Source organism: Seriola dumerili, unplaced genomic scaffold, assembly GCF_002260705.1.
Source record: "Seriola dumerili isolate Sdu_G_001 unplaced genomic scaffold, Sdu_1.0 BDQW01000134.1, whole genome shotgun sequence".
Lineage (NCBI taxonomy): Eukaryota > Metazoa > Chordata > Actinopteri > Carangiformes > Carangidae > Seriola > Seriola dumerili.
The window spans coordinates 347,255-418,187 of NW_019174389.1; the positions used below are offsets into that span (position 1 = coordinate 347,255).

The following is a 70,933-nucleotide window of genomic DNA, read 5'->3' on the forward strand; positions in this document are numbered from 1 at the left end:
GAAGACCTAACCAGGTTCCATTCCTGTTAGCCAAGAATATAAATCTGAGGGTGCAATGGACACAGGCTCAACAAAACAGAACAGCTTTAGACTAGAAAAACGTAGCCTGGTCTGATGAATCTCGCAGATGGTAGGGGTCCGAATTTGGCATCTATGGCATGAATCCATTGACCCATCCTGCCCTGTGTCAACAGTCCAGGCTGGAGGTGGTGGTCTAATGGTGTTGGAAATGTTTTCTTTTCGGGCCCCTTAATACCAGTCAATTATCATTTAAATGCCACGGTCTGAGTATTGTTGCTGACCATGCGCATTCCTTTATGGCCACAATGTACCATCTTCTAATGGCTACCTGGAGGATGATAATGCACCATGTCATTGACAATGAGCTCAGTGAACTTCAGTGGCCTCCTCAGTCACCAGATCTGAATCCAATGGAACACATTTGGAATGTGGTAGATCGGGATATTGGCAGCATGAATGTAAAGCTGATAAATCAGCGGAAATGATGTGATGCAGTTATGTCAATACAGACCTTACGAAATGTTTTCAACATCTTATGGAATCCATGCCACAAAGGCTGTTTCGACAACAAAGAAAGGTATTAGTATGGTGTTCCTAATAAAGTGCTTGATGAGTGTATAGTCTATGCAAATGAATAACACTACAGTTTATTACATGTACACAGTTTGTGCTTATCGTTACAGCGATTCATCCCAGAGTGTCTGAGAGTTGGAAATGGTCAACCTGCCAGCCATAGCCATTTCAATAAATAATATAAAAATGGACTTTTCTTGCTGGATCCAGGCTTCCCAAAGTGATTCCACTTCTTCACTCCACTGCACGTCAATTTCCATGTTACTGCCAAATAAGTTTTAAGATTTAGCCATAGCTACTTGCAACATTAGTCATGTCATTTGTAGTTTGCTGCATGTTTGCAGCATGAGACAATTAAGCGGAACAATCAGGTTTCAGGCTTGAATATCAAGATTTTTGAAACCTTCTTTCTTTATCTGTTAAATGAGAGTAACTAACTTACAACATAAGTGGGAGTAGTTCTCAATACTCACAGAGAAAAAAGCAGCTGACAGAATATTTTTATTTATAAATAGAAAATGGTAACTGTAAACTAATTCTAAATGTCAGCTAAATGTCTGATATTTGGATATAGGGATGGCTCTAATCTTCTCCTGGCCTTGCACTATCCCGTCCTCCCACACGATTCACCCTGGCATATGCCAATGCTGAGGCCCATTAATCAGAGCTCATTTCATACGGGCTGAATACACTACTCCCTATTCTCGAGCATTAACCTTGTTGCTGCCCCTTACCACCCCTGAAAGCTGGCACTATTGTGCTGCACGTGTGCGTGTGTGTGTGTGCATATTTTGAGCCCTTGTCACTTGTTAGTGTAGCAATTCCTGCCATGCTATAAATAAAACCAGTCACAGGGAGGGACGGAAGCCAGTGGAGTGCTTTGACAGCAGAGGGCATAGTGGCCTTGTCTCCCTAGGATATGAGGATTAAATATGGTCTACAAACTGATAGCTTACTACATACCTTATATACTGTACCTTTGCACATTATACACCTGAATATAATTACTATATTTATTAAATATTCATTTTACTTAGTAGTGACTTAAGTATCATCTGTATCACACTGTAGTTCGCTTCACTGTATGTTCCTTTTTCATCAAATCTGGCACAGACTGTAACTTACTTTTTGTTCTATTTAAATATTGTTTTCATGATGTTTATAGAGTGGGAGCAATAAAGAACATTATGGTCCTATAGTATTTATCTAGTGGTCTGCACCTCTATTATCTATCTGTCAACAAATCAGTCTGTTTTTATCTGCCAAACTAGCAACCATATATGACTATATATATAACTGAACAGAAAAAAACAAAAAATTTCAATGAATGAAGAATGGATAAAATGGTAGGACTGTGACCCTTATATCAGTCCCAAGACAGCTGCGAAAAATCATCAATTTCAATATACTTAATCTGTTGGTTATTTTTCAGTTAACTGCTCTTGCTTCTTAACTATTGCAATTTTGTTGGACCACTTGTCCAAAACGCAAACATATTCAATTTACAATACTGAAAAAAAATGGAGAAAATCCTCACACTTGAGAGGCTAGAACCAGAGAATAACTGGCATTTATACCTAATAATATAACGAATGTGATGCATTTTGTGTCACTGAATTAATAATTTCAGCCTTATCCAAGATCAACACTTTATAAAACACTATCAATGAGAGCATTACTCTAGCATCACAGTAAGAAAAGGAAAAGAAAAGTATAATTAAATAGGAAATATGTGTCACTCTGATCACAGATTGTGAGACTTGGCCATACACATGCTCTTAGTCTTGCGGCGGGGCCAAAAAGAAATAGAGTAGAAAACATCTAAGTCTTACCTTGACCCTGGGCATCCAATAAGAGACCACAGAGAATCAGAAGGTGCTGGAAGGTGGAAGAAGACACACCCAGTGAGAGCACTTTATATCCCACACAACTCTGGACACTTGCAGCCATGGCACCATTGGATACTGTGGGAAAAGAAATATACAGTGACAAACAGAGTATTAAGACATTGGCAAGCATTTCCATTTTACTTGCACATTTCTAAATATAGTTAAGGCAAAGGCCCATTAAGCACATGATATGAAAAACATGCGAGACTCCAGAGTTCATGAGGCCAGACAGAAAAGATAAATCATCTGGTGGATATTTAATTCACCAAATGTTCAGCACTAAATATTAGTCTCTGGCTAAAGTACCACAGCTATTAATACAAACAGCATTCAATGACCAACAATTTATCAGATTCTGATGATAAAACTGTAAACATTCATTCAAGAATAAAATGTATTTTGCTGATATTATTTATTAGAACATTGAAGCAAATAAACAGTAAAGCATCTAGCAACAATGTTGAATAAGTTAATATCAAAATAGTTTAGATTAATCCCAGTAATATATAATAAAGGTAACCTTCAGAATATGTCAGACTTGGCCCATGAGTGAGGGGTCTTCAGAACTTCACGACTATTATTTTAATTTACCATTTATTTCTGAATGTGTATTTTGCCAAATAATTGGATTGATGGTATAGATGTGCTGGGACAATTTAGTTATTTTTTTAGGCTTTTAGGTATCAGGATGTAGGTATTTTGATATAATTGTATTTGTACATGCAGTGACTGGGACCCTATTCACAAGCTTCTGGAGTTTATTGGGGTATCTCATTTGCATGTCTGTTTACAAGACATCAGAAACACTGGTCCTTCTATTCTGCCCTCACCATGCATGTAGGTGAAAAAAACAGTGAAAAAAAGCCCTTCATAATTTCTCAGAACCCACTGTGTCATCTTCAAAATGCCCATTTTGACCAATCAACACACCATAACCTAAAGACATTAAGTTTATTATCATATCACACAAATAAAATGACCAAATACTTGCTACAGGTGTACGAATAAACAAGAACATATAAGAAACTAGAAATATTTTTCTTTTCTTTTTTAACTGGCTATATAATTCTGATTCGGTGGTGGGAATTATAATTTAGGAAATTGCTTGGGTTTCAAAAGTAAGACCAAGTCAAGGGTCTACAACCAATACACAAGCCTCTACTGATTACAAGGCTACACCTTGTAATTTTTTTATTGCCAGGGACAAAGGAGTCTGTCGCAGTGCTCTCAAATGAAACATAAGTAATCTATGCTCACAGACTGTTCGTACATATTGGCAGTGGGCCATCTTCATGGGAGCTATGTACCCATTTGACTCTAATGCCTTTATCTTCCATTTTTTGGTTGCTCAAAACAGGTTGGCACGATAGATGCTAAACCTTTAAGAGCTTTCAGTTTGTCACTATTGCTGACTTCAATATGAAAACAACCAACGTTAAATGTGGGCAAAGCTCAATCTTGTCACTCTAGTAACTGATGCACACTGTGTGGCAAAGTTTACTAAGTGCTATCATTCAGCCTGACATTTCACAACAGGCTTCCAAAGGAAGAATGAAATCAATAGGCCTATACTTTTTACCCACTAATTTATATTCACATCTTTACTTGACTTGAAGAGTGATTAGTTATTTGGCATCATTGGACACATAATAAAACCAATTTGATGTGCTTTCAAATATAGAACAACACTATGCAAACAACAGGCATTTGATCACCAGCCATTACATCTCATGCACAGTCTAGCAGCATATTGCTTTTGCCACCATCCAATAATGGTAAATAAATGAGTACTGAATATTGAATGGTATTTAAACCTCAAATTTATATATTACAATTATCAGACACTGAATTCTAAACATCAAAACCTGTGAGAATTTGTGAATATATGTGGGTATTAAAGTAATTTTTTTTTACATTGTGCTCAAGTTTGAAAGTAACTTGTGGGGTAAATAAACAAAGAAGCAGCCTGGTTCCAGTCCTGTGAATGGTGGCCTCAGATTTTATTCAGCATTTCAGATAGGATTCAAATTCTGCTGTTGTGTTCATTGACAATCATTTCCCTGGTTAGATAATTAACAAGCCAAACCTTTGTTGACAGGAAGAAGCGAGGCGACTGCACCATGCAGCAAATTTTCAGATACCTTTGTTCAGATAGATAGTATTGTTTTGATACACCTATAGCACACTTATCTCATTTATCACAGTACCTTTTGTATCATCTACCTCATCGCTGCATGTAATTTTCAATAGAAACTTTTTACAATAAAATACAGGGATCCCAGTCCCAGTAACAGGATTGGGCCATATCTGTTATAAAAAAAATGCAGACAACTGCAACCATTTTGAGAAGGTCAGATGTTGGTGCTTCAGATTGTGTAAACAAAATGTATAAAGTAAAGCCTGAGTAGCAACAGTTTGAATTTTAGCTTCCTAAAATATCAACATCTTAAATATAATGATCAGTCACATTTGAAATGTAGAATGTAGAATTTTTTCCTCAACAACAGCATGTTTGGTATCATATGAAATTAGTCTAGCCTTTCTAGCCTTGCCAAGCAAATCACAATATGACCAACACAATTACTTAAGAACAAAACTTCACGGTTATGATTTTTCATCAAAGATGCTCGACACCAGTCTGTTACCTTCTTCCAATAGATACACTTAACTATTCATCCCATACTGGGAAGAGACTGATTTGTGAATTGAGGGTGACAACCACATTTAAGAAGGGAGTTTTGTGCCCTCTACTGTTTGTATAGAAATAGATGCCCAAATTAACTTCAAACTTTGAGATAACTCACAGTAAGATGTTTGTAACAACTGGTCAATTTACCAGTATACGTCATGTGGAAGTCTGTGCTGCTTGTCTACCTCAAGCCCCCAGTAATGGAGGTGTACAATAAAAAAACACTGCATGTGGAGATAACAGTTAAATGTCTGACTGGTGTATTGTGTGCAGAGAGCGATTATTAATGGAAACCAAATTATTCACAGTTAGATTACCTGGAAGAAAAGCTATTTAGCACATTTGGCACTCCAAATGGTTAAAATGGAGAGGCCACCTCGTACTAGCATTGTTGTTATTTCTTTCACATAATATTTGAAAGAGTGGCAGCTTAGAATTGTTAGAACAGGTTCAGTAGCATCAATGTATACCAACTCATTCTATAAGGTTGTCATTCACTCTCTAATTTAGAAGTTTTACGCAAAATAAAAAATTCAGTTTTTGCTTGAGTTTTCCTAATCTCATTCTCTCACTTGCCTGGTGATAAGGACAGGGAGACTTAGTGTATTTCAAAATTCTCCCAAGTGCCCCTTATCCATAGAGTCCAAGCTTATTCATTTTGCCTTGCACTTGTAGAGCTACAGAATTGGTTTTTTCAGTCAGAAATTGGAAGAAAAAAATTGCCTATGACTTGGGGTCAAGGGGTTAAGCAAAAATGATATATGATTCATGTAACATATAATGATTAAACTCAATGTAGGTACGTAAAAGATTAGATTTTATAATATCAAGCCAGCTGATAAACACTTTGTTTACATAGATTTCTTTGGAGTCTGTAACTAACTTTTGAAATATGTTGTAAAAAATATTAAGGGGGTCTCAATATACTGCAAGTCTTCCATGCTGCAGTTAAAAACTCTAATAACAAAAAAAAAACAATCATGAAGAACTCATAATTTAGTGATACAGATGACTATGTTACACCCCCATCACCCCAAACACACACACATAAACTACCTGTACTGTATCTGCACCTCCGTGTTATTCCTGCTGTATATTCCACAAATGAGTCCAGTTCCCACTCGTGCCTGAGTGACTTTCTTCTCTTTGCCACTGCTGTACGCTCACAACTGGCACAGCTCTCCTCCCGTTCACCGGCCAAATAACCCATCTGCGAAGACAGAGGGAGGGAAAAGAGCGGAAAAGGAAAAAAGAGAAATGAGAGGGAAACCAATGGATGAAAATGGGAAGAAAAGGAAAAAGGAGACAGATTGCTTTGATAATGTAAAGTGTCAGGAGCTGCATTCTTGGTAAGCCAACATGCACAAAGTAAAAATTTGATGAGTTAAACTAATTTGATTTCACATTCCCTCACTGCTGCAGTATCCTTTTCTATTCATTTGTGTGCATTTCAGCTTTTGAGCTCCAAGTCACAAGCCTGGCTGCAGTGCACTTAAATCACAATCTGTGCAGGATCTTACTGAAGCACTAGAAAGCATACCCCTTAACGGGACATTTGAAATTCACAATACATGAAAAGTATTGTGGAAAAAAAGATTCTGGTATCATTGGATGAAAGCTGCATGGATGTAATATGATGCTGCCTTAAATCAATGAAAAAAACATAACAACAAAAGACAAACAAAGTAAAATAGTGGTAATAATATGGGGTAGATATATTGATATATGCTAAATAAAATGCTAAATATGTGCTTAAGATAATTTAGAAACAGTGTCTCAATTAGGTTGTCTACGAGAAATTAATATCAGACACTGTATTGTTCCCTTAATTTTTAAACTGTCAAATATCAATGTCTGCCTCACAAGTCCAGCACTGGTTGGGCTATACTAAAAAAAATAAACTGTTGTGCAAAATACTTTACAAGATGACAATAACTATGTTGAAAGTTGATGGGCAAACCTCTCCTTACCCTGAACAACTTCTGTCAAAGTGCTCTTGTGCAAAGCATTAACTTTGAACTACTCAATCAGGGCTAATCAATAGAAAAACACTGTAAGGCTCATGGACTGTGGGCAGCTCTCAAGTGTGTAATGACTTTTAGGACGAGACTCAAGTCATAAGACATAAAGCAGTCCAGTCACATCTCTAAAGACAGCTCTCATGATAAATTGCTTTTGTATGTTGTTCAAAGTCACCTATCGCTCAATTATTGTTGATATGTAAAATAACAATGCACAATGTGATAAATAAATCAGAAATAACTGAGTCCTGCCTCTTACTTCAAAGTTATTGCACCTGGCTAAGTTTTCAGGCTTTGTAGATTGTCTTCAGTCTAGGTGGCTGGGCAACTACAGCATAAATATCATTTTTAGAGGACACACACAAAATCTCTTTACAATGGTACCTGACCTCTCAATTGCAGTTTGCACAAAGCCAAGTGAATTGTGGCAAACACACAATGTAGATGAAATAAAATTTGAGTTTTGACTCAAAATTGACATAAAAACTTGAATTTCAACTAAGCCTACATTATCGCACGTTTCCAGCCTTTTTATCCACCAGCAGAATTGTAATTCCAGCTTGATTCCCTTTGTTTTATTTGTTTAATTAATGGCCACAGCTACAGGTGTTCACAAACACAAAAGCTGTGACCACCTGTATCTCGTGCTCTGTTAATTGGCTATGTCACAGGCAAGGACAGTAAACTGTGGACTGACGTCTGCGGTCAACCTATCTCCAGCCCCTCCTCATAAATTTTTACCTGACACCCAGATAAAGTCTAAAAAAAACTTTATTAGCAGTTATTGATGTACAGACGTGGCACCTTTATAATATATAAATGTATATTACATGATTTTCTCTTAAAGGAGTAACTAATAAAACTAACTGGCATCTACATTTTTTTACTCCATATCTAATAGATCAGACACATTGCTTTTAATTTTTGATGTAACACATTATTTCAAATAATACAACAAATTAAAATGGCATGGACAAAAATATTGGGAACTCTTTTCAGCAGGTAGAATCGTCCACTCTTCTTGAGCAAACTGTTCCACTTCCCAGGTGCAATGGCTGCTTTCACCTAACTGCGAGTTTCAGGTCTTTACATGGTCAGTTGGATTAAGATCCAGGACCAATGTTTTCTTCTCATCCATTCTTCTTTTGGGTCATTATCCTGTTTGGAGGAGCTATGACCTGCAACACAGAGATTTCTGACACTGGGCAGTATCTTTCCCTCATGAATGCATTGATAATCTTCTGATTTCATTGTGCCCGGCACAGATTCAATGCACCAGACTCTACACTGCAACCCTGCAACATAACTGAGCCTCCTCCATGTTTCACAGTGGAGATGGTGTTCTTGTCTTTGAACGCTACATTTTTTTTTTATATCAGAGGCAGCTCAATTGCAGAAAGACCACATCTTTTTTTTTCTTAAAGCTGATTAAAATGACAAATTTCAAAGCTTTTCCATCCTATCTACTCACCCCTATCTCACCCCTAACTAACACTGAATCATTTCTACAAACAGAGGCAAAGCAATTAAACTTTTCTGTCAGTGTTAATGAGCTGTTGAATGTTGAAGGGATTTGGTCTCAGGGAAGGTGTCTGTGATTGTTTGAATTGAGTATGAGTTTCGACAAATCCTCTGGCATTGGTGTTTTTTGTATGAATGCAAAATATAAGACTGAATTTTGACCTTTTAGACAGTGGGAGATCAGTCCACACAAAAGCAGGAAAACAATACTGTGGGTTTAAGTTAGTTAATGTAATTTTCAAATTTAAGATATGTGTGAGGCCCAGGTGACCTGTTAGATACTTGTTTAGTAAGCACTTTGATAAATGATAAAAGTGGTAATGGTTGACCTGATATTCTGTAAGTCATCCACCCACAAACCGCCATGAGAGTCATTACAATGAGAGACAAGAGGACATCTAAGAACAACATCTGAAACATCTGATATCAACCAACAATATCTTGAAGCTCACTACAGGTTTCATGGCACTTATTCAGGTTCTTTATTGTACATTCAAGTTAATTCTAAAGTCAATACATTCTTTTAACAATATGAAAAATACAAACCAGAAACATTTCAGGCAGGTACAAAACATTCATTCAAAGTAAACATACAGTATGTAAACTGAGAGAGACTTGCTGTGCTGTTGGTGTGGAGCTCAACTTTTCAGTTTAGTCCTTCAGTTTGTTGGGCTGATGATCCTGATAAGAATTTTGGCTCTAGCTGAGAGACAGGACACGTCCCCTGAGTACACCAAGGATGATTAGGAATATTGTTGGAGCTGCAACCGCAGCAACAGCAGCGGAGAACTGTGGGAAATAACATGACCCAAATGTCAACATCACAATTAAGTCTTTATTGATGTGCCTGTTGACCTGCTGCTGTATTTCTAGGGGTGGAAACCACGTACATTTATTCAAACACTCTAATGAAGTTTTTGTTTTCCTGCTAATACTTCTGTACTTTTACTCGGGTAAAATTTCAAATGCAAAAATATTTGAGTATTTTTATATTATAGCATGACTACTTAGATATATACATTAATTAGATATGTACCTTCAACACATTACACTGACCTTAATAACAGCACTATAGTCTTTTTGGAATGACTGAAGATACACACTGAAGAGGGCAAGGCTGCAAGGCAAGTAGGAATCTGTGTCTTCTGAGTCTCTGCATCTTTTGGAAGAAAATACAGAATCATTTTTTTTACAGATTTACATTGAAGACAGTATGCAGCACTTTCACAGCTGATACATACACATACGAATTGAACACACCTTCTATACAAAGCACTTAGAAGCAAACTGTTGTCTCCTAAGTACAGCTCTGAGAGGCCCAGGTCAGTCAGTATTGACAGCGGCAGCCTGAAACCCTCTTCAGCAAGGAGGCCAAGGTTGTACCATCCCTATAGAAGAACAGTATAACTTACATGCACAAGATATACACACAAAAACATTGATTCAAATGAAACAGACCTGTGGCTTGTTCCGTAGTGCTGCCAGTTTGTACATCTCTGCTGCAGAAAACAAGTTCTTCTGCCCGTCAACCTGCCCCTCATACAAGAGGTCACCCATCCTAATCAAGGCTGGAGAGATGATAGAATTAGAGGTCAAGTAAAGTACAGTAAGTTTGTGCACAAGTGTGCAAATATTTCAGTTCCAAAGATAACGATTTACCATAAGTGTCAGGATTTTGGCTCTGGATTGTCAGGTTGTAATATCTCAACATACAGTGTGATGCAAAAGCCGGATCCAGAAAACTTCCCTATTGACACACAGAGTGAAAACAAATTCCAAGAGTGACTGTAGAGCGAGAGAAACAGTCACATGACCATGACACTACAGCTAATAGAGAGAAGTTTCAAATGTATATTTTCTAAAACTCACTGTATTTTGTTCACAGAGATATGCCACATTGAACTGTGCGGCGGCATACCCCAACTCAGCAGCCATTATGAAATATAAAAGTGAGCTGAACCTGTTGAGGAGCGAGAACGTCAGTTTGTTGCAACTGCAACCAAGAAGCCTGATCATAATAAGGATCATGGCAAGTGTGAATAAAGAGAAAAGTTTACATGTCACTCTTGAGATATGAATCCAAGGCTTTCCGTAAGACACTGCCCAGGTATCCGTTGTGCTCAGCTGCCCACTTTACCCACCTGCAGGCAGTTGAACAGATATTTCAGTCATGACATAAGGAAATATCATATATGTGAAATAAATAAAAGGGTAAGCAACTAACAAAACAGCATCTGATGGACGTCTATTGACATGGCCAGGTATCCCAGTGGTCCAGCTGTCTGCGAGGTGAAGTGCCCCCCTGATGTTCCCTCTTTCTGCTGACCTCAGATAGTACTTATAGGCCATATACTGTGGAAAAGACACATTTTGTACCTCATGATTTAGTCGTTGAAGACTAGTGCGTTAGTATATGAGTAGATGATGTGTATTTGTTTTTTGTTTTTTTACAGTTTTGCTCACCTTGTCAGCAGCTTTTCCTGGATACAGACCCTGTGAGTATATGACACCAAGATTCAAAGCAGCATCTGGACTCTCGAGGAGATCAGCTTTTTCCCATAGCTGCACTGCCTGCTCGTAGTCCTGTTCAAACTGCTCATAGTACCAGGCCAGGGCACTGATTGCAGGAACAAAACCCTGTGGGACAGAAAACTTGTGAGAAGAAATATGGGGTGTGCAGAGTGGGAAAAGCAGACTGATGACAGTAGTAATGCTGTGATTAAGTTTTAGCCATACAGAACCTGGTCCATCGCTTTCTGGAGGAAAGTGACAGCTTTTGGAATGTCCTTTTCAACCCCATGTCCCTACAGAGAAACACATTTATATCAGATACTATGAAATAATGCACATAAATAACTACAGAGGAGTTGTTACTTCTTCAAGAGAATCACACATCACTGTACAAGAACTGTAAATCTGACCTGCAGTAGGACTATGCCATAGTCATACATTGACACTGGGTCCCCCCATTGGACAGCTCCCCTTTCGTAGTGTCTCACAGCCTTTTGGATGTCTGGAGACACTCCCTGCTGACCCCAGAACAGCATGCGGGCAATTGCTTGCTGCAAGACAGAAAAAAAATATTCCATGATAAAATAGCCACACCTTGTCCATGTGTCATTTTCTTTTTACCCTCTAAGACGCAGTTTGAGGCTCAAACTTAAAATCTGAGTAGTGTGCACACACACCCAGAGGCCTCATTTCTTAAAATCTGTCATATATTTGTGTTTATTTTTATCCCACTACTTTTAAAATCTAACTTTCTGTGCTTTTCCATATTCAGAGATGACAGGGTACCTCAGCTTCAGCTACTCCTCTGCGTGCCTGCAGTTTTAGCCACTGGAAGATATGATGGTCTTCATTTGTCTGGAGATTCAGCAGCTCATCATTGTTCAGGTAGACAGCCTCAACAAATGTCTAAAAAAATAAAAGAAAGGAAAGAGGGAAAACGTGTAAAAATCAATGGATTTCATTTTCTTTTGTTGCAGAAATGCTACTGTGTGCTTTGAATGAAATGTAATAATACCATGTTTATCATACTGTTATCTTTTGTTTGTATGGAAAGCAAAGGTAAACTTATTGATGATAGAAATCTGAAAACTATACCCACAATAAGGGGAGCAGAAAATGTATTACCATATCACATATTAGCTCATATGTTTCCAATAACCCCACAGGTAAATAATGTGAAGAAAATAAGTGTAGATTAGATGTATGAGTTTTTTCCCAGCCTCTGCAGCACAATTACTGTATGTCTGATACTGCTAGTATATATTAATATACAAACACAGTTCCCAAACATTTGTGTTATATAGTTATTCACAAAAATGTTCATGATCATTTAAATCATGCCATTAATTAGAGTGCATATTGGGCAAGAAAAGGCTAATATTAGTTATGTTAATTATGCAAAAATCAGCACTCCAAAGATCCAGTTATACATGTGTTACCTGCTCTGGTGTGGGATTATGACGGTCTAAAGTTGTCTGTTTAGCAATGTTTGCATAATATACATAGGCCAGGTCTTGGTCTGTGGGGAGACCGTGAAGCCCTTGGTGGTGCAGGTGCCCAAGATGCAGAAGTGCTAATCGATCATCCTTCTGGGCTGCCAGCAGGGCAAGTAGCCAAGCCTGCACCAAACACAAGGGCATGAGAGAACATTAAAAAATTGGACACGTTCACAACACAGGCATAATTCTGCTATGATCCAGATCCGGAAACACACACACCTTATAGGGCTGTTTCCTCACTCCCATGCCAGTGCTGTAGAGCACCGATGACATGTGCAGAGCTCTGTTATCAGCTAAGCAGCCAGCTTGAAGCAGCAGTGGTAACACTTCTCTGATCACTCCAGTGCTGCTCGCTCTGCCCAGCTTATGAAGTGATAAGGAGTACAGTGCTCTGCCCACAGCTGGCAGGCTAACCCTTCTTCCTCCTGCAAGTCAGCAATGGAACTGGTTTCATTGGTTTATGTTAGATAACACACAGATACAACCAGTGAGTAGAACAACCCTTCACAAGCAAGCGTATGTTATAAACACTGTCAGACTGTGTGGAATCGGGTGATGTCTGTGATCTTAAAGCTGCTTTAGGGAAAATTAAGGAGGGATAACTGGATATAAAGGGTGTTAAGAAAATGCAAAATATTACCAGTGAAACATTCGTAAATACTAACTGTGAAGAGTGATCCCCTTTCACAGTGCTAAATCATGGTGCAGGTATCTCATGTTTTGAACAAGGTCACTAACTTTTCAACTCAAGTGCAGTACTTAAGTTAACCTAGTTATAGTTACCTCCCACGTCTGGATATTTTGTACCAGCACCAGGTGAATACTTTTTATGCAGTTTATCTCTTACCATGTTTGAAAGCAAATAACTTGGACAGTTTTGCAGCTTGTCTTCTGCAAGGGACAGTTGCCTCCCACTGGTCACACTGTGAATTTAATGATGGTCTGTCCTTTATCACCCACTTATGGAAGGCATCAAAACAGCTCTCTGGAAAAAACGCACTGACAGTTAGTTTCTTTGTACCTTTAGTAGATCTACAGAGGGTTGTTTAGAATATTTGAGATAGTCATTTTAGCACCACCTAGTGGATATATAAGCCCATTACCAGACTCTGTCCTCTGTTTGGCCTTGAGAGAGTAGCCGCTGATTTTCATGTTCAACTCAAGATGAAACTCTTGACAGTTGTGAAGCCATCCAGTGAGGTTCACATCCTTAATAACATCTGGAATAACAGGCTCAGACTGGAGAAGAGAGAAATCATCAGACTCTAGTGCAGCTAATTGTTGGCATGGATAATAACTGTGGGCAGCTGCAGTGTATTACCATGCTGTGAGTTGATATTTTGCTGCGGTAGTAAACCACTGGTCCAAAATACCCTTCCACACCTCTTATATATTTTCCTCCTCCAATCACAAAATATCCCTCTGTGTCATCCAGCATGAGAGTATGTCTCAGCCTATAAGACATGGTGTTAATAGACATGAAGAACACTTGAAGTGCATTTCTGCTGTTAATACAGTTCAATCACTTTGTCATGTTAAGAGTAGACTTACAAATGTTCTGTAGATCGAACCGTTCTCTGCTCCTGATCCACACACACCATGGAGACAGTCACCTGAGATACAGTCAACATGACAACTTCATTTTTCATTTTTATTACTATTACCATTATTTACATGCTCCAAAGATATCGCTTGTCAACAAGAGACTACTCACTGTTTGACCCTGCAACATCAAACTGAGTTGGCACCACTCACTCAAAGGCACCTTGAATGGAGAGAGGAATGCAGAGGATTCCTCAGACTCTCCATTCACCTGGATGTGTAGCTGGCCTGTATATGAGACACTAGAGTAAGTATTGGGTAGTTACATGAAGAGCCTCAAGATCTGAAAGGTTAGAGAAAAATCTTAATTATACCTGAATTTGTGAGGAACAATGCTGGTGTGACGTAGTTATTATGAGAGTCGATATGATGAAACACGCCACACATACTTTCCTGGCAGTGTGTGGTCACAAATATCCAGATAGAGATCAAACACCTGGGAAAAATATAAGTACACTTCCTTAACTGACCATAAATATATCTCTGTATCTGTGTAACAGACAGTGGACAGTGTGCCTTTTGTCTTACCATGGGAAAGAGATGGCTTTAATACGCAAATACTCCAGAACCTCACTGCTGTAAGGGTCCAGGGTCTTTGTGATACCAAAGTTTTCTCCAGTTGAAGCATAAATTGAAGACAGCAAATGCACCGTTTCTGCATGACAAACATAATTTATTCCATAACTATCATCTAAAAACAGACCAATATGGAAAATTGCTCTCTGATTTTAGGAAATTTAAGTTTTTAAAGCTCCACTTGGACTATTTTTGTTTTAAGGTGCCTTTATCAACTGAACTTAAGCAGATTCAACCTTACCTTGCTCCATAGGGCATTGTCTCTTTAAAAACTGTTGCGTTAATTGCAGCATTTCTGTACTCCAGCTAAGGCAGAGTTGATGCTGTTTGACAGGTCGACTAAAGAAGGGCTTAGGCTGCAGAGCTGCCACATCCTGAGCTGTGATAGACACCTCAGTGTCATCAAATCCACTGTATCTGACCGAGGCTCGAAGGACACAACTCAGCACCCACTGAGACTCTGGAACAATCCCATCAGCTTGATACACCAACCAGTCCGGCAGGTTCAGCTCCACAGTCCTTATTTCAGGGTCACCGGGGACGCAGCTCCACTCTCTTAGCAGGAGGGTGGAAATGATGCCAGTGTCAAAGGATACAATACAGTCCAGCTGTACTGCAGCAGGCTCATCACAAGAGTAAAGTATTTCCAAATGATGGTCCGGCAGAGGCTCCTCCGGAGGATTCAGGAGTGTCACCTCGTCTAAACCCCAGACAATCTGTTTGTGACAGAGGACACATACAGATACAGTTGCACATACTCATAAACAGAGTTGCTAATGACAGCTGTTAGTTAAAAGCAGAAGGAACCAATGTTTCAGAGATCAAGAGATGAAACCTGCTCCTACCTGCATACTGAGGCAAAACAGATGACAGACATATTTATACAGTATACAGAAATCCATGGTCCACACAGTGTTGTCATTAATCTCTCCATTAAAGATTTTCAAGCTAAAGAGAAACAAGAATCCTCAAGATCCGGACCTCATCCTGCTCCACCTCGGTTATGAAGCTTAGGTAAATATTTAACAGCACACTGCTCCACCCAATTACTATATACACATTGTAGTTAAGGTGGAGCTTTGTGAATCAGGCCACATAGCAATACTTACATATAACTAAAAGTAAACTGACTTAATTCACCTGTTAGGAAGATTGTACTTTTACATTTTAATTTTGATTTATAGCAAACTTATTAAGTTCGCTGCCATCTTATTTGAGAGAACCAAACCTTTGTTTAATTCTACAGATTTGAGGGGAAACCCAAGTGTTGTGCAGCATGTAATGTGTAGTGTGATGTTTATGAAAAATCAGCTCATTTTTCATTCAAAATAGTTTATTGCCATCATGCAGGAGTGCCATAAAAGTCTAGACCATCACAGAAGATGCAAAATTATCATTTTCTCTGTACAAATATACCATATGTATTCATAAATAGAAGCTCAAATTAAAGAGAAAGAAAAAACAAGAGGGGTGGGGAGTAAAGAGCTTAAGCCGATCCACTCTTCTAACCCAATATAGGTTTCGTTACAGCAGTTGACATGCATCAACATTACAGTGCATTATACTGTGAGCAGACGGACACACACACACACACACACACACTCAGTCAAACACATTCAGATGGCATAAACCATTTACAGCTGTCGTGCAAAAGAAGTACAAATGACACTTTAAAAAAGTACCAGTAGGAAATTGTTATTTTTTTTCAGCTGGTTTCTAAAATAACATATTTCGACATGTCTTAAACATCCAAAACACCTGTTACATTATGAGGCTGGGGGAGGCCGACTGTCTTTTGCAGCACTTTTTGGTTGTTCTTTGATCAGGAGCACCCTAGTCTGGTGTCCGCACTACTTTAGTAATCATCTACAACTACGGATGCATAGTTCTGTGCTCATACAAAGCTGTCAGTATTAAAACTGGCACAACGTTCTTTGCTGTGGTAATCTGAGGATGGGAATTATCTGTAACAAATGTAAACATATCATACTGATGATACTGTTACAGAAAGAATACCCTTGGACATTCAGTGTTTGAACTCAGAATATACAGTATACATCATGTGGTTTTGGGTTCTGTGTAAAAGGGGCTCAAATAGCCAAACACACTACAAATACAAAGGCCTCTGACAGGAACAGTGATTTGGCACTTTTGACACTATTGGTCTTCTGCCTCCATAACTTGTTGAACTTCCTTAAAAGGTAGATTACAATTTGAAAATTTCTATCTCATACAGAGCAAATTATTTTGCCTTGTAGTTTAGCCCTTACCAGCGCCCATCCTTCACTGACAAACTGCTGTGAAGTTTTCGTTGTCCACCTGAATAATTATTAAAACAAAAACGATAAGACACAGAAGAGCAGGAGCCAAAATCCAAGTTAAAGTCGCACCATGTTTGTGGATGCCATTTATCTTTTAGGAGGATAATCTTAAAAAACAAGACATAACTGTTAACTGTTTTTTTTTTTTTAATAGCTATGACTAAAAATATGCTTTGAGTATTTTGTGTTAAATATCCTGGTTTTCATACTGCAGGTGTACAAAGCTAGCACCTCAGAGAGACTTTTTCCGAGTTGTATTCTAATTTTTAAATTCACTACACAGACAGAAAAGAGTCCATTGTCACGCAGTGTCTGGTATTTTTTAACTTATGTTTAACATTTTGGTAATTAAGTTTTTGGTAACATTTCTGCCTAATGATAAAAGGACACAACATCCAATCTGGACATTTTAATGCGAAAAAAAACAAGTGTTTGACTCCTGTCCCGCTTGTCAAACACTTGTTTGACTCCCGGTCCAGGGAGGATACATATAAACCCAAAGATTAATCAGTAGTGAAACTTGGCATTGTTTTAAAGCTTGACACATCAGCACAGCATTCCTCTCTCACACTCATGCTCACATGCACTCAACCCTAAATATTAAAAACCCTAAAAAGAAAAATGCTGTAATTTAATGGTCCTTTTGTAACTTTTTAGGGAGATTTACCTCTTGTCCAACTCTCATTTGTAGACAAGATGATGTCACTCAGGGGCTCTCGGGTTAGATCCGAGGCTGCAAATTATTACTACGGCATTTTTAATCCAAACAGTCCTTAGCACATTTTTTGACAGCCGAAAGTGAAATCTGAGTCACAAATACACTAGTCCCGCTTTCACTACTACACTTCTGTTTGAGGATCTTCTCAATGTGTTATTTGCTCTGCCAAGAAGAAGACAACGAAAGACAGAAAAACTTGTAACCATCAATAGAAACAAAGTACTCAGTCAAAATAAAGGAGTGCGCATTCACTTTGGATTTGTAGGCTAGGTGGTTAGGTAGCAATAAAAGAAACATCAAGTGTAGTTTAAGCAGGTTAACGACAAGCAAACACTAAGAGCATTCGAGTATCAGTCAAACAAAAGTGAAGACATGCAAAATGTTATAGATTGTAGAACAAGAAAGAAAAACCAACTGGGAGACACATTTCCCTTTGAGACTGGCACAATTTCCTGCAGAATAAATAATACTTTACATTCCAATATACAAACCTACCCATTCCCCACATATTCAACATTGACCAAATAAGCAGATAAAACTCAAAAGCTGTTTGCTCCCACAGTCCACAGTTTCTCTCAGTAGGTGCTGTGCCTACACAAAGATGCAGCGGCAACAAATTGTGCCATCATTTCACCATTAATGAACCCCAAAAACTTTGAAACTTTTTTTCAAAAACAGACTGGAGGAACACAGTCAGAAAGCTTTGAAAGCCTGTAGTTCATGTAGCCCTTATTTCTTCTGTTTCTTGAAGATCTTGAAGGTGTGTTTCTTGCGGCTGGCAGTGGAATCTGTGTCTTCTCCTGTTGAGCCACTGTCCTCCTCCAGAGGGCTCTTCTTGGAGGACAGCTGTGGGATGCGGGTGCTGCCCTTTGGCCCCACGACCCCAAGTTGCCCTCCTGTAGGTGATGGTGTGTCAGGTTCAGTGGAGTTGGGGCTGAGGGAGCGGGACGACTCTGACAGACTGTTGATCTCTCCCAGGCTGGGCGACTTCTCCATGCCGTACACCTTCTTCATGAGTATGGGACTGTCAGGGACGAGCTCGGCAGGACTGCCCTCATGAATGCGGTTGCCTCCGTTGGGGGTGTGAGCATGCAGTGAGATAGCATCCTCTGTGCGGGAGGACAGGCCGTGCATGAGAGAGGCGGGCTTCATTAGGTGGCCTTTGGAGCTGTAAGCAGATAGCCGATCACCAACTTGAGAGAGGGACAGGGACGAGTCGGAGTCGGAGCGATTTAGGTCCCTGTGGGGAAAAAAAAACAACACAAAAGTTAGAGGAAACAAGAAAAAACAGACCCAAAGAGTTTAAGTTGAAGCCTTGCATGCTGGGGTGTATCTACACTATGCCTGCAAAGCCATGGACACGCTGGGCACAGCCTGGACACTGGAACTCCACACTTGTTAGTTGTGCAGGCAAAGAACATCAGGAACACTGAGAGGTTGAAAAACAGTAAATGCATAGATTCTGTAATGCCTCATCAGGTGCAATAATGTGAAAAAAAAAAAAACTACAGAAAGCATGAAAAAAAGTGAACTCAATGTGAAAAAAAGGAAGAAAATGTACCTAGGCTATGATAGATGTGTTGAAAAACTGAAGTGACAGAAGGTGGTGGAAAAGAAAAATCACGCACATGCGATGTGTGTGGAGAAATGGAAAGAGGCGGGTACCCGAAGCTGTCGCTGCACGAGGTAAAATCAGGAATGGGGTCCATGGGCTGGAAAGAAGTGTGATATAAATGGGAGGAATGATGGGTTACACCCCCACCCACAGCGCTGGGTAAGCAGGAGGAAGAGGAGGACAAAGACTGAGGGTTTGGGCTGGAGCTGAAGATGATGGAAGGATGAGACACAGCTGAGGAAAGAGGAGGCAGAGGAAGACACTCAAGCTGCCCAAACGACTGGCTGCGTGACTGTCTGAGGGTAGCCCTAGACCTGGATGAGTATGGGGTTCCCTCTCCCTGCTGCCCCGCCAACAGGCAACTCTCTACCAACCTCTGGGAGCCCATGGCCAGCTGGGGGTCAATGTGGCGTTGGCGTAGGGACATCATACTGGGAGCTGCGGGCACAAAACAACAACATTATCAACAACCACAAAATAAAACAAAGTCTGACATGGGGGACTGAGTAGGGAATCAGAAGAAAAGTCCACTTCCTTTTTTGAAAGAGATAATTATTGTTTAATATTTTGTTCTTTTATCAATTAAAACAACATATCTCAGATGGTAACATAGAAAGCAATAGTTAGCTCTTTTATGAAAGGTAGTGTCCATTTACAATTAAGGTAAGCGATCACTATGGGGAGAAAGTAGGGGTGCACTGGGTGGTGACAAGATTAAGAGGAGGGAATAAATGTGGCAAGCAAGCAACTGAGGAGAAGTCAGGGGTCCAGCTGCGTGTATCTGCCAATTAGAAAGTATTACAGCTTTGTGTGGCTTTAAGTCAAGGGGAGAGGTAGGGAAGTCAGACTGACGACTGAACTGGGGCATGAACAAATGGCCAACCAGGATATTTCCACATGGGGTGACAGTCGGAACCGACGGACCACAGTTCACTGGCTCGCCTTTCCAACAGTCGGGTGCCATCTGTAGTTAGGCCAATGAGAAACAGTGGGAGCCAAATGCCAGAAAAGTGGTGGAGGGAGAGAGGGGAGTGAGACAGGTAGTGCAATTAAAGTTGATAAAAAGACTTACTCACTATTGCAGCTGCAAAGGGACTTTGCAGTACAACTTTCACCTGTAGTTAGTCAAACCCAAACCTAATATGTGTCAGGTTTTACCATAATAATGAGTTAAATTTACAGCCCATAACAAGATGGCTACAAAGCATTATGATCATCAGAATTGTGTTGGTTTTCCTGATTAGATAATGATGTGCGTTTTCTGCAATGAAGTAAACAGTTTTTGTACATGAGGATTTGATGAGCAAATATGTGTATTTTTTGAGTGTTGTAGTCCATTTAAATTGGGCACTGACTGCTTATAACACATTTCCTTTGTTTGACCAAAAGCAGATTCAAACGGTTTGCAGCACATATTTTGGGAAACAACCACTACAAATAGGTCAGCACGGAAACTTGTACTCATTAAGAAGTATATTTTTCTTAACAGTTCAATTTCCAAGGGAAAGTCACAGGAGTTTTCAGTCTCCATAATCGACTGAGAGTCGATTTAACATTTTATCAAAAATGAGAACATTTAACAAAAGGCATTCAACTGGAATGATGTGTACAAGAACAAGACAATTATGTGAATTTACATGGTACACATTATACAAATGTAAAACAACACTCATTCAATCATAGACATGTGTGACGCTCACTACCTCCGCCACCAGGGAGGCCACAAGGACAAATTCATGTTATTGTACCATAAGAGGTCCAAATTCTCATGTGGGCTGATTTTTGGATTTCCCCAGCAGGGTCTTGGAGTGTTTAGGGGTTCGTTTGCTACTCCCCACTGAATGGCCGACAGATTCGGATGAACTCTTACATTGCAGAGTTCCAGGCATGATATCTTCGTCCAAGTCGTCCATGTCGTCAGACATGATGAAGTGCTGAGGTGTAGCTCTGCCACCCATGAAGCTGGGATCGAGGTTGAGGGATGAGGCCAGTGAAGGAAGGCCTGGGTTGTTGACAATGGTAAAACCTGTGAGGATCTCTATCTGCTGCCAGCGGTGAAGCCTCTCCCGCAAGGCAGCGGTCACCTCACCCAGGGCTTGTCTAAGAAAGATGAGGAGAAAGTAGATACAGAAATATGTGAAGAGGAAAACCAATCTATAAATGACCACTTCACTTTTGTTTTGTTTTTTAAGCTTTGACAATTTTTCAAAAAAAAAAATATGAGACTGACTTTGCTGCCAGTATTTTGTGGTCCACATCATCCAGGGAGGAACTGTGAGCCACATGGAAAGTTCCGAAGAGAGTGTTCCTCTTTTTCTTTATCTTCTCCGCCTGGGAAAACAAGTGACAAACACTTATTTCAGCATTATACACACACACACACACTATGTTAACACTATGTTGTACCTGTTCACAGGTACAACAACAGTGCAGTGAGTATTCAAGAACATAAAATAACTTTTTCACAAGAGCATAATTGATTACTTTATCAGACTGCTTCAATCTCAGAGGTCCTTGAGAGTTTCCTGGTGGACAACTACACAAATTGGGCCAGTGGGTCAATGTGACGCAAATAAAGCATCAGAGAGAGACAGAGAAAAGGGTGGGAGCTAAATTGGAGTGACTGTGTTGTGGTGATGAGCCATGTTGAGCCGGTTGTGCGGCACACTGTGATTCCGTGTTGCTGTCATCTCCCTCACGTCTGTCTCCCTCCCTGGCTAACTACATTGGTCCTTTGGCTCTAGCAACCCTCTGTCTGTTTATGTGCTCATATTATCATCTTTTGATGTGGCCAGCAGTGGGCTGTTAATGTATTGCTTTACACAAATAACAAAAAAAAAAAAGTAAAGATATGGCTGAAATGCTCAGAAAAAAGACGTTAAATCCAAAAAAGCAGCAAGACTGACCACAGTTCCCAGTACAACTCCCAGTGAGTCCAATACAAACACCAGTCAAATTTTACAACATAAGCAGTAGGCAGTAGACAGCAGGAAACTAGTCTGACTTTATTTAGCAGGATAATGTTGTATAGCTCAGTTTTCTGGCCTGGATTCATAAGAAATTCTAATACACCAATTAAAATACTCAAAGTCTGTGTGATCAGCTCAGATCTACAGAAGCAAAGGAAGTAAAGCTGGAAAAATTTAAATCTGTTTGGTGCTATATTTACTGCTGTACTGTCCAGTTTGAATTCTACTCAGGCTCTCTATAGCTACTAACTTGTAATCAGAGTGAAAGTGAAAAATAGAAATACAACTTAATACAATGCAAACTGTATGTGCCTCATGTACCTTATGTCTGCCTCACCTGTTCAGTTTGACACATTAGTGTGTCGGATCACTTATTTGGTCAATTTTGAGACTGCAGCTGTTGCTGTTGTTGTGAACAGTAATATGAAAATGTGTTTTCTTCACAAACACTAATAAAGTAATAAAGTATAATAATAAAATCATCACAGAATCTGTAATTGACTTATGTAAATAACTACAACATTACAAACTTATATCAAGACAATTCATGTGAGTTGTTTCTATTTCATGCATTATTCTAAAAATCATCACAGTTAATCACAGAAACACGGGCCAGATGGGTTTTAATGGCCCAGTCTGAGTCAATAGACCTAAGCCGATTTTTATTCCCACTCTGCCCTGGGCTACTTTCATTTAGAATGTATTCAATTTTTTATTGAATTAAGAACTGAAATATAAAGCCAACTTGTTCCAGTCAGCTCGTCTCAAATCTTACATCTCTGGTGACTTGGTGGAACAGTTGCCTTGGAACATAATTCATAGATTTTAAATAGGAAGTCCTATGATCAAGGCAATAATTACATGGCTTACCCCTTCTTTGGCTACCAGGAGCTGCCGTTCAGCATTTTGCTTCTTGATGTTGTAGTACTGCACTTCCACCTCGTGAGTGAGTTGCAGCCACTTCTGGAGAGACTCTGGTGGTGACCAGCTACTCCGCGACTCCAACTCCTTCTCAGCTTTCTTCAACGCCATGCGCACCTGCAACAAATGTCAAACATTAGGAGACAAATGAACACATAAAAGAAACACAACTATAAACTTTATATTATCTACCAACATATTCTTGGCAATGGCAAATTTTTTTTTAGTATTTTCAGAATTCAGAGAATTAGAGAAGATCTCTGAAGTTCTGCAGCTAAAAGCAATATTACATGAAAGAAAAGTTGTGAATATGCTAATTTAACTAAGTGGTGAATGGGTCTTGCCACAGAAACTCCAACATGTTGTGCAACAACACTGAATCTAAAAGCCTTGCATGATTCCAATTTATCACTGTGAAAAAAACAAAAAAAACACCTGTGACACAAGCGTCTGAATTTGATCACCGTGATAGTCCTTCAAGCAAATATTCATGTGTTTTGCTCACTTGTGTGGGCTGTGCTGTTCTGTTCCTGCCAAATTCCTAATGGACAAAGACTTCAGTGGGTGTATTTATATTATAGCCACTGTGAATCTGATAGACCTTAACATACTGTGCAGTTTCCACCTTTGAAGTTTATAAAACACTGCTCACTCACTTTCAATGCTTCTCCTTTGTGCTGAAATTAAGATTTTTTTTCAATTAAAAACTACAAACACCATATTTAAATGACATTTATCAGTTTGCAAGTACCTGTTCTAGCTCTTCTTCTGCATACTTTTGGCGACTCAGTTCATTCTCTGTGCCCTCACGCAGCTCTCTCAGTCGTTGGGCCTCCTGCTTTGCTGCATTAATCTCATCCCTCAGTTTCTGCTCCAGGTTAACCTTCTCCACCTCTACCGTACGGTGCTCCTCCTGGGCGATCTGCAGCCTGCGGACAAAGAGGGGAACAGAGAGAAACAATTATTTTTAACTTGAGTTTCTCCTCAAAGCAAGAAATCAGTGGCTGCTTAATAAGGCCAAACAAAGAAATGTAAAGTAGGAGGGGTCAGTGTCATTCTCTGTGGACAGTCATGACGTATAAGCATGTGAGTGCCATGTGTGGAATGCAGGACTTGCATCAGTCATGCATCACCGGAAACAATGGCTACCATGTAGAAAGCATGGCCAGTCATGGTCAGCTGCTAGGCAGCGCACAATAAACTCACATCAGAGAGAGCAGAGCCAAGAATGGGAACAGCTGTCGTTGTATAACTTTAGAACAGTACAGTGCTCCTGTAGTGTCCAGATATGTGTTGGTTTGTGTGTAGGATATTTTTAGACTAGCCTCCTAAAACAGGTCTACTTTTATAAGAGGATCATGACATAATAATTTGTGCTTAGACACACACCATTTTAATGTACCGTGATCTGTAAAAAGATCTTATAAAAAAAATGTTTTCATTTGATCTGTAAAACTAAGCAATTGGGTGATAATACTTACAATGGACCCGACCCAAATGGTCCTTAGTCTGGATAATCAATCATAGGAGCTCATAACAAATAACTAACAAAAATCTTTTTTTTAGACTGCAACATTAAAGGGCAGAAAGTAATACCATCTTTCAGTCATTAGGGAGCAGCACTCTCCTTCTGTCAGGCTAAACACAACAGCAGAGGGAGCACAGAAGGGCAGAGAAATGAAAGTTGATCCAAACAGCTAGCTATGGAAAATGTAGCTGGTGGGCAGTCCTACTAATGCTTTCGACCCTGACCTCTGCCATTCTCTAGCTAAGATTCAAAAGCACTGGCAGAGCTACAATGTCCAGAGAGAAGACACCAAAGGCTGTTTTGACTGACCTGCATTGCAGAGCTCACAGGACGCAGACACAGTGTCTATGCAGATTTTGTAGAAGGTAAACAATAACACACACATTTTATACAAACATATGATGACATTTGTATTTATCTTATTTCCCAAAATAACATAAATTTTGTGTGGAAAGCAAACATATTTATAAATGCCTTTCATATGCAGCATTGTTGTCCTTGTCACCAGTCCTTTTTCAGGATGTCTTTCTGCACACACCACACCCAGTCCAAATGTGGGTGAATTAGCACTCGAGCTGACATGTTAAGCAGTCATGCTTAACACCATCTCCCACCAATGAGACAGAGACAGGGTCAAACAGTGTTGTAAAAGGCACCCAGGAAATCCAGCTCTAGTCAAAGCCTCCACCCACTGTCTCCCAACAGAGAAGCCATGGTTGGGCCAGGCTACTTGACACCACCAAAGGATCCGCTTGAAGGTATGGAAAGAGAGCAGCTGGCTGCAGGGATCAAGAAGAAAGGCACAGCAACAGACAGAGGACATACCTCTCTCTCTCACCTCCTAAAACAAGTGCTGTAAGAGATACGAGTCTCTTCTTGCAAGTCACACTGACCTACAATACAACATAACATAGTATATCTCCCACAGCCGCAGTACTTGGCTGTCCAGGCTGCAACACATACAAGGAAATCAGATTTAGAAAAGTTTAATGCTTAACACCAAATGTCTGAGAATCACCATCTGCTTTTGGCTGCAGATCTTTAGGCTGGCTTTACTGATTTCTGCTCAACATTGCCTTTTGATTATGACTACACCAGCTACTACATTTCCTCAGTATAATGAATAGGCATTTCAGATTATATTGCTTTATGGGACATATTCTACTTTATGAGAAACAGGCCCAAAACATTTGGTTTGTTTGTCCTTTCACTGAGCTCTTATCGAGCACAGATTAGATTTAAATGTGGCTGCACAGCAGTATTACATTGCTGCAGATAAATTATACTGTAACGCTGAACCAATAGCCATAACTTCCGATATGAAATATAATGCAATGTCTGCACTGGTCCAGGTACTGTATGTGAAGTAACACAGCACTCACTGATACAACTAATAAGGTATTACAAGCAGCTATGGTATGTACTGTTTGGGTACCTGAAGAGTATAATTCACAATAGCTACACTTGTTAACCTTTAAGATTTATTATCTCTGGTTGGCAGGGGCAGGTGTATTTCCACAACTGATCATAGTATAAAGCCACAGAGGCAACACTGACCTGGCAGTATATCAGAGGGATAGGGTTTGACCTCACTGGACCAGTCAATGGCTCTTTTGGACTGATTTCAACAGGCATATCCCAGCAAAAAACCAAAGTCTTTTCACTCTTGTTTACCGTTCGCTAGACCATGCTGCCTCATGTTTCGAAAACTTGTTTGCTAAACAGTCAGATGACACAAAGAGCAACTCATGAGGGCAATAAAAAGTCTGAAAGTTTTGATGCCTACAACAGATTGTCTACCCCTGTTTAGTTTCCCCAAAAATCCAGCCAGGAATGACATGCAGACATGTGGCAACGCCTGTTGCTGCTCCTGCCCCTGGTTTTGAATCTAACAAAACATGACATCCCCAGAGGTTAAACACTTTCCATTTTCTGCTTTCCTTTACGCTCAACCTCTGGTCAAATTAAACTCTAAACTAAACTGTTCAAATATGAAAAACTAATGGACAGGTTATCAAGATTAGGTATTTCCAATGACCAACATGATGCTACAACATGCTCACAGTGACCACCAACTGTCATTTTACAAAATATTTATTTTCTTTTCTTAAAAAAAAAAAAAAAAAACTTCTAACCATTTTCTAGTTTAAGTACACTTGGTGGTAACTTTATGATAAACCAACAGATGTACATAAAAAACTCCAATCAATAATACCAAAATATATATGACAAGAATCCTCTTATGGTTCTGTTCAATCATAGAAAAGCTACAACTTCACAGATTGTAATTACATTGCTCTGTCCCAAAACCTGTTTTAATCAGAAATTACTTAAAATTACACATGAAAAACATCAACAGTAAAACATAACATCTCATTTCATCTGCACCATTCGTGAACCTAGGTAATGCCTTATCCTTTCAAAAGCTAAAAAAAAAAAAAAAAAAAAACTGTCCTGTGTATGAGATGAAGCTGTGCTGAGTATCCTTTAAAGGAATAAAAGGAGACAGTGCATGCTTAAATGCACATTCCCAGCATTCCTTGAGGTATTAAAAGGACCAAAATAGTTAGAATTGTCTTATAACCTTCATTTATTCTATATGATAATGCCAATTATCTATATACATTTGGCTCTATTTGAGGTGCTTTATTTTAAAACATCTCATTTCAAAACATTTAATCATTAAAGCTGCAGTGGCCTGAAGCCAGAATACACCAGGTGTGAGTGTATTGCATACCAGTATTGCATGTCAGACCAGAGAGGTGGCTGCACCGCAGACACACACCACAAGCATTTTGTCAAAGGATTATCCCAAAGCTTTGTTTAATAATGGCTAAACTGCAAGGTTCACAGAGGTCAACCATTAACCCATTTTTGGGACATCAATTATAGCGCAAATATTCAAAAGATTAGTGTTGATTCAAACCCTTAATCATGATACAGTCACTCATATGTCTTTTTTCAAGAGTTTTCCAGGTCAGGGTCAAGGTGGCAAAAACACAAGTGGAACAGCACAAACATTTTTTGAACCTGCTCCAACCACTCCTCAGGATCACCAGGATCACCAAATGCTCTCAGATGTAATCCCTCCAGTGTTGTCTGAGCCAGTCAACAGTAAACACTAGCAACTGAAGAGGTCTCATCTTGATTCTTTGTATCTGCAATTTATCCCTTCAATCACCTCCCAAAGATTACTGTATTATCACAGGTGAGGGCTGGGAGGACGGGCTGCTAAACTGAGCACTAAGACCTCTCTTCACTACCACAGTATGATACAGAGTCTGTATTACTGCAGCCGGTGCTCAGTATCTCAGACTTTTGGACAACACTGTATATTATTAATTTAAGAAGCCTAACTACATGCAGTGATCATGCACATCTGCAGCCTCACAGCAGGAGAGATAACCACCCTGTCCTGTGATTTTATGGTGATGTCTGGTAGCCAGCCAACTCAGTCTCTGCACTCAACTATTAGTCATTTGTTAGAGTCTGCCTGCTATTGTTTAGTTAAAAAAAAAAAAAAAAAAAAAACATCTAATGAATGGAAAAGCACTCATGCCATATCCATATCAATGGCTTTGATCATGACTGCTCAAAGCAAAGCTTGCTGCATTTATCCCAACAGATTAGAAAAGCTGTAATAGATTATCCACCTACCCAAAGTGCATTTGTCCTTTTGTAATTTTTTTTTCCCTATTCAAAAGTCTGTGTGGAAATGCAATTTAAAGTGCATATTCTTTGGGAAATGTTGAAAACATTATACCTGGGAGTTAGCTTGCTGTGTTGTAGTTGGCTCTTAAGTCAAATGCTGAAGCTTCCAAAAGATGCTTCTAAAACATGGCCCTATGAGCTAGAAATGACAAGGAGTTGTACAGAGGTCAAAGTTGTACAGAGTTTTCACACTGACTTAAATACCATTCCAGCTATTCAAGCAGCACATCTTTTCCTTGAACCAGTCATGTGTCTTAAAGGTTTTCATCTAATCTAATGGTTAAATGTAATTTCAATGCAACTCATTTAAATCAAGTCATTTGGACTAATTTGTCTAAAGTCCAGTCCAATGACTCAACATCCAGTTTTCTAGTCTGTCATTACCCAACAGTCTTTCACTTCCCGTTTTAGAACAGTGTGGCTCTGTATGTGAAATCCTGTGAAAGTTATGACTGTGGAAATATATATAGGATTGAGAACCCCTATACGCAAATTCTTAACAATCAAACACATCTTATTTGCATAGGGAAATAACTGAGACTGACAGAATCTCCTGTAGTCCTTTTAATCAATGCCTGCTTCTGCTAACACCAGAAGAAATACACTGTTGTCAAATAAAACCTTAACCTCCAGAAACAGAACAGGGCACTATTTCACACTCTAAAGGATTTACAATTAGCGGGTGAGGCTGTTGTTTAGACTGTCATATAGGTATCAAACTTATTACAAAAAAAAAAAAAAGGCTACGGCTAATTCACGGCTAATTACCTGACAAGTCAATTGAGCAAGGGATTTGTGAGGAGTAACTCTCTGCATGTTCACCACATGTAAGCAGCGCTGGCAGCCAAACACTGGCTGATATTTCCTATAAGGCTGACAAAGTATTAGCTAGTCAAAGTTAGCTTGAAGTCAGTTTAAAAATAAATTGAGGATACAAATGTATTTGTTTGATGTTCAGAAGTCCCAATGTGAATAGAAAAAAGCTATGCAGCAATTAATACAGTGTTTAATGTGGAAATACAAAACTGATGGTATGTGTGCACAGTACTGTATGTGTAGAGTGTAATGGTTTGTTGTGTGGGTGTTGGGAAAAACCCTCACTTCTGTTGTAGATCATGCAGACTCTGCTCAGCTCTCTGCAGGCCCTCCAGGTCTTTCATCATCTTCTTCATGTGGTCCTTAGAGTAGCGATTCTGTATGTAGGCAAACCAGCAGCCACCCATGCCTATGACTATTGACACTACCAGCATGAAGTCCTTCAGGTGATTATGTCTATTCACTGTGAGAAAGAGAAAAAATCAAGAAGAGAAGGTACATTTTAGGAGAGTAAAACATCAAAATTATAAGATAAATCTACAGAAGCTGAAGTGTATTTCGGCCAGGAAATATATCAAGGAGAAAATACCGTCTAACAATGAGAAAGCTTTATGAGGATATGGTGTGAAACTTGTGCTTGAACATAGCCTGCAAGTGTTGTAGCGTGACACAAATAGAAGAGTCAGTAGCACAAGTTCAGGTTGCGGTGAGAGGGGCATAGAGCAAAAAGCCACAGCCTAACACAGCCTATTTCAGTCTGGTAACCATTGCTAATAAAGAACATACACAGAAAACCAAACAATGGCAACTATAAAACGATTAGTATAAATGAGAAAATATGAACCAAATCCTAGCTGCTATTTCTCTGAAAACCTAGGAATTAGGTGTGTGTATATTGCCATGCTGTCACTGTAAAGAATTCATAGCTATTGAAAGTCACAGCAGCTAGAAAGCAGCTATCCCATTTGTAAGAAGCCACCTCCCAAGTGAGGATAATTTTTACCAAGGCCATCTTATTATTAAAAGAATTAAGTCTGAGTCTATTTGATGAGTCAGGAGAGCATTGCCATGCAGCAACTGACACAAAGCCTGCATTTCAGCCTTGCAAGCCACATAATGATGCAAGCTTTTTCTTTCAAAACCTGCAAAGGGGTGTATGGAAAAGAGATAACAAAAACATGACTTGTACTTCCTGGAGAGAGACAAAAATGAAAAAAGATTAGGGTAAAAAGTCAGTATAGGCCAGTGTCTCTTTACATCAGGATGATATGCAAACCTAAAATCAGTTCTTCATAAACATCATCCAGTACCACTGGCTGCTGCTGACAAAGAGCCATGTCAAACATACATGGCACATGAATTTAAATTTTATCCCAGAGCATGCATCTCTCTTTATATAAGCCCTCTGTATGGTAAAAGAGCACATCACCAAGTCCCCAACTTGTGCTAAATGATCTGTCAGGAGAGCTGTGTATATTCCCGTAGACATGCTTATAAAGCCCAGAACAAACAGGTTCATCAGAGTCAAAGATCTTGGACCAGCTGTGCCTGCTCTTGTGTCACAGTAAAAAAAAAAACAGAACTAAGAAACAGAAAATTTACAGGACAGTAAACCACTGCTCGTCTCTTCTTTATTCCCCTGGGTAAGTAAGAATAGCACAATAATTACACTTCAGCTACAGTGGAAGATCATTCCGTCTTAACCACCGAGAGCACAACCACCTAAAATTGGGTCACAATATTTAACTGAAATGCAAACGTCCTATATTTGTCTAGGATCTGCATTGTGGCTGAGAACAGATGGTTAAAAAATAATGAGCATCATCTGAGATTAATAAAATTGTATCCTTATGTTAAACTGTTGTCCCAGTTCTATTTACTGCTCTTTCAACACTATCTGTCAAAAACAGTTTTGCCCTCTATAAAATTTGTCACTGACTCAGTAAAGACTACATTCACTGCCTTTCAAGAAAACCACCAAGAGATGATGAAGTGACATTTAATTAACAACAAAACTGGAAATAACTGGACCCAAATGTGCTTGGGTTAATTATTACCCAACTGTCCACTAGATTAAAATCAACCCATTGTGAGATGTGTCTTAAAATGCTGCTGCTAAATACAGTCAGTCAGTCTGACCATTAGTGGGACCCACTGGCGTTGAGAGGCTGTCAAAGCCAGACAGCCCTCGCTAATGTCTTCCTTTGGGTGTGACTCTAACAAAACATTCACAATGACACATGTCAGACACAGACCACTACACACTGTTCCCCTGTGCAGTTTCTTTTTGATGCAAATGCCTGCTTTCTATGAGGGTTCATTAAAATTTCTCTTCTTGCTTCACTAATGATTACATAGAATCTTTGCTGTTCTCCTGTAAAAAAAAGAAAAAAAAAGAAAAAAGAAAAAAGACTGCGCTTCAAGGATAGGGAAGCCTCTGCCCACCATTTATATTTTGTAGAGCTGCAAACATTATTTTCATTATTGATATATATTTCATGACAAATGTGCGTAGGAGAAGGATGAATGAATCCAAAAATGAAGATCTAGCACTAAAACATTGCAAATAAAATTTATCATTATTATTATTAAATTACCATAGCCCAAGGAAACACATTCAGATGTCTCTTATGCAACCAACAGTCCAAAACCCAAAGATATTTAGTTCAGTGAAAAGCATTGACCCTTCACATTGGAGAAGCTGAAGCCATTAAATATTTGGTATTTTTGCTTGAAAAATAACAAAAGCAATGAATCCATTATTAAAGAGTTGATGATTAATATTCTATTGATCAACTAATCAAATTCTACTGATCTAGCTCTAATATTATGTGTAACATCTGTAGCAGGGGTCATCAATTACATTTGTCTAAGGGCCATTATTTTTCTAAGAAGACACTGTGGGGGCTGGACTTTCAAAAAATATCAGTGTGAACATACTCCTAATAAAACATGGGAAATCCATAATGATAGCTATATACAGTATTTTGCCTAAAAAGAAAATGATTTCAGACCTCAGCTAAGGAGGAAGTTCACTGAAGAGTGATGGTTTGTTAAATTCATTATTAAATAACACTATATACACTGATCAGCCACAACATTAAAACAAGTAACTCGTTTTAATGTTGTGGCTGATCCGTGTATAAGGTGCTGTACTGCAAATATTAAAAATTGCCAAGTCCTTTGTGATTAATAAATAAATAATCAACATATACAGCTCTATCACTGTGTTTGCTGTCAATCTGACCTGCTGCTTTCACCCGAGCTGGTTCTCCTCTCTCCTCTCTTTACTAGCTACAGCTATCCCTAACCCCCTAACCGCCTTTTGCTGATTTAGCTGCCACAGCAGCACTGGCTTAAACCTGGAAATATTTGAAACAAATGAATTTGATAGCTTATCACATTGGTTGGAATTTTCAGTTTCTACGTCTCAGTTTTGCTAATACCTGTACTCCAGACTATCTTTTGACAGGATGAAATATTTTTCAATATTCATGTAGACTGAGGGAGCAAAACGTTTAACTCCAGTCACGAGCAGTCAATATTGACTAGCAGATATGCTAGCTGTCTTCTCTGTGGGGAAAAGCCAACAACAATCCTTCCTCCTGTACATGATCATATTTTGATTCTATATGTGCATGGAGAGGAGGGGGTGTTCACAGACAGACCCATCGTCAATGTCTGTGTATCTCAATATGAGAGAGAGAGAGAGAGAAAGGCAAGGACGGTGTGACCAAATCAATGCAATAAGATTTTACCCATTTGAAATAGCAAGAAAAAAAAAAAAAAAAGAACATGGTGGTGGTCAGTTGTGATATTGTGGCAGGCCCCCCACAAACAAATCAATGTATGGGAAACGCTGTTAGAAAGAAAAAAATGCTGTCTCCAAATATATATATATATTGAATATAGCTTAATTTATTTTTTGTCCTCCTCACATTTTCTGGATTCATTAATAATCTGCGAACTGGATGGGAAGCTTTCGCGTTGCTGATCACTGTTCTGTAGCATAACATTATATCCAAAACCGATTCCAGAATTCTCACTTTCTAAGCTGAGTGTTGCAAGATACCATACAGCTGTCACATTATCACTCAGCTTTTAACAACAAACATGCTTTGCATGAAAAAAGAAAATGGAATTTTTCATTCTGGGAACATGACTTCCCAAAGTCAACCAAGAATGTATGAAAAAATACAAAGTACTGCCAAGAGGGAAGATGGCTGAGACACATCCCATTCATTGTGATGTTACAAAACAAAAACAAAAAGAAAAACCTGAAAGACAACAATCTGTAGCTACAGAATAGGAGCATTGATACCAGAGAATGAGAGTCAGAGGATGAGTGGTGTGTTTATTTGTCTCAGCACGCAGAGGGGCGGGTCTGGAATACAGAGCAGTGTGATCTAACCCTCAGTTCACTTCCACAATCCTTGAAACTAATACAGGTGATAACAGGATCTTCCCTACGTATAAAAAGGCAGACTAAATTCAATAAACAAGCAAGTCAGTGAGTAAACGAGTGAGTGAAATAAATAAATAAATAAATGAATAAAGCTAACAAAACCTAACCACAACATATCACATGGACCATGAGCTGATAAAAAAATGAGAGCAGAAGACAACAGTGGTCAGGATATTGGCAATGTTGGTAGGCTGTTTATTTGAACACAAACTTTCTGCAGTAATTTCAAGAGAGTAAAGGTGAGGTGTTGAGTTAGTCATTTGGAAGATGTTTTATGCCACTCTGATAACCGCTACGGTGAAGACATTTCAGCAAGCCTTGAACTTCCAACATATTTACAGAGTAAGCAATGATTTTTATTTGAAACAACAACTACAAAGCAATTTGGACGCACATAACTCTGCCCAGGCAGCAAAATCCTCAAAATTTGTTTTGTTTTAAAAATCTATCCTCTGCATTTAGATCTGTACCATAATAAAAAATAGTGGTAATGAAACTGTACCAGTTTTCTTATCTGTGCTCAGGGATTTGAAGTATCGGGAACAAATCACTGATCTTGTATGAATGAGTGTATTCATTTGAATTCAATAGGAATTAAAAAAAAGAATAACGTCACTTACTCAGGGGTGCTCCAAACAGCACAGTGTCCAAAGATTTGAGCTGCAACTTTTGCACATGGCTGCGATCCAAAATCTTCAGAATAGAGAGTGTCAGAGTGGTGTTCTTCACAGCAAGCCTGAGAGAAAACAGACAGTCCTTTTATAAGAACAGGGAAGCAAAGGGAAGCAAAGCATGTAATGCATTTTGAGCCATGTGTAATGTAACCACTTAAAATAATTTTCAAAAAACCAACTAATCAGACATAAAAACATTATTAGATACATTAATAGTAGTAGATAGTGAACAAATTCTACTATTTTGACAAATGTACACACTGGATTATTTTAATTGAAGCCAAACAAAAAAGACAGAAACTACAACCAATCTAATAAAACTGACACTGACTGATCAGAGAAGGGGATGTCATGACGACTAAAGAGGGCAATCTAAATGGTTTTTAATTGCTAGAACTAAAAAGCTGCATTAAGTCAATTATTTGTGTTAGCACCATTCCCACATTGCACATCATTGTTGTAATGAGTAAACTTTGAGGCTCAACTCTTATCACTGTCATTGAAGTATTCAATTTTTATTTGTAAGTCTTACCAGTTCCATCTAAAGTAAAACTGTTGTCAAGCTGAAGATGCACGTTTTTCATAAATCTAGGACAGTTAAAAAAAGTTGACACAGATCATGATATCACTAACCTTGGCATGGCACTTCCATTAAAATTCATCTTGCGAAATGCGTCCACATATTGTGGCAGCTCCACATAGGTGATGAGCCACTCCACCACCTCATCCACTGTCCAATTATACACTGAGGGGAAAAAGGAAAAACAAAATATACAGTCACAGTGCTCATTGATTCCCATTCATCTAATCCTTGTAGGATTCAATACTGATAAGGTTATATGGTTCCAGTATGTCACATACAGTGCAGTGAGAAAGAATTATCAATAGGTTTTTCATTGTTTTGCTCTCTTCCCACAAATTAGCTTTGAAATGAAATAATGAATGTGGGGCTCAAAAGCTGACTTAAATCTTTAATGGTTTGAAGGTGTTCATGTTTATTTTCAGTGAACATCGTTCTTGTAGACCTGTAACTTTTTTAGGACAACAGTTATCCTTAGCAATTACAAAATACAGTCAAGACGTTTTGTCTTGGGGCCAAGCAGTCGGTCAGATGACCTCAGACCAGCTGATCATGTGTTTCAAAAACTGACTGAAGGCAAAAATTCCTTGAAACCAGAAGGAACTGAGGATGGCTGAAGTACAGGCCAAATAGACATCACCAGGGAAAATACTGGGCATGGCTGTGTCATAGACATCAGGCAGTAAGTGATAACAAAAACTTTGCAACCAAATATTAAATAAGATGACTGTAGGAAAGAGTATGTCATCTTGTCAAAATACCGTCTGTCCCTCTAATGTCACCTTTCTAACTATGCTGTTAATCTGAAATGGATGCAAACACTTTTGAATTAGAGCAGAGTAAGCCCTAACTTCATAGCAACTCAATGAGCCAAATCAGCAACAATGTATCACTATCATCTCTTTTATCATCTCTTCACTGGCTCCCAGTAAAACAAAGAATTGATTTTAAAATAGTTCTCATTGTTTTTAAATGTTTAAACGGCTCAGCTCCTTCCTATGTTTGTGACATGCTCACTAAATACATATCAAAGAGATCCCTTAGATCATCATATAAAGCTCTCCTCACTGTACCAAGAATCAACTCTAAATCAGCTCATGGGGCTTTCAGTCATTATGGTCCTACTATCTGGAATTCTTTACCATATGAACTATGGTCTGCTACAACAGTGTCTTCTTTTAAAAGTAAATTAAAAACATATCTGTTTTCGCAAACTTTTAGTTAGGTTTAAGTGTGTGGTGTGAGTCAGTGTAATTATTGTTATTATCTCCCTTTTAGAATAATGATAATAATAATAAATTAATAAATTATAAACGTTCCTATTCTGTATGTTTTTTTGTATGTAATATTTTCTTATCTTATATGATATTTTATATTTTGTCATATATGATGTATCCCTGCTTTTATTTTGAAGCACACTGAGTTTATGCCTGCCATATCATCAGACATACTAAATGACCATGTATCCTGTATCCTGAATGACCTATGAGGTATCCTATGGATTAGCAAACATTGGCTTGCCCATAGTATTAACTGGGGAAGGAAAATCCACTCCCCAGCTACTGGCAGAGAGTCAACAGTGTGGGTTGTCTGTGTTAATGTGTTGCTCTCTTGAACAAAAATCCAGTTTCCTGGCTCAAACCCTCTAGAGCCTTGTCAAGAAACTGCAATGCAGAGTAAGTCAGTACTACGAGCAAGAAAAAATAAAGGGGGGAGAAAGGCAACCAGAGCAAAGAGTGTGAAAAAACATGAGTGCTAGATACAGCACAGCTCTCAAGGCATACATGATAGCCCAGCCAAACAGATAGGCAGAAGGAGGTGAGAGTTTGTATGCAAATATTGTGCTGACAGGTTCAATCATGTCTGCTCTGCCACTGGCTGATACTGATAAGTAGATGGCACTTTATTTGACATGGCATCTGATCAACTGCCTTGCTCCTTTGTTGGGCGAGTGAGAAAGTCAAGTAGGGTTAATGTCTGACTCACAATGTCAGTCACAGGGAAATACGTAACTCTGATTTACTGGCTATCTGAAATAGTGCAGTTCTTTGGAGCTGGCAATCATAGTTCCAAGGAGTCTTTCATAAAAATTACAAAAAAAACAATCATCTGTCCAGTTTCAAACAGTCTTGAGAGAGCGTATCAATTCAGAATATAGTGCGCAAAACAAGTTTCACGGTCTATAATTCTATAGAGAAGCTCTGAAAGAAAGGCCTGTTTGTCTGTGTAGTCACTGCTGGCCTTCAGGGAAAAAAAAAAACAAGGCTTAAAAGCAGTACCTTCAGAGCTCTTCCATGCATTCCACAAGTCCTCCACACTGATGAACTGGTCATCCCCATGGAAGCTGTTATGTTTGGCCTTGGGGTCATGGTAGTTTAGATCTTCTCTGAGGAACTGCAGGATGACAAGGACGTTTGTAGTGGTTAAAAAATCTATTTACAAGTGTTAACTGACAAAAGTTGCAATAATATTTACAGGGTTTATTAAATAATAATTTCTTAGAAAACTGCATTTGTACTTCTCTTACTGACAATCTCAGCATACAGAAATCTTGTTAGCTTGGTCTGACCAATGTTGCAATGCAGAATGTGAATGTATCGGTGAAATGTTTTTGTATTTCTTTCTTCAAATTTAAGGATTAAACATTGTCATATCATAGCAACTGCTGACATGTTAAACAACACAGACATCCTGACTCAGTGGGGATTGGCTAAATAAAATGTATGAACAGGTGAAGGACAAAGACCACATTTACAAATAGTGTTGGAAATTTTCTGTTGACAAGTTTGAATTTATTGTGAGCACTATGACCTGTTTCATCACTGTGGGCTTTACAACCTCCATAAAAGGAAGAAATTACAATTCTTGTGGCTTATGTGTGTATTTGCTTGAGTTACTGTGAAAGGAACATAAAACACTATAAATATCTCAACCAAACATGACCTGAAAATTACTAACATTTTCCATTCACTATTTAATGGTCTGAAACAGCACGGAAGTTCGTGTTAATAGTTATTCTACAGTACAACACGTGTGCTGATCACCATTAACTGGAGGCCAGACTGTGACGTTATTAAAAACCAACAGAGCTGAAAAAACTCAAATGGGATAGGTTTTGTGATCCTGAGCACTGTAGAAGTTTTTCATAAGAGTATTCTGATACACTATTGCAAAAACACAGCCATCAAGCATCACCTTAATTAAATCTTTGATGGCAGTCTGGTTGAATGACCAATTTTATGAAATTTACACGATTAAAATATTACAATTTTCTTAATTGTTAAGGGTTATCAAAACAATATAAAAGTCTCTGGATGACATTTGGTATCTCCATTTGAAAATGAGAAGTCTGCATATTGTACACAAGACACCATGACGCATAGTAAATGGAACAGCGTACAAAAATTTATGGCCCTCTGGATTCCATTCTCGCCCCCATCGAAGTGGTAGTAATCAACTACTTGCCAAAGGAGCCACACCACTCATTGCCCACTACATCGTAGGCTAACTCAGTCACTGTGTTTTTAAACACAAACCCTACACAACATCTTTCACACCCACAAAAGTCATCTCATGCAACATGGGTGGAAGACAGTAATAAGTCATGATGCTTTTCTTTCTTGATAGATGTGTGTGGGAGGATTTCACTACAGGGTAGAGAGATGGTCTGTACTGCAGGTGAAATATCACACTCCTGAAAATATATTCACTGGAAAAATTAGCAGGACCTGTATAATGTTGTCAAGGCCCAAAGATTATTCTTAAAAGCCAGATGGAGACTTTGATCTTGGTTATAAAGAAATCAACCATCGTCTTTATTTAATCACTGTATGATAACAGAAAGCAGGGCTAACGTCTTGAAGTGCTCTTAATCGTTTTGAGTTCTCTATTTCTCGACTCAAAGCCACTACAGATATATGTGCTCACTGTGCTGCACTTGATTCTTTGCCTTAGGGGTATTTGCATGCCAAGTGCCTCTTCTAAAAGCAGAGACGGCTGCAGTGATGACGTTGCTTGCTTTGGTCTGGCGTGAACCACATGCCTCAGACTGAACCAAATTGAAATGAGCCTCCAGAGAAGGCCTCCTCAAGGCCACAACCTGTAGTTTGGACTAGAGCTCTGGATGTAAACTCAATGAACTACAGGCAGTGTCTTTCGGGCACTAGTGATGTCTGAGAAGCAACAGACCACACGTCTGTTACACATTATACAACAGCAATGAACAATAAACATAAGCGGTAACGGGTTATACTGGGCTTTCATTATACTTCACTGCATTGAAAGGAGAAGCAGCAAACACAATTTTCACACATTTAAAAAATACAAACCCCATAGTCTGAGTAAAGTTGAGACACTACAGGGCTATGATTAACTGACCATCTTAGCAGAAAATCCTATGACAAGTCAGATGACAGAGGATTACAATAATGATACTACTACCTCTTCAGACTGAATGAAAACCACATCTGTAATTGTATGATTCAAAATATCTCTTTCAATAGAGCATCAGTTGTTGTTGCTGATTTTTTAGGCTGGTACTTACGCCGTCTGTCTCTACCACGTCTACATTGCCATTTGCGTCATCATCCATCTGATTGTGGATACTACCGATAGCCTCGAAGCTGAGACGGGCATTCTCATCATTGCACAGTGGCTCATCGATGCGACAAAAATCTGGTGGAGAAACAGTCATACCAAGAAGGTGTTAAGGCAAATTTGAAACTCATGGGTCAACACAGAATTATCAGAACTATTCACATTAATTGGTGTGTGATAAAAGTTTATATGTTTGCCTTCCAATTTGGGAAACAGTTAAATCAAATAATGCTCTGCTGCAAAAATGTCTAATCACAAAATACTCTTACCACTTCAGCAACAGCTTCTATTTTTTTTCCAACATTGAATTTAAAAAGTATACCAGGCTGAGAATATGCAATTATTCATAACTACTCAAAATTCCTTTATATATAATTTTGGTTTAATTTCAGTCACCCTGAAAACACTTTCTGGAGTTTATTTCTGTATCGCATTCCCTCAAACCAAACTTGCACGTCTTAAAAAAAATACTGTTAATATGATGTTTGAAGGGAATCTGAGTCATGGTACAGGAAGTTTATAGTTTCTATTTTTGAATTTCAACATCAAACATGCAATTCACACACACACACACACACACACACACACACACACACACACACACACACACACACACAAGCACTGATGTGATCAAGTTATTCAAGCACTCATGTCACCTCAATGCTACAATTGATATGCAGAAGTCAGGATGCAAAGTTGCCTGTTGGATTTCCCTCACTCTGCCTCTATGTTGCTAAGATAGCTGAACTGAAAATTCCTTGGCTGCAAACAAAGCATTGTTTATATGGGGCCTTTCACTCAATGTGGGGATGGTACCAAGAAGCCAGATACCATGACTGCCAGACCTACTGTGTAGACAAAAACAGGCCATGTTCCAAGGTGAATTGTTTTTTAATAATCATGGTCCTAAATTTTTTTTAATCTATCGTCAATTTGGATTTCACCGTTTTGTTTAATGTCAGAAAACCTGACTTTGTTATTATAAATATTGTTTGCATTTATCTATATTCAGTATTTTTACAGTCAGGACACAGTAACATGTAAGAATACCAGCGTGTATGACTCCAATTAATTGCAGATAAATCAGATGTTTATGTTTCTACAATAAATAATGATGTAATTAAGCAGCCTGTATGTTATCTAGTGCACCCTGTCTGCTCTGTGTTCCCTCTCCTTCCTGAGAGATTACAAATCCTCAGCCATAGATCAGAGATAATGTCACCACTCCCACTAAGAGGAAACCTTGTTTGGCATGTATTGCAGAAACTGGCATGAGCTGTGTGAAAGGGCATGGTAGGCTACCTCTTATGACAGTAGGTTTAACTGTTTAATTCAAGCAGTGTGGCTGAGCTGAATTCATAAGAATAGTGTCCCTGAATCCTTCAGAAGCACATATTTTATTCAATTAATTTTAAGTCTGTCTTATACAACATCTGTGTTCCACGTGCTGCTACTATAGCGACCTTTTCCTGGTTACATAAAGTTATATAAGAGGTATATGTCAAACACAGTATGCTTTATTATGTATTTCATTGCATTATACCCACAAAAGGAGAAGGTGAAGGCAACAGTTAAGGTGGAGGCTGGCTTTGCTCTGCAACATGAGAGGTTACTGTGCACTTCCTAACCGGATGTAAGCTTGGTTTTTACTAACAATGAGAACTTTTTTGATCACAACACCAAGGTTTTACTGTATAAAATGCTTGTTTCTACTTTATCCTGGTTTGCTAATAGATGAATACTTTGTGGTTAAACACAGCACACCTTGCTTTTCATGTTGCCTGCATCATACTCACAACAATACAGTGCAGAAGTAGGCAAAATCAAACTCTCTTTCCCTTTCATAAATGGCCGAGCTCAGGTCCATATATCTCAACTGATACTGCTTCTCCATTAATTACAGTCACCCACACAATAGAGTATAATCAGTTTCAAGCGTATGGTTTGTATTGTGCTAGCATTTACAGCGTAATTCCCCCTCCCACTGATCAACTTGTCATTTCAATCCATGCTTTTTTTTATTCCCATGTTATGACAGGTTGGCTTAGTCATTAGAGAGATAAAGCAGAAAGTAAAACATGTCTCAAATTAATCTCTGCAACGGTTACTGTGTCCTGTGGCTCAATGAATGGTTTTGTAACTTGTATTCCTCTACACAAAACCACTAAACCAGAACTAGGAAGAATGCACAACCTGAACTTCCGCATAGTAAAAAGTTAATTTTTCAGCAATACTACGCAAGCACTCCAGCTTCAGAGAACCTGCAATGCCACATACCAAAAAGGTAATTAGTCTGTCACACACTCAATCGTTCACATTCACCATGTTAAACAAAGAATGACAGTTACCCTTGTGAAAGCCTACCAACTGCAACACTCTCATACACTCAGCCTGGCCCTCTTTCTCATTTGGCTTGCAAACCTCCGGAGACACAAGATAAGATATTTACATACCAGTCAACCTGCCTTATTTAAGAGCGAAAGTTACGTAAGTCATTCTGTGTGCATGGATGTAGAAGATGAACACACTCCTCAACATTGCCACTTCATAACTGCAGGAGTTACTAGGAGTCCTACTGCCATTCAAAATTCCAGTGAAGCTTTGTAAATCATTGTCACTATTAAATTCTTCACCGCGCGGTGGCTTCCTGGGACTATTGCATCATGCTTTAGTAAAATTGCTTCAAGTGCAAAATCTGTATGAGCAACTTGGACAATGTCTCAGGAGTTCCTGTTTAACCACACTGGTCAGCAGTACCAACAATAGATCACAATGAGAAAGTTCACAGTACTGGGTCTTTGCCCAGTTGTTGCTAACAGTATAGTGATTAACGTGAAGTTAAATTTTTCAAAATGTAAATCTTAGTCATAGTATGTCATAACTCTCTCTCTGTTTCCCCAGATAGATTCAAGTTATATGGTTTACACACAGTTTAAAGCTTAAGACATGCTTGACAGATATTACATTCATCATTCATCTTAAATCACTTCATGGATTGAGGCAAGAGATTATCACAGTGAAATATTTGTACACTAGGATCTTGTTAAACTTACTGAACATGTTTGTGCCTTAAATGAAACCTTAATTTTAAAAAAACTTAGCTGTGTAATGTAGTGCAGCAGTGGAGAGGTTATGCTGTTATGAGAGACCTACACTAGGTTTAACATGGTTACATTAAGTCATGTCGTTATGAATTTTGGTGACACATATGATAAGCGCAAATCCAAGATGTTAGTGTCTATATTACCTTATTATTTCATCCTCAATAGAACTGTGCATCTTAATTAAATGATTTAGGCCATCTTTTTTTAAATTTACACAACTATAATGTAATGAAGAATAACAATTTATGTTATGTGTCGTACAGCCAAATAATCAGCCAAAAAAAAAATACTACCAATGCACTAATCCCAATTTTTATTGGATTTATTGAAAATTGTTTAATATTTTAACTATTACTCAGATTCAGAAACTACTTCAACCCTGCTCATGTGCTCCACTAACCATTAGATCAATTTTCTTCTGATGGAGTAGGTGGCTTGATCTAAGTTGGAGGACAGGGCTTAATGTTGAATGCCAGCCCGACTATTCTCAGCATGGCTACATTTAGTGCCTGCACAATCACAAAGATGTGGCACCAACAGTAATACTCTACTCTGCAAATCTATAGCGTGTCAGTTTGACAGGTGGACAAAAATAAACTTAAAAAAAAAATGTTGCAAAAAATTGACGCCATGGCCGATGTACTCACCTGACACCTCGTTTTCAACAATCTGACTATCTGATGTGGGTGAACTTGTTTTGTCGGTCCAACTTTCTCCAACGAGGCATAAGCAAAATATCCACAAGGTCACAAATTTGTTGAACTCCATGACTGGTGTATGCTGGAAAGAGGAGAGCAGAGAACCTTGAAATTTTGATAATTTTACAATAACAAATTTAGTGTTTCTATCTTGGTTAATCCATTAAACATCGCTCATTATTAAACAAAATGTAGCTGCTTTTTCTCTTAACATTAGACATCTTAGCAAGGAGAAGGGCACATCAAGAAATACGGTTAGTTACATAAAGATCCCCTGCAGCAACCGCAGACACATGCTATTACTTCTCAAGGGTGCTTCTTCTTCCTGAATGAATCAATGTCCAGTCGTTAGCTTGCTAATACCTGGCTTTAGCTTAGGAATCCTTTAAACCTGACTTTATCAATTAAGCTGTGCTGTGCTTTGGGGTTCCAGGTGGCAAACACATGTCACCTCAGGGAGAAACATAACAAGATTATGAAAAGTAACATCAGCCTGTTTATCTGCGTCTGCTTGTGGTTGGATGTCTGACAAGCCCTGGCTAGCTAGCTAACCACCTCGGCTAACTAGGAAATGAAGTAAAATATCCAAACAAAGGGGGAGTAACATTAAAAAGCTCTTCTAAGAAAGCATTCACATTAACCCCTTCGTGTTTTTTCAGTTAGTTTTTGTCGGTGTCGACTTGAATTTTCTACAGACGCACGTTAGCCACAGTTGAGGTTTAGCTAAACGCAACTCAGACAAGGAACGTTAATAAAAGAGCAATTGTAGTTTTAGCTAGGCTAGATGGCAATATCATTAATATAATGATGAATAACAAGAAAATAAAGTTAACCTGTCATGTATCAGAGGCAGCAGATGTGTAGTTTCAGCTCTGTGTTAACATTGCAGCAGATGCCTGGTTCCCCGGAGTTGAAGCACAGCGAACTCCACCTCCTGTTAAAAGAAAAAAAAATGTGTCGGTCTCTTTCCCCGCGACCGAGAGACTGAACCGAAAAAGCCGCAGAATGTGGACAGACGCTAGCTTGTCTTCTTCTGCAGCATCGAGCCCCTGGTTACCATAAGCAAGTCTCGCCCCCTACCGTCTGGAGTGTAAACCGAACATCATATTTAAACAAACTGCTGAAGTGGGCCATCTAGTGGAGAATATAAGCCATCACACCAAAACGCCTGCAGGTAAAATTTAAAGGAAAATGAAGCAATTTTTCAAGCTCAGTTCTACAGTATGTACCTGTCATAGTACACCTTTTAAGTTTTTACAGAGTCAGAGCTTTATAGACAGATAGTTAAATATTTTTATAATGAGTTATTCAATTCCAAGGTGGATAATACAAATGAAACTAAAAGGATGTGGGAAGCTGGTTTAGGATCTACAACTGATCTTGCGGACTGCAGAGATATAAATGACGAGCCCACTCTTTCTATAGCATGCAAATCTGCTTGAAAAAAAGAAGTTCAAAATATTATGCTGGCTCCAAATCTTTAAAGCTCCTGAAACTATGCATATAAATAAATATAATGAGCAAGTTACATCCAAAAATTATATTATTATTATTAATATTCAGAATGTGTAATAAACATCATATTTCAGTTGGGTTCTTTGTTCATTGTTTGTCGGACTGTCCTCACATACAGCAGCTCTGCCCTGAGGTTTTCAGACCAAATTGCAATTAAAACTAATAATGAAGTTTTTGCTTTCTTTAATGTATTTCATATGTGAATTTATTAATACTGAATGATGATCTGTATTAACAATGCAACTGTGATGACCAACTGTATCTGTCATAAATTCAGGTCTCCTTTTATATTTGTCTGTGCTCTCTAGATTTCAGGGGATGTTTTTACTCATTAACTTAATGCACACTCGTGGGTGGAACAGTTGGAAGTAAAAATATCGTTTTCTGTATTGTTTCTTTTCTTTTGTTGTAGATGAGTATGATTTTTTCTTGGTTTCAAAATGAGCGTTATTGCTAGTGCTTAGCCAGAACTTGCATCATCACCAGGATTGGAGTTGAAGAGAGAGGGTGAAAAGGGGCTTCAGAGCATTGCAGTACTGTTATGGTGTATAGCACACACTCATATCTGAATGTCATATTACGAGTAGTCTTACTTTACCATCTTATAAGGATAGGGATACTGCACAGTGGTGTTTAAAATAACATAAATATATATATACATATATATATATATATTATATATTATATATATATATATATGTATCCGAAGGTGCTGTATACACATGCTTGAAGTGTTATTGAAACTATTAATGACACAATACAAAGATTTGTGTTTGTACAAGTACCATACTCTCCTTTCTCTGACATAGTATCAACAAAAACAGCATTACAAGCTTCACAAACATAGGATTTCACTGAGGAAATGTTGTGTTAACTGTGTGAGATTTTACAGGCATACCTATTAAACTGGTAAGTCACTCTATATGTGTGTGTGTAATCATATCATTTCATATTTACTAACAGACTTAGAACTCAGTTGAATTTAATTGGATTTTATAACATCTTCCACAGGCATGCTTTTTGGCATCCGTGGATTACCTACTTGTATCTGGATGCGGGGGTTTTTATCCAGTAGCATTAGCATTTGGGTCACAGTTAGGTAAGCAGTGTGTGATCATAATACCTGCTGTAGATTAACAACAGGGCCTTAAGGCCACATGTAATACAGAGAATTCACATTTGAATATTAAATTAGATTTTTGTATAAAGCTTAGATATTGCTGAAACGAGTAAAGATTTTAATCTAAGCAGGACTAATGACAAAGTCAGGTCTTAATAGAGGTCTCAATAATACATTTGGAGTAGTAGTTGCTGGGGGAATCTGAATGTTGAAAAATACATTGTGTCAGAAGCCATTGTTTCTGTGTGTGGACACTAGTATCTAACACTCAAAATTGGGAATGCTTGAAGTACGCCCTGCTTTCCACTATGTCACTCCTCATTCTTTGCCCTTTGTATGTCAAAATTAAAGCCAAGCATACTTGAAAGAACTATCACTTTACTTTGGCACACATACAGTATGACCACGTGTGTTGCGCATTATACAAAAATTGAAATTACACATTACATAACATACTGTATGTAGGTGAAGGCATCCATGAATGAGACACAAAGGCCCAAAAAAGCATGTGTGCTTATCTTGTTGTTTGTACTTGTCTTACATCTACAACTCCTAAGGACATGAGAGCCATCATCATGGAAATATATGGAAAAGGCCTTCATCCCACTCTTCCACTTGAGCAGGATCAAGGCTGTTATCAACAGGCGATTGAGAGGTTGTATATTTAGCACTTGGTCCTAGAGTTTCTAGTCAGAAGTTTTTATCTTCCGAGGATGAAATGACCATGACCTCCCGGCTTTTAAAGTCCCACACAGCCGTGAGATGGAAGGCCATATTGGAGAAGACGACAAGATACTCAAACACGGCAAATAATGTATAACCTGTGAAAAGAAGAAACAGTGGTATATAATAGATATCCATGTTTAGGTCAGTATTTTGTAGCTACAGTTGACATTATTGCAAACATTCCTCAATATTTACTGTTCAACAACCTTTACAAACTGATTTAATACTTACTCCCTGATTCACAGTACATGTTGTGTTTCCAATAAAAGAATCCAGCAAAAGCAAGGAAAGATATGTTAAGAAGTAAAAAACGCACTTTCCAGTGATGAGACTTGGCATCCTATATGAGAGCAGTAAAACAATATTACTGAGTTAGACTGAAATACTGCAAATCAGGTGAGGGATTTTAATTTACAGTGTGTGAATACCTCACCTCAGGACTCAGTGAATACTTCTTAATGGCCTTCCACAAACGGCAGGTTATCAGCATGTAGATGAGGGAGCTGATGATGAACAGGACAAAGCCTTCCTTATGTACAACTAAGGAGCAAACAATATATACATGTACATGATATGTTTGACTTAAAATCTCTCCAATAAAAGGCACTGTGTTTGAAATGATCTCAAAATATGGATTACCCACAGTATGTCTCACTGGATGATACATATGTGAGGAGCAAGAGGCCGAGGTTTTCAGAAATAGAAAAAGCCAGGTTCAAGCAGCTGAGTGGACTCTCAGGGAACTTCGAGGCAAATCGTGTCTTGTAAAATTTGAAGTAGGTAAAAGCCACAAGGAACCTCGGTGCTGAGTGCAGTCCAATGCAAAACCGCCATATGTGGCACTCAGGACTTAGGCTTATGGAGGCACTGATGGATGGCAGATAGTTAGGAACCTGGAAACACAGAAATGATCCAGTTTTGGTTCACATGATTGTTCAGCATTAAAGTCATATCTCAAACCAAGAAGTATTGAAAGGAGACAAGAACAGAAGGAGAGAAAATATTTCTTCAAATTAAACCACAATAGGGCACAGGGAACTACATGTAGCAGATCTGTCTTGTTTTGTTAACACCAAGGTAAGAAAAATATGGTTGGTTACATTTGCAAAATAAGGACATTACCTGGCAATGTGTACCAGTAGAGTCCTCAAAATGAAAAACAGAGGATATAAGGACACAAGCTATTAGTCCAAGCAGTGGTAGGCACACTGTAGTCAAAACACAGGTTGTGAATGATATCCTGATGACCAGGGGCCTCTCATGCCCCAAGATGTTAGAGCCTTGTAGCATCTTGGTCTGAAACAATGAAATGTTTGATTTTAAAACATCTTCATCACCATCTTGATGTACACACATACACATGTGGCAATAATAGCTCTGTGCAAAGCAGGAATCAATAGGCTACTCATGAGGTACATTTGGAAATTAATGAACATGTCATGTACAGTTAGACTGTAATATTAACCATACATTAGTTTGGAACATTTTGATACAAACGCATGAATTTACTGAACATCTGAACAGTTATACTGAAGTCTGAAAAACGAACTCAACCTACCTGCAATCTGTTTATTGTTTAAAAATAACTGCTGCCGCAACTACACGCAGCTGGCTCGTCAGTAACTACGCTGTTACGATCACATTCAGGCTGCAGTATGGACCTGAATATTCCATGTACCATAAATAGGGAGGGTTCCTTTAAGCTGGAGATCACCCAGCTATCTTAAATTCCTGCGACATTTTTGCATCCGTTAGATTTTAGTCAGATTCTCCCAGCAGATGTTTACAGGCCTGCGGATGCAACATCCTCGTTGTGAGACAGAAAACAGGAAGGAAATACAGAAGGTGTGGAAGAAGCAGCACCCGGAAGAGAAAGTGAGCGGAGGAGAGTGAGGAGGTTGCCACGTTTGTATGTAAAAATGATGCTCAGACCACATGCAAAATAAAATGTGTTTCTCTATGTAAAAACTAAAAGCGCAAACTGCTGGGTTTACTGCCTGACTGTTTTTAGAGGACGGAGCTGGGAGCTCTCCGTGGTGCTGAACCAGAGTAAACAAAGGGTCTATTTTCATTTTCGTTTTTTTCTTTCCATAAACAGATCCTGTGTGTAACAGCTGTATGTGAGTCCAATGTGTGTTTGGGGTTTACATGTAGTTGCATTAGGTCTTGTTCATTCTGTAAATCCGCTGCCCCGCCTCTCCTTTTCTTTTCCAGATTCATCTGTGCATTTGTGCAGGTCTAGATCTAAAACGCACGACTGATTACTGCTGAATTCACCACCGGTCTGCTTTTTCTTTCTTTTTCTCTCCATTTTCTCTCTCGTTTGTATTTTTCTGTTTTTGATTTTTAATTTGTAAACTTGTCTGGTACAGAACAGCTCAAATGGTCTTTGGGTCGAGATAACTTGTTTCACCAGAATGAAACGACGGAGAATCCAAACTTTATTTCGGTTGCTTCTGTGTGTCAGTATTTTGCCACGTAAGTTTCCATCCATGTTATTCTAAGTTAAAATGTTGACCTCGTTTTGGGTATTTTTTCTTGCCTATAGTTAATCAAAATTATGTACCAGAAAAGACGACGAGGATGACACAAGATGTAGGCTAAAGAAAGTTTACATAAAATCTTTGTAATTCATTTTTTATTAACATCACTGTTTTAACATTTTATGGATCATCCAACATTTCTTCTCAGATTTTCCTTCCTCTTCCATGAAAGCTGTTACCCGGAATTTGCAAACTTGCAGCCAGTTGTTCAGGGATTTTGCTATCATCATAATCCCATAGACCTTCTTTGTATCCAGCTCAGGGTTAACATCTGGCTAGCCCAAATCCAATGCGGACATTGGAAACAAGCCCCAGTTAGAAGATATTGTTTCTATTTTTAAAACAGTTCACACATCGTCTCTCAAGTGTCTTGTTATTTTGAAGTTATGGATGTAGAACTTCCACGAATAATTCCCTTATAAAAACATGAAAAACTATGTTTAAATATGGTATTTCTTATGTCCTTTTGATGAATCATTTCTAACTCCATTCTTTTCACAGGATGTGAATGTTGAATCTCCCTGTTTAGGCTCATTTTGATTCTCACATGTTGTGTGTCCAGTGGATTAAGTGTTCAATCAACACATGCTACACTCCACATACACAGGGTGAACAGAGCAAGTTGCTGCTGGTACATAAGGTCAGATTTGCCTGATCTCTTTCTAGAGCTTTAGAGAAGGGCAATCTAACCTAACATCCCCTTTGTCCCCTTCTGCCATCTGTCATGCAGCTACATTTCCTCTCATGTTCTCTCTTTCTTCCCATCTCTGCCTCCTCTCCACTGAATTTGCTATGAATGCCACTGGCCAGAAAACTGATTCATCAAAAACGATCACACAGGAATGCCCTTTAAAATACTTCATTTTGCCAGACTAAAAAAAAACCATAATAAATGGAACTAAAATTTAATGTTGTGTAAATGACTGAAATACATGGTGACATGGCTGTAAACTGTTTCTTTCCCTGTCTTAGCTTGTTGGTGTGCTCATGGGAAATATGCTCATAAGCTCCTGAATGATTTATTCACCAACTATACTAGTGCGCTGAGGCCTGTGGAGGACACAAACACCATCCTGAATGTGACCCTGCAGGTTACACTGTCACAAATTATCGACATGGTAAAACACCACAGTTTACACAATGCTTTATGTCTGAATATGAATTATCCAGACAGGACCTGAAACAACTGATTATTAATTATAATTAATTGACTTGTCAATCCACAGAATCTGCCACTTTGATAACTGATTCATTGTTTCAGTAACATTTTAAGCAAGAATTGTGAAAAAATGCATTTTGTTCACATTCCCTCCACCTCCCAAACAAAATACTTTGATGTTTTTTTCTGTTTTATATCACTGTAAACTGAATATCTTTGAGCTTCTGTCTTTTGGTTGAACAAAACAACACATTAAAAGCCATCACCTTGGGGTCTGGGGAGGTTGTGATTGGTATTTTCCCACAATTTTTGATATTTCATGGACTAAACAATGAATCATTAATCGAAAAAATTATTGTCAGCTTTATAGCTTAGATGGCTGCATTAGTTGCAGTCCTAGTGCTGATACCCACACAATAGCATTACATCAGTAATGCTATTTTATTGTGTCATGATATTTGTGTTTACTTCTCATATGTATCTGTCATTTATTATGTATAAATTTCAATCTTTTACAGGATGAGCGAAACCAAATTTTGACTGCATATTTATGGATACGGCAAGTGTGGGTTGATGCACACCTCAAATGGAATAAAGATGATTACGATGGACTTGATACCATCCGCATACCTAGTAGTTATGTATGGAGACCTGATATAGTCCTATATAACAAGTAGGTCGGACTGGTATTGAGTTAATCATGCAATTATTATCCTACTGTGGCTCTTATTGGTCAGTATACATGGCACAAGCTGAACAGTCCTTGAAGTCATTATTCATGGGAGTGTCCAGGCCTATGTCTGCTTTTTATACACCATTAATGTAACTACTGCAGTAGTCCAGCTGACAATGAAAACAATAATTTTCAAAATCATTTATTTATGACAAAGAGGAAGGGAGAGGAGTGCTGCTTGAGTAGGTGTGGGGCCATGGAACATGCCTTGATGTGGAGGAAAGAAATCCTAGTGATGCCTCTGATGACATTATATTGATTATGATAACCTAAAAACATCAGGTAGCATGTATGCTAAACACATGCTTATACAAACATTTAGCATTGCTGAAAAGATTTAAAATGCAGACACAACACTGAGGAATGAGTACAACTCTCCAAAATGTGTTGACTCTTCCCTCATTTGGTTTACTTGTGCCTTAGTATCCTGATCAAGTTTCTCTCAAATATCATTCTCCACGTACTCCAGGAAATTGCAGCTTCTCTTATAACATTTTTTAAAAAGGTATCCAAAACATCTATTTGCTCTTGGTGTGAATGTCAACACAGCTACTCTAATTTCTTTTTCCAGACATGTTTTCTTTGTCTTTCAGTGCAGATGATCATTTCACTGGCCCCATGGACACCAATGTGGTGATCCGACACGATGGCCAGATAATGTGGGATTCCCCAGCTATCACCAAGAGTTCTTGCAAAGTGGACGTGTCTTTCTTCCCCTTCGATGCTCAGCAATGTAGGTTCACCTATGGCTCCTGGACCTACAACGGTAATCAGCTGGATATCCAAAATGCCATGGAGAGTGCTGACCTGGCTGACCTGGTGGAAAATGTCGAATGGGAAGTGTTGGGTATGCCGGCTAAGAGGAACATTATTTTGTATGGCTGCTGTGCCGATCCTTACCCAGATGTGACTTACACACTGAAACTGAAGAGAAGAGCTTCCTTTTATGTCTTCAACTTGCTCATACCATGTGTGATGATTTCTTTTCTGGCTCCACTGGGCTTCTACCTGCCTGCTGACTCTGGAGAGAAGGTGTCTCTGGGAGTCACTGTAATGTTGGCCCTCACTGTCTTTCAGTTGTTGGTTGCAGAGATCATGCCACCCTCTGAGAACGTACCTCTTATTGGTAAGGGAAATATACTGGGGTCAAAACCCAACATGTGTGATAACTGTAAGTTCCAACTCTATGTTGATTTCCTTATCTTATTTTCTTCCACAGGAAAGTATTACATTGCAACCATGACCATGATCACAGCCTCCACTGCCCTTACCATATTCATCATGAACATACACCACTGTGGCCCGGATGCTAAGCCTGTTCCCAAGTGGGCCAAGAAAGTCATTCTGCAGTACATGGCCAGAATGTGCTTCGTTTATGAAGTTGGGGAAAACTGCATGTCGCCACAACCGGAGAAACAGGAGCCTCCACTTGTAAAGAACACCAACTGCACCATGAACGGTCAGGCAGGACCAGGCAGAGAGGACTGTGTCTTCAAAATGGAGAGAGGACAAGAGACAGTGACTTCAGAGGAGAGGGAAGACATGGATCAGATGATGAGTCCAATAGGCTCAATTGGGATGAATCCTACCAACCACTACAGCACTTGGAAAAATGGCATTTTCATGAGCATGGACTGTGGAGATTCAGGGGGTCCAAGGAGATGCAGGAAGGGAGGTGTGAGTGAGGGAGAGAGAAAAGACAGAGAGTTTTCCTGCTGCTCCCAAAGCAATGAGAGGCAGCTGCTGCGCAACATTGAGTACATAGCCAACTGTTACAGAGATCAGAGGGCCACGCAGAAAAGGACTGGGGAGTGGAAGAAGGTAGCCAAAGTTTTAGATCGCTTCTTCATGTGGATATTTTTCATAATGGTGTTTTTCATGAGCCTGCTCATCATGGGTAAAGCCATCTAACTGCAGAACTGTTGAGAAGTTGGACTTAAGGACAGTGTTAACACGTGTAAGACAAAGATCATTACAGGGTAGTAGAGGATTCATTAAGTACAATACTTTAATCAGTAACTTACTTAACATTCAGATGTCCAAACCTCTTAGAAATAGTTCAATCTGGAGCCCCAGTCATCACTCAACCTACTGCAGTCCTAAGTATAAGTAAAATTCAACTTTTGATAAACATCTTTGTCATGGGTTCAGTTGTTGACAACTTACATTCCCTAACTTTCGTTCTAATGTTATGTGAAAGTTATTAAGCTCAGCCAAAAAAAAACAAGTCTGTCGTCAAATCAATACAATTTAATAGTTATAGTATTTCTACTATTTCATGCTTTTTTTCAAATTATATGCTGATAATTTTTTTTTACAGCAACATTTATTTCTTTGTATCTGAAATAATAGATTAAGGGATTCACAAAAGCAACACAAAGAGGTGACCAATAAATATGAAATCCACTTCTGCCTCACAGATTATCTTTTTTATATGTCAAGGATATTCAGTGTCAGAAGCAGAGCAAAAGATGTACAGCCCCATGTGCAAACCAATTAATCATTTTACTGGTGCAGTACAAAAGGATGATGATGAAACAAATAACCCTCAAGACAGACTACTGATGTCATAATGGGATCCTAAAAAGTGAAAGTAATGTCTCTCAGGAACACTGAAGGAGTACTGCCCAGACTGTAAAGATACTGCCCATACAGAAACGTAATATATGACATACAGTATATGTCCCAGTGTCAAGACTGATGTTGTCATATATGTCACCTATATTATATATATACATCCTCTGGATATATGAAGATATAAGTTTATAACATATATGAAACACCCAGTAAAGTTTGTATATGTACATACAGTATATTAACAATATCTATATGATGAATTTTTATGTTATAACATGTTGCAACCATATATGTTAATGATATGCATTTATATGCGCAAGTTTATTAAAACAACATACATATGAAAATTCTGTATGCTTAAATATGTTTTTCTTTTTAATGAAAACATGTTTATCTTCCCATTCTGGGAAAGTGGTCTCAAACCTTTGGAACCCACTATATATAATATCAACACATACTAACATGCTTTGAATGAATATATGATGAATTTGATATATTGATATATTTATGTAATATATCTACAGCATACATACAGTACATAGACATACATATTTGTATGGGCTAGATACATACTGTATGTCATAAAATTATTCCAATTGAATAAGTTTCTAATAGGTTTCATATATATATGTACATATTTTTACATACTCAGTGTTTTCATATGTGCTTTTAATTTACATGTACATATAGGCCTATGTCATATATGGAAATTCTATATATGTAGATGAACATGTATTACATTTGTGTATGGGTGGAAAATAATGAAAATTTGGCTTTATTTTACTAATTTAATTTAGAAAATCAATACAAACATTGATAAATAAATACACTAGTATGAGTGTGAGTTAATAATTGCAATTTGTAAAATGTAATTCTAAATGTAATTTTATTATCATGAAATTAATCAGTGAAAGAGAAAATCACCCAACTTTACAGAACAGTCAACATACAACCAGGGAAGGTTCTGTGTATGAAATCACAACATGAGAAAACAAGTCTCAGTGTAACCCACATGGATTATCTGTTAAATCCCCTGGATCACAACCATTTGCTCCTCTCTTGATGTGTATTATCCCTGGTTTTTACGTTGCAAAATGGGCCATAACTCTTTAATCTGAAGCCAAAGGAAAACAGACTGAATGCTTAATCAGTAGAACTGTGTTTTGAATGACTTTTGATTTGAAAAACTATTTGAAAAACATGCTCTGCTACATTCAGAGAAGTGGAGAATTGTTATTGAGCCAGATTTGATGTGAGGGCAACTTTAATCAGACCACTGGACCTGATGAGACCTCTGATTGACCTTTCATCACAAGATCTGTGGCCTACTAGATGGAAATACATCCTCATTACAGCAAACGCTGAGGAAAGACAAAGACAGTATTTTTTTGTGAATAGAACAGTTCTTATCATCTTATTCAGAAATGTATTCAGCCTACTCTTGTACAATGTATGTGGGAAGACCATAATTTCTGGGAGATTAGAACAACTCTGCAATCAAGGAGAACTGAGCTAATAATTCAACTGCGTATATGATCAAATCCTGTTATTAGAGTCAAAAGTAATAGTAAGTAATGCTCCAATATAAACTGAACTGTTATTAGGACTCACTCCCTGGTGTGTTTTCATTTTATCATATACAAATGTTTTTCAAATTTAATTTTTATGACCTCAGTCATTCTGCAGTGTTATTAGTCCTGTAAATCTTTAATGAGGCACACAATTACCAACTTAAATCTCTATCTCTATCTCTATTTTTAGCACCCATTTTGCAGCGAATGAAGAAAAATGTTAATAGATTCATTAATCAATAAAAAGGAAACTGCTGTTAATTTCAGATATCTTAAAATAGTGTACATATAACTGTATGCATATTATATGTATAAAAAGTTTTTTTTATATTTTATCGTAGTGTAATGAAACACAGTACTGACATCTGAGTTCGATAAGTAAAAATAAATACATGGATAAACATTAATTGTATATTTACTGGTAGTCATTTTTACATAAACTGTTAAGGTTGGCAAGGTCAATGGAAATGATCATTTTATCATTTTGAAGGAATTTGTGTGAATTCATCTTGTAATAATCAAAATTAACATAACCCAAAGCATTATTGATGTTGTTCTGGCATTGAAACACAAGAGGTTGGTAGAGAGCTGGTTATGGGGGTCTAGCACCAAAGGCCTGGGAAACTAGTATTGATACTCACTCTTCTGTCTTTACACTTTATGATGATAATCTGCTGTGTTGAATTTAGAAATGTAACTTGAAAATCAGTAGATGTACTTATCTAATTTATCCATTAACAGTATTAACTTTGATAACAGAAGATAAAGAGCTTGTGTTTCTTTGCCTGTTTGCCTGAGTTTTTTTTGGATATTGAAACAAATATTCATTACACATACTTACAAGAGTATGCAGAAGGAACTGCAACTTAAATTTAAAGTGACTTATTACATGCAATTGAGACAAATATCATGTGTCAGATACAGACAGGCTTTAGAACAGGTCTGTCATGTTGTTTATGTCTGTTTATATGTCTTGAATGGAGGTAGGAGACATTAGGTTGGAGACAATTTTCTTTGCAATATTTGGATAATTTTATCCCGTAATGATCTTGTTTGCATTCCATAAATGATTGGATTTAAATTAGCAGGGACAACATGAAATAAAATATATGCAATCTTCCTTAAATCTGGGTAATTTGGGAAACGATGCAATATGATGGTTAAAAATCCTGACCAGAGCATGATAAGATAAAGAACAAGGTGGCTAGCACACGTTTGCAGTGCTCTGTTATTCAACTCTTTGTTTTTCTTGATCCAGCAGATGAGAGCTATTCTGAAGTAGGTGACCGCTATGCCTCCAATTGAGCAACTAAACAGTAGCACAGTGAAAAAGAGTCCATAGATATTGTTGATGGAGACATCCTCACAAGAAAGCTTGAACAGTGATGCATTGTCACAGTAAGCATTTTGTATAACTGATCTACACCGGGACAACCTCACTGTAAGACCTATCAAAACAGACACGAGCACTAATGACACCCCCCATGCAGTTGCTGACAGCCAGAACACAGTCTTGGTAGTCATAATGGAGCTGTACCGTAAGGGGTGACATATGGCCACATATCTGTCGATTGCCATAATGACGAGAATCATGTGTGAAGCTGAACCAAACGTGTGGCTGTGAAAGGCTTGAATCACGCACTGGTTATAGGTGATAAACCGTTCAGTTGAAATGATGTGAGCCATCAGCTGAGGCAGTAGGACTGTGTTACCTATCAGATCATTGACAGACAGGTTACAAAAGAGAATGTACATCGGCTGGTGCAAACTCTTCTCAGTGATGATAAGTACGAGAACTCCAATGTTAGAAAAAAGCAGGGAAAAGTAAACAAACAGCAGCAAGAAAAACAGAGGGTATGTGAACTCTGGAGATATGTCAAAACCTTGGATCGCTAAGATATCACTTGAAATTGTCATGTTTCTTTCCATTCTGTTTAACTTGATGGAAAACCTGAAAGAGAAAAAAAAATTAATGGTAGTGATGGTGGGAAAAAAAATCTACTCTGAAACAAAAATAAATGTTTATGGGAAACATTTTGTGTTGCATATTAGGCACGATTCTGTTTTAATTGCAAATTTATTTTTTTAATCTAAAAAGACAAATGGAAAAAAAAAACATCTAAAATATGAACATTTATTCAATTAAAAATCAAAAATGTCATATGTGCAAAGACAATACTTACTTTTTGATTATTAATTTGAGCCTCCTTCTCCTGTAGCAATACAATGTGCATCAGTGTGTTCTGCAGAAGAGACAATTACATGATAAACATAAAATCAACCATACACATCCAGAGTGGTAGCACAAAGTTCCATTGATGAGGGCCTTTATCCCGTAAATATATCCAATAAATGCTCAACACAAACTATGAGCAGGCATAGTCTCAGTGTTGTATGTTGAAATAAGTCTAGAGAATTTGTTCTAATAAAGGATACTACCTTGCCTGTGGAAGTGGGAATCTGGAGTTGCTGGATCTTGATCTCTTTTATCTTCTGCCTGAGTAACACTGGAGCAAAAGTGCTTCATTTAACAAGGGTTAGGCTCCTTGAACTGTAGATTCCCACATGGATAGGTAGGGAAAGCTTTAGACACATGGTGGGCAAGTGAAAGTTTAAAAAGCCCCTGAGGTCAGAGGTCAGAGGTGAGATGCCCCTTTAATCAACAGGACATCACATCCTTTTTGTGAATTTAAGTCAACCCCCTCATCTGGTATTTTTTTAAATACATTTCACCAGTCAAACCCAAACCCAGTGCTTCATATTCATTATGTTAATTGATGACCCAAAGGTGTTCTATTGGAATCAGGTCTGGTGACTGAGGAGGCCACTGAAGTTCACTGAACTCATTGTCATATTCATGAAACCAGTTTGAGACTTTTGCTTTGTGACATGGTGCGTTATCATGCTGAAAAAAGTCATTGGATGATGGTACATTGTGGCCATAATGGGACACAAATGGTCAGTAACAATACTCAGACAGGCTGTGGCATTCAAACCATGATTGACTGGTATTAAGGGACCCAAAGTGTGCCAAGAAAACATCCCACACACCATTAAGCCACCACCACCACCAACCTGGACTGTTGACATAAGGCAGGTTGGGTCAATGGATTCATGCTGTTCATGCCAAATTCTAACCCTACCGTCTGTGCGCCTCAGCAGAAATCCAGACTCATCAGACTACATTACATTTTTCCAGTCTTCAAATGTTCAGTTTTGCTGAGCCTGTGTCCACTGCAGCCTCAGATTTCTGTTCTTGGCTGACAGGAGTGAAACCTGACGTGGTGTTCTGCTTGAGCCATGCACAATTGTTATAAAGTGCACAGGGGAAAGACCAGAGAAAGTAATTCGAGGGTCAAATCAATTAACAAAGCAATGCAAGGGTCAATTACGTCCATTTCTCTTGGGTGAGACGATTAGTCTAATGTTCTAATGTCCTAACTGCCCTTTTGTGTGCATGAACAATGAACTAGTCCCCAAACGCCTGATGTGACCACTTCAGTTACATGCTATTTCAATTAGAATTTTTCTCTTGTCAGATGTATCAAAAAATACGAAAGGACCCAACAGTACAATATTTATATGGTTATATATTTGTATATTTTGAATTTATTGAGGTATTTCACATATTCATTAAAAGTAGGAATATCTTTGTATAAAACAATGAAGATGGATGGAGGACAAACACATTTTCAGTAAAGACTATGTTGTAGCACTTGAACTAACTGTGAATTTAATCTGTTAAAATGTTTTACATAGAAACACACTTGATTCAAGTTAAAGAATCAAATGTTTACAAGTTATCATGTCACATGCAAACTCACTGGCTACAGCCTCCCATGGGTGTTATTTAACAACATCCTCATTAGCAAATAACAAGGACAGTCATTATCAACCAGAGGTTTACTAGGCTAATTGTCCAGAGATTAATTGTGTTGTGAGACAGTTAATAACACATCATTTAATCATGTCTCAATGGGACTCATTAATAAATTAGTTTCGAAAAAGTAATGAGGCATCTAGCTGATGTAATTCTGTCAACTTGTAGTGTATCCAGTTACATGATATTGTCGCAGTAGCCATTTAAGCCGTAAAGCTCCTGGAAAAGATCATTTCCAGTATTCCTGTTATTCCTGTGCAATATCATTAAAACCTTAATGTAATGGAAATGAAGGAAAAGAAAATAATTTTAAAGCCAAATTTTGAAATCCAGCCAGGTCTCAGCAGCACTGTAGGCCAGAATGTGGATTTGAAATTAGACTTCATAGTCCACCATTAAAATGACAACTAACGCTGTTGCTGGGATTATAAAACAGACATACCTGTAAATGTAACAGGTTAAAGTGATTGCAAAATAGTGGATATATAAAAAGCCCAGCCTCTTTGGATTGATTGTCCCACAGTGTAGAGACTATAATACATTCAATATAATTGATAATTAAGAAAAGCCTTATACCTAAAGACATGTGACTGAAAAGATTACAGCCTATTTCTAATGTCAAATAAAAAACAATTATTATGAGAGCCTACAGGCCACTGATGCGGTACCATAATGTTTTTACAATTTAGTGAGGATTCAAAATAACTTTCTGTCACTCCTTTGAATCAACAGTGGTTATGGAACTACCTAAGGAAATGTTTGGATCAACAGTACTGGTCATTATTAAGTCCCAAATATATTATTTGAATCATAACCCGCTTATTGCTACAGAACACTTGTTCATCTTTTTTGCATGGAGAGAAGATATTTTTTCTTTAATAAGGCCTGATTCTTTCTGTTTGAATACAATCAATCACCAGGTTAGCTACAGCTCCACATTTCCAAAGAAAAAAAAAGTCAGTCTCACATCAGATACTACTGGTGTAGGTGCAATAAAACTCTTAATGGATTTAATGGTAGTCCCTTATTGTATTTCTGTTGTATCCATTTCATTTTAAATTGTGCTTTACCCGTCATATCTTTAGCCTGTTCCTTATGTCACTTTCGCTGTTACTTGTAATCACCATCTAATCTTATCTTATTCATTTGCTGTGAATGGATTCAGTAATTTGAAGGGTTTTTTTTATAGTGAAGCCACTAACATCACCTCTAACTGGTGACATCACATTAAGTAATTTCAGGACACACTTTTAGTAATTTATTTGGACCTAAAATTCATTCATTTAAAAAAGCTGTAATTTGAAGATTCATATTATTTCTGGAAAAGTACTTTAATAAAAAAGAATGTACCTTTAATACCTGCAGGATTCCATAGGTTCATTTTTCTTTATACAGGGATCTCAAAACATTTAACTTTCAGTAATCCTGACATTATTCATCTTAGCAAAGCCACTGACAATCCCAGAGGCAAAAGATGACGTAAACAAGTAAAGGTCATGGTGGCATTACATAAAGCAAGGTGGGCAGGGCAGGTCTCAGCACTTCATGTACCACTACTTTGAAAGTGACAAGCTGTCTAAACTGTGACTGCTTTAGACTTTGACTCAATTTCCAACAATGAATTATCATGACTGTTTTTCTCACTAATCAAGGCGAAAATGGAAAACAAATCTTTTGGGTTCCTCTCTGAGTTAACCCTGGATCCATTCGTAATTCCACCCGGAGGAAAGTACCCCATATTTTTTCTTGGTATTACAATTTATTTTTTTGGCATCTTTTGCAACCTGACCTTGTTGACTTTGATCATTATGAAGAAGAACCTTCACAAACCCATGTATTTCATCCTGTTCAGTCTTCCGCTCAATGATCTGATAGGCATAACTGCAATGCTACCAAAAGTACTTTCAGATATTGTTACGGAGACAAATAAGGTTTACTATCCTCTCTGTGTTTTACAAGCATTCTTGCTCCACATGTATGGAGGTGGAATTTTGTTTATTCTTGCAGCAATGTCCTTTGATCGTTATGTTGCCATCTGCATGCCGTTACGCTACAGCTCTGTTATGACCCCCAGGGTTGTCATTTGTATTATCTCTCTAGTTTGGGGTCTTGACTTTGTCTTGATTGTATCACTGTTCTCTTTGCAGACAAGGCTCCCAAGGTGCAAATCTGTTGTTATGAATGTGTTCTGTGATAACCCATCTCTACTGAAGCTCACATGTGGAAACAGGACAGTCAATAATGTCATAGGACTGTTTAACACAGCAGTCATGCAAGCTGTAAGTGTGTCCGTTCAGGCATTTTCCTATGTGAAGATTCTCATCACATGTGTGGCTACAAGAAGGTCTCAAGCAAAGACGAAAGCTGTCAACACATGTGTTGCTCAGTTGGTTATATTAATCACATTTGAAGTTGTTGGAACTTTCACAATTTTATCTCACAGATTCAAAAATGTGTCAGCTGACTTGCAAAAGATAATGGGCATGCTAATATTTCTTGTACCCCCACTTTTGAATCCAATTGTATATGGGCTGTATACGAGTGAAGTAAGACACACACTCCTGAGAGTCTTAAAAAATAGAGTATCTGTCTAAATCTTTCGGTCAATTTTATTTGTGTAGCGCCAATTCACAACATGAGTTAGAGGGTAGTGGAGGTCTAGACCTTCTCTTTATAATAGTAAAGTGTAGGTGATCAACAGTAATGAACTCTGTCTTTTTGAACTGCACTGTTCTATCTCAGGAGCACTCTGACAGTGTAAATGCTATTTTGGAAACAATATCCACTGTGTTTGGAATCGTAATAACTGCATGAACTAAAATCACTTTCAACAGTTGTTTGTTTTCTAGTGTAGAACAGAATTTTATTTTGGATTTGAATATAGTTTTTTCCTAAGTACAAGTTGTTGGAAAATAAAAATTAAAAAATATTTGGAAAATGTGTGGAACATATTTCCATGTATAAATATACATATATGTATGCATGTTACTACTTTGGAAAAAAGTTTTTATTGTGGTTCTGTTTGTGTTTCTGTTGGTGTGTGTTATATATGTGTTGTACAATGGTGAATAATTATGAATTATATTAGATATTAATCTCATAATGAACTTTGAACATTCAAATTACATTTTCATTTTAAGTCTTTTGAAAACTGTCTGAAATTTAGCTGCTTTACTTGTTATTATCATCTTCACAGATGACTGCATAAATATACACTAGAAAGGAGAGTGAACCTTGTAGGCTGTCTTCTTTTAGTGTTCACATTTTTATTTATTTTTCGTGCACTCCATGCACCATACTGCATCTACCTGGTGTGTGTAATGCAAATAACTTGCAGTTGCACTGCTATTATTGCTGAATCCAAAACAAACAAAAATAAAGTTTGTACAATATATACAAGATGTGCTGATGTTTGCTGTGTGGTCCATTAATAAAATCTGAAACATATTTCAAGTTGTTTCAGTAATTCAATGAAAACAAACAAAAATGAAAAACAGCACAAATAACATTTGTATAACCAGGTATCGTTTTAATATACAGTAACTGAAAGAAAAAGATTGAGATAAATTTGCCAGAAATTTTGACATTAAAATGTTCTTTGTGTTGGAGGACAGACTTAAAGATACTATATGACTGAGTCATTATGTAATGATTAGTTCATAAATATCCATGAATCCACATACTGAACACCTTCACAAGTCCTTCCCGATTAGTTGACTACTTATTACTATACCAATAATTACAGTAGTTCAGAAGTTCATTACCTTGCGATTACCTTACCATTATTTATCCTTTTTGTGCCTCATCAAGTAAAATAAAAGACCATTTGACAAAATGTGTTGCTACTTAATTCACAATCAATTCCATTAACAAACCAGAGACAGCAGAGATCACAAAAACATTTTAATCATTATATTTAGAGCACATCATTCAGATCCATAAGTCATATTACGTAGCATTAGCAATGTTGACATGTTGAAATAAATGAAACAAAGAGAATTTACACTGTACCCAGTGTAAATGAAATTTAAGAATTTCATTATGGAGTTGTGTGGAAAGGCAGTAGCAGCAAAGACAAACCAAGTCTTTGCTAGATTTCTCACAAAAGTCCATCCTGCCAGGTTCCAAGCTACTTGCTTATGGCTTTGAGGGAGGAACTAGTGGCAGCTAAAGAAAAGTGACTGTTTTGGCATTTGTAAGACTGCCTTTTACACACACATTTTCCTTACAAAGTCAGCAAGAATTGTCCACTGACAATTGGCTTTCCAAGCTCCTCAGACTGAAGCCTGTTGTTGTGTTGTGTTTCCTTTTTACCACTGTCCTACTACCTCATATGATGATTTTTCTGAAAGTGCCTCTCAGTTTCCAAACAATTTCCTTCCCAGATGGTTCTGTGTAAGAAACCATCTGGTGCGTCAGGGTATGAACTTGTAGTTGTTAAGCAAGATCAGAAAAAAACATTTTAATCATCATACTCAGAGCACATATACTTAAAATTCACATCCATATTATATATCATATAAACATCCATATATATCATTTTTGTGACTTGCCCACATCATTAGCTGTAGAGATTTCTTTACAGAAGAGAAACTTCAAGCTGAAGCTAAACATTTAAAAAGGCATGAAATAATTCCTAGTTAACTTTCCTATCATACCAGGGAGTTCGCACTGTGGATGGAAGAAAGTTTCCTTGTGGTCTGACCCCAAATGTGATGTTTCAAAGGAAGAAGATACCGTAGTGCTACCAGAGTTTTCCTGATGATTTAATAAGAGAATGGTACACTGACTACTGTAGGTCACAGCCGATGCCAAGGCAAAGAAAGAAATTAATTCTGCTGTTACCCCTGAACCTAGTCTTGCCCTTAGACTCCCCCACACAAAGTATAGCAAATTTCACACAATGCACAGTGCACACACTTTAACCTACAAAATTTGGATGATACCCTATCTCAAAATGTAAACAATGATCATATAACCTTTTGATTTGGTATACCGATGCTCCCTGATCATTTTTGCCATGCATGAGATTTTTTTTTTTTCCTAAATCACTGTTTGATCAGAGAGTGAAGTAACATCCTGGATTGAAGAGATGCATTAGTTTTTCCTTCATTCCTCTCTACAGTGAAACTGGTGCTGTCACTGGCTGTGTACTGCAGCATAATTGTGGTCAAAACTCTGATCATTCAGAGACAAGTCGAGGATTTCAAGGATTTAAATGTATTCATCGGGTAAAACAATAAATAAAATATCTACACAAATATATATATATATAAACTATGTCAGTCTTGTTACAACAGTTTCCTGCACTATGATGTAATGTGCTTTGTATTCTCATGGGTTATCTCTGTGTTTACAGTAAATGCCTATAAAAGACAGTCATTTTCATGGCTTCTTACAACACAGCACAGGTGAGGGTAAGATAACGTACTACGACAGGTAAGACAATAGGAGTACATTTCAATGCACAACACTTCATTTAAACTTGTTTGTTAATAAGGACATTTCTTTCAGGTGAAGCTCCATCAGTTTCAAGGAACTTTTTTTCCCAATAGTGGAGGCAACACTACAAGGCTGTATAATTATGTATACAAATGCATCTTCTGGGATAGTACTTACACTGGCAACATTGGGCTTATATACTTCACATATTTATCCTGTGTTTGTATTTGGAACACTTGCCTATTTAATTATTGTCTTTTGCAATTTGCTGGTATTAGCAGCTATTGTTGTGAGTAAAAAGCTACATAAGCCCATGTATATCCTGCTGCTCAACTTGCCCATCAGTGACACGGTCGGAGCTACAGCTTTTTTCCCTCAGCTACTTTCCAGCATTGTGACAGAGAACCGACTGATTCCCCATCCTGCATGCATAACTCAGGCTTTTTTGATTCATATTTATGGTACAGCAAACTTGATGATCTTGAGTGCTATGGCATATGACAGATACATTGCCATATGTTGTCCTTTGAGGTATAACGTTACCATGACTCCAAATACCTTAATTAGAATTATCATTGCAATATGGCTCATAAATTTCTCAGTGATGGTCACGTTGTTTTTGTTGCTTGTGCGATTAAAAATGTGCAGGACGAATGTAGTGGATTTGTACTGTAACAATCCATCGTTATTGAAACTGGTCTGTGAGGACACCACGGTGAACAACCTCTATGGAATAGCTGGTATCTGCTTGCTTCAAGGCGGATCACTGTTTATAATAATTTACACGTATGCACAGATTTTGCGTACATGTGTTATGACTAACCAGTCACATGCCCGGAAAAAAGCCATGCAGACCTGTGGAACACATTTGGTTGTTTTCTTATTCTTACAAATCAATACTGTGGGTACGCTCATTGCTCATCGGATTGAGAGTGCATCCCCATACGTGAGAAGGGCTCTTGGTGTGTCAATTTTAATATTTCCCCCTCTTTTAGATCCAATTATATATGGACTGAAAACCGCAGAACTCAAGCAGAGCATTATAATGTTCCTAAAAAGAAATCCTTGTTCAACCAAGTTCTAACCAGTTTTCGATTTTAGTCAGAATTTGTTGAAACATGACATGATGACATTATGCCTTAGGTACACCTACACTGGCAAGAAAAAGTTAGTGACCCCTTTGGAATTCTCTGCATTTGTGCGTAAATTTGTCTTAACATATGGTCAGATCTTCATCTAGGTTACAATAACGACCAAATACAATCTAGTTGAACTAATAACTCAATAATAAATAATAATAAATCATTGTATTGTTCTTGTCCATATTGAAAAACATCATTCAATCATTCACAGAGTAAGTTGGAAAAAGTATGTGAAACCCCAGCTACTGGAAATGCTTATTTGAGGTTATTGTTGTCAAAGGAGGTCCAACCAGTTTAGATCACATTTTATGAACAATTAAAAAAACGGGTAATTTCAAAAGGGTTCATTTACTGTTTATTCCCACTGTACATTGTGATAAACCTGATTTCAGTTTCCTGTATCATTGAAGGTTTAGAGAGTATCCATCAATAGCAATATGCCATATGTTACTGCACTGTGGAGAAGTTAACGCATCGCTCTGTTGGATGATTACACTGTATGTCTTGTGAATAAGCTGTACATGTCTTTTTCTAATGTTCATATGTATGTTCATTTGTGTTTGTCAGCTGTGCTATAACCTCTACAGAACACACATCAACAACTTTCATTTCTCCCCCTATGATAGCCACTGTAAGTAATTTTAATAAATGTAACTATGAAGTGGACAAGATCCTTGCAAAAGGAAAGACATACAGTGAAATATTTTGTTGAAATATTCTATATTATTTGTTTCTCTATTAATTTAGCACCAATGTGAACGTCTCAACACTAATTTGATCATTTCTAATATGTGGACTGTATCGATGGACTAAAATAAAACAATGATTATCTCAAATATGTGCAACCCTTGTGACTTCCTTGACATTGCAATAAAAGTAAATGAAAGTAAATACATTTGTTGCCAAATTTCACTGTGTTAAAATCTCATTGACTATAAATGGTATACAGTCGAGAATCCATCGTTCTACGCTCAAAGCAATTCGCTTGTGGCTGAACCGCAGTGGTTCAGACCAATGGAACTACTAGAACCTACAGAAAAGTGACAGCTCTGGTATTCATCAGAGTGCCTTTTATGTGCAAATTTTCCTCTCAAAGATGAAGAATCATCCCCCAACATTCTCACTAGCTTTCAAAGCTGCTCAGAATTTTGACAGACTGCGACTGCCCTTTTCCAAACAACTTTTCCAACTGGATTGAATGGATGGAGGAGAAAGGCACCAAGATTAGATCAACGAGAGAAGGTTGTCCTACGCGATAATCAGGATTTCCGTTTTATTTGTGTTTAACTGCAGAAAATTATTTCATATCCAATGCTTAAGAGTCTTGTTTTTGTCTCTAAATACCCACTTTGAACCCCACACTTGAAAAGCCATAGGCCCAAGGCAAAATAACCCAGATGACATCATTTGGGGTTGAATGGGTCATCAGCATGCACTGCTCTCTGCCACTCTGTCTCCTCTGATGTTACCACAAAAGGGCGCCAAAAATTGCTATACATTATTGTGTGAAACGCAGCAGTGAGACTGTGATCAGCACAATATACCCAGGTTGATGATGGAAACATTGATTGATAGACACTCTTCTAATTGTGTCATTTTAGTAATTGAAAAGGCGCAAACATTTTTTTAAATCTATATCTGGATTCTGGCTGAGAGCAACCCTGTCTCCTAGAAATTACATTTATATATTAATAAAATGTTTGTATTCCCAACAAAGTTGTCAAATGCAGTTCCTGCCTGGATTATGTTCACAGACGAGGTCTTTTTAAGTGATTAAGGCATGACATTTATCTACCATACCAGAGTCACAGGGTGGAGGTGGATGGCAAACATGCAAAGTGCTGACATTGACTCCAGAAACCTAGGTTTGCATCCTGGGTCCCAACTGTTTAGGTTAATACATATATTTGTCAGGACCATGTTAAAAAAAAACAAAAAAATCTATGTTATAAAAAATGCAATTTACCAAATTTAGCTACAAGCTAATTTCCAAAGCATGACATGTTGTAGTGCTTTATAGGTTTAGGCAACAAAAGCACTATTGTTAAGGTTAAGGAAAGATTGTGGTTTTAGTTACATGTTAATAATCATGCTATGATTTGTGATTCAAGTCACTATGAATTCTTTCTGTATTAAACCAGACCATGATCTTTCCCTAACCTTAACCAGTGAGTTCCTGAACATAACCATAAAAAAAAGTTTAATAATGCTGTAGTCAGTAGGTACAGTATTACAAGATTGGATATTTTTGTGAAAAATAAATGAAATATATTGTTAATGTTTTGCAGGGTGGCATGGCGATGAGGAACATTCTGGGTATGAACCCAGGGCCTGGGGCCTTTCTGTGTGGAGTTTGCATGTTCTCCCTGTGCTTGCGTGGGTTCCCTCTGGGTGCTTCGGCTTCCTCCCACAGTCCAAAGACATGCACAATAGGTTAACTGGCAAGTCTAAAGTGCCCATAGGTGTGAACGTGAGCGTGACTGGTTGTTTGTCTGTATGTGTCAGCCCTGTGATAGACTGGCGACCTGTCCAGGGTGTTCCCCGCCCTCGCCCAATGTCAGCTGGGATTGGCTCCAGTCCGCTTGCGACCCTATAAGGATAAGCGGTATAGATAATGGATGGATGGATGTTAACATTTTACTGGTATAAGTTCAGTATCAATGTTTTTGCGACTTGTCAGATGTGTTAAATACTTAATAATTATTAATAATTATAATTAATAATTTCCTCATTATGTTAATAGGAATATTAGTTTCCTTCAAAACACATTTGCTATTGCAAATTAGTTGTATATAAATGTAATTTCTAGGAGACACGGTTGTAAAAAAGTCATTTTATCCTTACGTACAGCCACTTCTTATGATGTAATAAACAGCGGTTTAGAGGCTCAAACATTTTGACTTCGATTATTTCACTGTGTGGGTGGTGGTGAGGCAACTATAAGTCATATTCTTCCAAAACCCCTTGAGAGTCAGTGACTGTCATGACAATCTTAAGATAAACTTTATGATAACCCAGAAGACTCCAGGGAGCTGCTAGCTGTTCAACAAAAATCATGTCTATATAACTGGTAATCCCTCTGAAGGTCTTGCCAGTTGGTCATTTCCAGCATTGCCAGTACTGGGTAGTGATGATTTATTTAACTTGGAAGTAGATGGCTGTGCCGTAATTTGTCTTATTATTTATCTAATACACTAACGTGTTATTTATATAGGCTATATATGATGTGTGAAATGTATGTGTACTCGAGGTGAAGCGGTGCGGATGCGGTTTTCGTTTCATTTGGTTAGTTCTGTCCTTACCATTAACAACTTGCAACAAATTTGCTTATAACTATATAATATAGTTGCAGTTAAATAAATTTAACTGCAATTTTTTATATCATTGTCTCTTTATCCATTTCTTGTCTCAATATGTCCTCCCATGTTCTTGCTGAGGCGATGTTGCATGATGCATGAAATAGAAAAATGCAATTTAATAATGAAATGACTAATCATTTTTCAACGTTCTAGGGAGGAGGTGCATAAAAATGGACAACCTGTACAACACATCATCTACTTTGGTGCTAAGTGGCTTTAATCTCCCTCCTGAAAGTGTCATTCCTGCATTTCTTTTTGCAACTCTGAGCTACATGATCATACTTTTCTCCAACCTTATTCTAATCCTCACCATTGTACTAAACAAATCTTTGCATCAGCCCATGTATCTAATTTTGCTCAACCTTCCTATCAATGACCTTATAGGCTCCACAGCACTCTTTCCACAGATCATTAAAGAAGTACTGACCAACAGCAGGACTATGCAATACTCAGCTTGTGTTGTCCAAGCGTTTTTTATCCATATCTATGCAGGAGGTACTGTGTTTATTCTGACTGCTATGGCATACGATAGATACATTGCTATATGTTGCCCTTTGAAATACAACACTGTTATGACTAATGCTCACATTATGAAAATAATCACAACTGTATGGATAAGTTGTTTAATTTTAATAACTGTGCTTTTTATTCTGCTTTTGCGTTTACCCCGCTGTCGATCGGAAATGACTCACCTCTACTGTGATAATCCATCTTTGCTGTCTCTGGTCTGTGCCAACACTACCATCAATAACATTTACGGGCTTTTTATAGTTGCTCTTACACAAGTGATTGCTAATGGAATGATTTTGTATACATATCTCCAGATCCTTGTTGCATGCTTCAGATCTAAACGATCAGACACTAAGACCAAAGCTCTGCAAACCTGTGCTACACACCTAACAGTTTTTCTCCTGTTGGAGTGTCTGGGGCTTTTCACTATCATATCATATAGAATAAAAAACATTTCTCCACATTTAAGGAGATTCATGGGGGTGTCAACATTAATTTTCCCCCCAACAGTGAATCCAATCATCTATGGACTGAAAACAAAAGAAATTAAAGAAAAAGTAGTGCACTTTTTAAGAAATAAAATCCTTCCAAGTTGATGCCCTGTCTCTGCTTTTTATGCAGTGAGCTGAAACTGAAGAGAGATTTTCTTCTTCCATCAATGTTTTATTTGTCTTGCTACCTTATAAATAAATTCTTTGCTACAAAATCCCTTTCTTTTAGCTAAAAAGCTAATAAAGCACAGTTCCTTTGAGTTGTTCAAGAATGTTTCTGACAAAAGTTAATGTTCAACTAATGCATATGAAAACTACAGCACAGAATGTGTTTGACAGTAATTGCCTTTTGACTAAATATTGTACAAAGTAAAGCTAAACAATTACTGCCACATTTTGAGCAAGTAACTCATTATTGCTTTATTATTGTACTACTATGCTTGAAAATCAATTGCAAATACCGATCATTTTCCCTCCTCCAGCACTTGCACCCAATACAAACATGTTTACAAATAGATCACCAGTGTTTGTCAGTAATGAACTTCAG

The 70,933-nt window shown here is 38.0% G+C and overlaps 8 protein-coding genes across 11 annotated transcripts; 4 read left to right on the forward strand and 4 right to left on the reverse strand.

The window, feature by feature from the left end:
- Positions 1 to 9,342: 9,342 nt before the first annotated feature.
- LOC111224407 (protein sel-1 homolog 3-like) lies at positions 9,343 to 15,753 on the reverse strand. The gene is made up of 23 exons (XM_022748880.1): positions 15,748 to 15,753; positions 15,144 to 15,618; positions 14,855 to 14,981; positions 14,641 to 14,762; positions 14,439 to 14,554; positions 14,276 to 14,337; positions 14,046 to 14,178; positions 13,828 to 13,963; positions 13,572 to 13,709; positions 12,944 to 13,149; positions 12,665 to 12,844; positions 12,012 to 12,131; positions 11,636 to 11,776; positions 11,456 to 11,518; positions 11,178 to 11,351; positions 10,939 to 11,066; positions 10,772 to 10,855; positions 10,584 to 10,674; positions 10,374 to 10,461; positions 10,173 to 10,282; positions 9,975 to 10,102; positions 9,771 to 9,873; positions 9,343 to 9,503 (listed from the first exon to the last, which is right to left on the reverse strand). Exons 1-23 carry the CDS (start codon positions 15,751 to 15,753, stop codon positions 9,414 to 9,416), a joined length of 3,021 nt encoding a protein of 1,006 aa, XP_022604601.1. The 3' UTR covers positions 9,343 to 9,413.
- Positions 15,754 to 17,359: 1,606 nt separating this feature from the next.
- LOC111224405 (stromal interaction molecule 1-like) lies at positions 17,360 to 44,589 on the reverse strand. Of its 2 annotated transcripts, none has more exons than XM_022748875.1 (13): positions 44,452 to 44,589; positions 43,568 to 43,700; positions 39,764 to 39,894; positions 37,500 to 37,614; positions 35,274 to 35,385; positions 34,587 to 34,702; positions 29,787 to 29,964; positions 24,198 to 24,375; positions 23,396 to 23,563; positions 21,787 to 21,887; positions 21,427 to 21,656; positions 19,931 to 19,994; positions 17,360 to 19,181 (listed from the first exon to the last, which is right to left on the reverse strand). In XM_022748875.1, exons 2-13 carry the CDS (start codon positions 43,686 to 43,688, stop codon positions 18,671 to 18,673), a joined length of 2,025 nt encoding a protein of 674 aa, XP_022604596.1. In that variant the 5' UTR covers positions 43,689 to 43,700; positions 44,452 to 44,589; the 3' UTR covers positions 17,360 to 18,670. The 2 variants fall into 2 exon arrangements, with proteins under 2 accessions (XP_022604596.1, XP_022604595.1); XM_022748874.1 differs by having other exon boundaries at positions 19,607 to 19,994.
- Positions 44,590 to 46,114: 1,525 nt separating this feature from the next.
- Positions 46,115 to 48,784, reverse strand: LOC111224449 (post-GPI attachment to proteins factor 2-like). Of its 3 annotated transcripts, none has more exons than XM_022748936.1 (6): positions 48,658 to 48,784; positions 48,102 to 48,275; positions 47,623 to 47,872; positions 47,413 to 47,519; positions 47,211 to 47,319; positions 46,115 to 47,074 (listed from the first exon to the last, which is right to left on the reverse strand). In XM_022748936.1, exons 1-6 carry the CDS (start codon positions 48,658 to 48,660, stop codon positions 46,944 to 46,946), a joined length of 774 nt encoding a protein of 257 aa, XP_022604657.1. In that variant the 5' UTR covers positions 48,661 to 48,784; the 3' UTR covers positions 46,115 to 46,943. The 3 variants fall into 3 exon arrangements, with proteins under 3 accessions (XP_022604657.1, XP_022604659.1, XP_022604658.1); XM_022748938.1 differs by having other exon boundaries at positions 47,413 to 47,482; positions 47,619 to 47,872; XM_022748937.1 differs by having other exon boundaries at positions 48,538 to 48,784.
- A 612-nt stretch (positions 48,785 to 49,396) lies between these two features.
- LOC111224472 (neuronal acetylcholine receptor subunit alpha-9-like) lies at positions 49,397 to 53,325 on the forward strand. Its single transcript, XM_022748971.1, has 5 exons — positions 49,397 to 49,457; positions 50,495 to 50,640; positions 51,200 to 51,354; positions 52,008 to 52,540; positions 52,634 to 53,325. The coding sequence occupies exons 1-5, from the start codon at positions 49,397 to 49,399 to the stop codon at positions 53,323 to 53,325; spliced, it is 1,587 nt and encodes a 528-aa protein (XP_022604692.1).
- Positions 53,326 to 56,555: 3,230 nt separating this feature from the next.
- LOC111224408 (olfactory receptor 52N5-like) lies at positions 56,556 to 57,479 on the reverse strand. Its single transcript, XM_022748881.1, has 2 exons — positions 57,149 to 57,479; positions 56,556 to 57,019 (listed from the first exon to the last, which is right to left on the reverse strand). The coding sequence occupies exons 1-2, from the start codon at positions 57,477 to 57,479 to the stop codon at positions 56,556 to 56,558; spliced, it is 795 nt and encodes a 264-aa protein (XP_022604602.1).
- A 3,621-nt stretch (positions 57,480 to 61,100) lies between these two features.
- LOC111224410 (olfactory receptor 52B2-like) lies at positions 61,101 to 62,036 on the forward strand. Its single transcript, XM_022748882.1, has one exon. The coding sequence runs from the start codon at positions 61,101 to 61,103 to the stop codon at positions 62,034 to 62,036; it is 936 nt and encodes a 311-aa protein (XP_022604603.1).
- Positions 62,037 to 65,026: 2,990 nt separating this feature from the next.
- On the forward strand, positions 65,027 to 65,968 carry LOC111224411 (olfactory receptor 51I2-like). Its single transcript, XM_022748883.1, has one exon. The coding sequence runs from the start codon at positions 65,027 to 65,029 to the stop codon at positions 65,966 to 65,968; it is 942 nt and encodes a 313-aa protein (XP_022604604.1).
- Positions 65,969 to 69,555: 3,587 nt separating this feature from the next.
- LOC111224412 (olfactory receptor 10A3-like) lies at positions 69,556 to 70,491 on the forward strand. The gene has a single exon (XM_022748884.1). The coding sequence runs from the start codon at positions 69,556 to 69,558 to the stop codon at positions 70,489 to 70,491; it is 936 nt and encodes a 311-aa protein (XP_022604605.1).
- The last annotated feature ends 442 nt before the right edge of the window (positions 70,492 to 70,933 follow it).

Excerpts from the sequence above, each read along its gene's own strand:
- LOC111224410 (XM_022748882.1), top strand. The coding sequence starts at position 61,101 with ATGGAAAACAAATCTTTTGGGTTCCTCTCTGAGTTAACCCTGGATCCA.
- LOC111224449 (XM_022748936.1), bottom strand. Across the intron at positions 47,520-47,622 it reads ATCATCCAGTGAGACATACT|TTGTACATAAGGAAGGCTTT; the intron begins GTGGGTAATCCA and ends TTTGCTCCTTAG. Across the intron at positions 47,075-47,210 it reads CATGTACTGTGAATCAGGGA|GTTATACATTATTTGCCGTG; the intron begins GTAAGTATTAAA and ends TTCTTTTCACAG.
- LOC111224407 (XM_022748880.1), bottom strand. Across the intron at positions 12,132-12,664 it reads ATAATCCCACACCAGAGCAG|ACATTTGTTGAGGCTGTCTA; the intron begins GTAACACATGTA and ends TTATTTTTTTAG. Across the intron at positions 9,874-9,974 it reads CTAAGTGCTTTGTATAGAAG|ATGCAGAGACTCAGAAGACA; the intron begins GTGTGTTCAATT and ends TTCTTCCAAAAG.
- LOC111224405 (XM_022748874.1), bottom strand. The coding sequence starts at position 43,688 with ATGGAGTTCAACAAATTTGTGACCTTGTGGATATTTTGCTTATGCCTC. Across the intron at positions 34,703-35,273 it reads AATGGAAGTGCCATGCCAAG|GCTTGCTGTGAAGAACACCA; the intron begins GTTAGTGATATC and ends GTTTTCTCTCAG. Across the intron at positions 24,376-29,786 it reads CTGCATGATCTACAACAGAA|GCTGCAGATCGCCCAGGAGG; the intron begins GTGAGGGTTTTT and ends CTTTGTCCGCAG.
- LOC111224411 (XM_022748883.1), top strand. The coding sequence starts at position 65,027 with ATGTATACAAATGCATCTTCTGGGATAGTACTTACACTGGCAACATTG.
- LOC111224472 (XM_022748971.1), top strand. The coding sequence starts at position 49,397 with ATGAAACGACGGAGAATCCAAACTTTATTTCGGTTGCTTCTGTGTGTC. Across the intron at positions 50,641-51,199 it reads TGTCACAAATTATCGACATG|GATGAGCGAAACCAAATTTT; the intron begins GTAAAACACCAC and ends AATCTTTTACAG. Across the intron at positions 51,355-52,007 it reads GATATAGTCCTATATAACAA|TGCAGATGATCATTTCACTG; the intron begins GTAGGTCGGACT and ends TTTGTCTTTCAG.
- LOC111224412 (XM_022748884.1), top strand. The coding sequence starts at position 69,556 with ATGGACAACCTGTACAACACATCATCTACTTTGGTGCTAAGTGGCTTT.
- LOC111224408 (XM_022748881.1), bottom strand. The coding sequence starts at position 57,479 with ATGACAATTTCAAGTGATATCTTAGCGATCCAAGGTTTTGACATATCT. Across the intron at positions 57,020-57,148 it reads TTCAGCTTCACACATGATTC|TTTTGATAGGTCTTACAGTG; the intron begins TCGTCATTATGG and ends TGCTCGTGTCTG.